The sequence below is a fragment of the Dromiciops gliroides genome, chromosome 6 (genome assembly GCF_019393635.1).
Source record: "Dromiciops gliroides isolate mDroGli1 chromosome 6, mDroGli1.pri, whole genome shotgun sequence".
In the NCBI taxonomy this organism is placed as follows: Eukaryota; Metazoa; Chordata; class Mammalia; order Microbiotheria; family Microbiotheriidae; genus Dromiciops; species Dromiciops gliroides.
The window spans coordinates 238,421,555-238,493,643 of NC_057866.1; the positions used below are offsets into that span (position 1 = coordinate 238,421,555).

At 37.5% G+C, this 72,089-nt stretch overlaps 1 protein-coding gene across 1 annotated transcript; it reads right to left on the minus strand.

Moving 5' to 3' along the window:
- Positions 1-16,576: 16,576 nt before the first annotated feature.
- LOC122730514 (proteasome subunit beta type-2) lies at positions 16,577-17,383 on the minus strand. Its single transcript, XM_043969655.1, has one exon. It carries the CDS (start codon positions 17,322-17,324, stop codon positions 16,719-16,721), a length of 606 nt encoding a protein of 201 aa, XP_043825590.1. The 5' UTR covers positions 17,325-17,383; the 3' UTR covers positions 16,577-16,718.
- Between the last annotated feature and the right edge of the window lie 54,706 nt (positions 17,384-72,089).

Here is a 72,089-nt window from a genome sequence, read left to right on the forward strand (position 1 = left end):
AAAGTCTGTTTGATTTCTCACAACTGCTGCTCTTCCTCTGCAATCCCTATTATCACCTCCTCATTTCTCTTATTCCCTTCCCTTCCTACTTACCTGCTGGGAAAGATATGTGTATATATGTTCTTTCCTCTTTGAACTAATTCTTAGAGTGAGGTTCAAGCATCACCTACCACTCCCCCCATTTCCTGCTCCACTGTAAAAACTCTTATATGTGCACCTCTCTTATGTGAGATAATTCCCCCATTCTATCTCACCCTTCCTCCTTCTCCTAGTGCATCCCGCTTTCTCATGCCTTAATTTTATTTATTTGTATTTTTTAAAGTATTTTATTATTTTCCAGTTACATGTAAAGATAGTTTTCAACATTTGTTTTCATAGGAATTTTAGTTGCAAATTTTTTTCCCTCCCTCCCTTCCTTCCTCCCTCCCCAAGACGGAAAGCAATCTGATATAGGTTATATATGTATAATCACATTAAACATACTTCTGCATTAGTCATATTGTGAAAGAAGAATCAGAACACAAGGGGAAAACCTCAAAAAAGCACCAAAAAGTAGAAACCAAATGGTTCAATCTGCATTCAGGAAATATAGTTCTTTTTTTTTCTGGATGTGGAGAACATTTTCTATCATGAGTATTTTGAAATTGCTTAATTGTTTTTTATATTATCCCAACATAATCGACTCATGCCCTTGCTCTCTGTCTTTTTTAGACTCCTAAATGCTATAATAATGATAAAGTTCTTTAAAAAAAAAAGTTATTTATTTATTTATTTAAAGTTTTGAGTTCCAAATTCTATCCCTCTCTCATTCCCTCCCTCCCTCCCGTCCACCCTCCCCAAGGTTGCAAGCAATAAGTATAGATTTTACATGTATAATTATGTAAAACATTACCAGATTAGTCATTTTACATAAAAAGACTCAGGTACAAAAAAAGAGCACAAAATAGCCTGTTTCAGTCTGTGTACAATCAATATCAGTTCTTTCTCTAGAAGTGGATAGTATGCTTCATGATTAGTCCTTTGGGATTGTCTTGGATCATTGCATTGTTGAGAGTAGTTAAGTCATTCACAATTGCTCATCCAACAATACTATGCACAATGTCCTCCCAGTTCTGCTCACTTCACTATGCATCAGTTCATATGATTCTTTTCAGGTTTTTCTGGGATCATCCTGTTTGTCATTTCCTATAGCACAATACCATTCCACTACAATCATATACCACCACAGCTTATTCAGTCATTCCTCAATTGATATACATTCCCTTGATTCCCAATTCTTAGTCATCACAAAGAGTTACTATAAATATTTTTTGTACAATTTCCCCCCTTTTCTCTTTTTCATGATTACTATTGTTAACTATTTCCCTCCATCCTATTTCTTCCCCCATGATATTTACTCTATTATCTATCTTCTTTCACCCTATCCCTCTTCAAAAGGGATTTGCTTCTGTCTGTCCCCTCCCCCAATCTGCCCTCCCTTCTTTTGCCTCTATTTCTTCATGCCCTTCTCCTCCAATTTTCCTACAGGGTTAGACAGATTACTCCACCCAATTGAGTATGTATGTTATTCCCTCCCTAAGCCAATTCTGATGAGATTAAGGTCTTTGAACCAATTCTGCTGAGTGTTAGGCTCATTCACTGCCCATTTTCAATAGATTACTCCACCCAGTTGGGTATGTATATTAATTTCTCTTTGAGCCAACTCTGATGAGATTAAGGTCTCTGAGCCTATTCTGTTGAGTGTAAGGTTCATTTACTGCCCTGCTCCTCCCCCATCTCTCCCCCCACTCTATAAGACTTTTCTTGTTTCTTTCATGTGGGATTTCACCCTATTCTACCTCTCCTCTTTCCCCTCCCCCAGTGAAGTCCTCTCACCCCTCAATTTTACCCTAAAAACGTCATCATGGCTGTAAGAATTGGAATGACACCCCCTGCTGGAAGGGACATTGTGAGCTCTGGCCACGAAAAGAAAGCATGCAACTTTAGAGTCAGGAAGTGACTTTTTCTGGGGTTTCTTGGCATCAGGAAGTGATGTTTGCTGCCCGTGGGTCCTGTCAATCAGAGCTACCAACCAATTAGCTTGAAGTTTTGTGTTTGGATGGCCCTGTTTCCTGTTTCACAGGAGGCTTCTTGGAGGAGTGAGGCTTTTTGTTTTGGGACCTCAGCTTAGTGGGAGGACAGATGCTAGGCTCTCTTAGATAGTTAGATGAAGTTTGCCTTTTACCTCTCTCTCCCCTAACTTTTGATGCACTTTAATAAATACATAAAAGTCTAAACTCTTGCTAAAGCTTCTAATTTAAGGCAACCACTCATTATATATTAGACATCATAGCTAGAATTTAAGCTCCTTACATGGGGCAGCTATTTGACACATCAGACAAAGCACCCACGCAGGATATAGGAGATCCTGAGCCCAAATCTAGCCTCAGACACCCACTGTATGACCCCAGGCATGTCACCCAGCTCCAACCACACCATAAAAAAAAATGAAAAACAAATACTTTACAGGTATCATACCTTCATAATCAATTCCCACCTGTGCCCTTTGTCTAAATTTATTTCTATCATCTGCCCTAATAGTGAAAAAGTTCTTATGAGTTAGATATATCATCTTCCCATGTAGGAATGTAAACACTTTAAACTTTTAACATTCCTCTTAATTTCTTTTTCCTGTTTACCTTTTTGTATTTCTCTAGGGTCTTGTATTTGAAAGTCAAATTTTCTATTCAATTCAGATCTTTTCATCACAAATACTTGAAAGTCCTCTTTTTCATTGATGTCCCATTTCCCCCCTGAAAGATTATACTCAGTTTTGCTGGATAGGTGATTCTTGGTTGTAATCCCAGTTCCTTTGCCCTCTGGAATATCATATTCCATGCCCTCTGGTCCTTTTATGTAGAAGCTGCTAGATCTTGTGCTATCCTGACTGTGGCTCCACAGTACTTGAATTGTTTCTTTTTGGCAGCTTGCAATATTTTCTCCTTAACCTGGGAACTCTGGAATTTGGCTGTAATATTCCTGGGAGTTTTCTATTTGGGATCTCTTTCAGGAGGTGATCAGTGGATTCTTTCAATTTCTATTTTACCTTCTGCTTCTAGAATAGCAGGGCAATTTCCCCTGACAATTTCCTGGAAGATGATGACTAAGCTCTTTCCTTGATCATGGTTTTCAGGTAGTCCAATAATTTTCAAATTATCTATCCTGGATCTATTTTCCAGGTCAGCTGTTTTTCAAAGGTGATATTTCACATTGCCCTCTGGTTTGTTTTTTTTTTTTAATTCATTTGGTTTTGTTTTATTGTGTCTTGATTTCTCATAAAGTCATTAGCTTCTATTTCATCAATCCTAATTTTTAAACAATGATTTTCTTCAGAGAGCTTTTGTGCCTCCTTTTCCATTTGGCCAATGTGGCTTTTCAAGCTGCTGACTTTTTTTCATGACCCTCCTACACCTCTCTCATTTCTTTTTCCATTTTTTCCTGTACCTCTTTTATTTTATCTTCAAAGCTATTTTTGAGTGCCTCTTTGACCTGAGAAAAATTCATATTTTTGTTGGAAGCTTAGGATATAGGAGCCCTGATGCTGCTATCCTCTTCTGAGGGTGCACCTCAATTTTCCTTGTCACTAAAGAAACTTTCTATGGTCCTCACCTTTCTCTGCTCATCTTGCCTGTCTTTTACTTGACTTTTAGCTCCTTAAAGTATGGCACTGTTTCCATGCTGCACTGTCCCAAGCTTCAGGGGGTTCCAGCTGGTATGATTTAAGGAGGGGCAGGTTCTTCACTAGCCTGGCCTGTTCCTTGGTCCATAGATGACCACAGACCAACTTGCTAATCAACCAGCTTTGTGTGGCTTTGAGTGTAAGCTTTTGTACCTCTTTTCTCATTTGGCCACTTCTGCTTTTGTGTGTGTGTGTGTGTGTGTGTGTGTGTGTGTGTGTGTGTGTGTGTATGTGTGTGTGTGTTTTGGTTTCTCATAAAGTCACTGGCTTCCATTTGTTCAATGCTCATTCTTAGGCAATTATTTTCATCAGAGGGGTTTTGTACCTCCTTTTCCATTTGGCCAATTTGACTTTTCAAGCTGTTGACTTTTTTCTCATGTCTTTTCTGCATCACCCTCATTTCTCTTTCCAGTTTTTCCTCTACCTCTCTAACTTTATCTTCGAAGTTCTTTTTGAGCATCTCTATGGCCTGAGACCAATTCATATTTTTCTTGGAAGCTTTAGATATAGGGGCCCTGATGTTGACATCTTCCTCTGAGGGTGTACCTGGGTCTTCCTTGTTACTGAAGAAACTTTCTATGGTCCTTACCTTTCTCTATCTGCTCATCTTGCCTTTCTTTTACTTGACTTTTAGTTCCTTAAAGTGGGGCACTGTTTCCAGGCTGTAGTATCCCAAGCTTAAGAAGTCCCAGGTGGTATGATTTAAGGAGGATCAGGTTCTTCACTCACCTGGCCTGTTCCCTGGTCTGTAGATGATCCCAGACCAACTTGCTAATCAACCAGCTTTGTGTGTTGTGGTTGTCAGCTCTTATGTGCCTGTGCCCCTCCCCCACCTGGGCCACTGCTACTCAAGCCTACCTCCTGGTTCTCAGCAGGGGTGAAAAATCCAAGTTCTGCCTCAGCACCAGTATAGACCCCTTTAGTCTCCCCCCGCCCTTGCCCAGGGCTCAGCCCTCTCACCAGACTGTGAGCTTAGTTCCAGATGACACTCACACTTCAGCTGATTCAGAGGCTCTGGGGGTCTCCTTCTATGATGAGGCCTTCTTGGGACTGGATCTGTGTCAGGGTGATTGTGGGGTAGGGCTCGACTCCTGTATCAGCACAGTGGCTCCCTCCTTCTGATCTTCCAAGCTGTTCTTGGTTAGAAGATGATTTCAGCATTGTTCTATGAGTTTTGCTGCTCCGGGCATTTTCCTATGGCGTTATTTGGATGTTTTTTGGAGCAATCATGTCATGAGTTCCAGAGCTCACTGCCTTTCCTCTACCATTGCCACTTCTGCTTTTTAAGGAGTTATTTCTTTAGTGAATTTTGTACCTCCTTTTCCATTTTGCTTATTCTACTTTTTAAGATTATTTTCATTGAATTTTTGTTCCCCTTTTTCCATATTCCCAATCCTGGATTTTTTTGGGGGGGGAGGCAATGTGGGTTAAGTGACTTGCCCAGGGTCACACAGCTAGTAAGTGTCAAGTGTCTGAGGCTGGATTTGAACTCAGGTACTCCTGAATCCAGGGCCGGTGCTTCATCCACTGCGCCACCTAGATGCCCCAATCCTGGCTTTTTAAGTGTTATTTTTCTTCAGTATTTTTTGTGCCTCTTTTCCCAAGTTGTCAATTTTCTTTTTATAATTTTCTTACATCATTCTTATTTCTTTGCCCTTTCCTCTACCACTCTTATATCTTTCTTTAACTCTTCCAAGAATACTTGTTGGGCTTGTGTCCAATAATTTTTTTTGGGGGGGGGCTTTTCTTGCAGCTGTTTTTACACTATTATTTTCTTCTGAGTTTGTTTCTTAGTCTTCCCTGCCACTTTAGTAGTTGCTCATTTTTCTAGACTATTTCTTTCTTTTTTTTTTTTAAGTGCAACTTAATCTATTTCAATACGTTTACAACTCTGTAAAATGTCAATGGACAAAGGCAAAAGACATTGACTATCACCATTTCTTTTTTTTTAATAATAAACATTTAGAAAGAGAAGTTGGAACACAAAGTTGTTTGTTTTTTAAATTGATGTAAATTTGCTTTTACATGTAATTTGGAAAATAAAAGTCTAAACACACACACACACAAATAAACATTTTTATTTATACTTTTGGGTTCCAATTTTAAACCTCTTTCCCTTCCTCCTCTATCCCCTTCCTGAAGCAGCAAACAATCAGATATGGGTTATACATGTATTGTTATGTGTGGTAAAAATTATTTGTGGTAAAGATTAATATTACGGTTTTTAGCTAACTCATTTGGGAGGGGCCACACCTGGCCCACCCTGAGGTTACGTATGCTACTGAGCTCAGAAAGGCAGCTTTTGAAGGACCTCCCCTTTTGGGGGAGGAGAGAATGAACGCTCGCTGAAGGGAGGCAGGGTGCTTCTGGAACGCTAGGCGTTTTCTGGAACTTGGCCTTTTTTCCCGCTGGGCCCTTGCACTGGCAGTGCGTGTTTGTGCTCTCAGTGTGGCGACTGCAGTCCAGGTGGCACGTGAGCAACCTTAGACTGGCTGGCTGTTAAGGTGTTTGGTGAGTTTAATTACGGAAACCCCTAATAGACTAAGTTTAGAGTTAAGAGCATTTCTCTGTATTTCTATTTTCCTATTTCCTTATCTTTGATTTTTATTAGTTTCACCTTTGTTGTTTAGTTAATTTCCAAGTAATAAAATCTGATCCTTTTGTGAACTAAAGCTTAAAGGCTCCTTTCTTATTGGTCTGGGAGAAATATCTAAAAAGGGTGGTTCACAGGGGAGGTTAAACCTAAAAGGGTCCCTCATATTTCTGGGACCCCAATATTAAGCCGAGTCACCCAAATAACGCTCCATATATACAATTTTGGCCCTCACATATGTAAAACGTTACCATGTTTTCTAGATCACTTCTTGACTTTGAACTTTATGTTAAAATTGGACTCTACTCTCCTTGGCATGGGGAGGCATTGTTTCAAAATTCAGGCTTTTTTGTGATGCTCTCTTCAGAGCTGGTTCTGGGAGTCTGCAAGTTTTCAGTGCTTCCATAATAGTGTGATCTGGGCAGAGGTGTGGTCATTTCTCTCCTGGTCTGTGCTCTGGTCTTTATCTAGGAAGGGCCCTTGCTCTCTTGCATCTACAAGTTCTCTGCTTCAGAATTACAACCAGGGTCCCTGCTTCTTTGTGACCAACCAGAAGTGCTCCTGTCTAGAACTGCAACCCAGAACTACGTATGGTCAATAGAGTTTCCAAATAGCACCAGGTCCTACACCCACTTTCTGTCTCTGGATTTAGAGCTCCTGAAACTATTGCTGCTATGCAGTTGTCTTCCAGGTCCACCCCTGGTGCTGCCACAACATGCCCTCCAGGTTAGATTCCACCCCAGTGTCACAGACCTCTCTTGTCAACCTCCTAAGTTTTCTTGGGCTGGAAGAATGTCTCATCCTGATATTTTGTTGGCTTTGCTGCTCTAGAATTTGATTTGAGGCATTATTACTACTACTACTACTACTATTATTATTATTATTATTATTATGAGGCAATTGGGGTTAAGTGACTTGCCCAGGGTCACATAGCTAGTAAGTGTCAAGTGTCTGAGGCCAGATTTGAACTCAGGTCCTCCTGACTCCAGGGCCAGTATTCTGTCCATGGAGCCACCTAGTTGCCCCTTGAGGCATTATTTTAAAGTTGTCTAGAGAGGAATGTTGAGAGAATTTGAAAGGCTTGCTGCCTCTGCTCCACCATCTTAATTTTCCACAGTCTTTCAGAAATACCACAGAATTGGAGAGAAGCAGGAATTGGAGAAAAGTCTTTATTTTCTGAGAGAATAGAGTGGACATTACAAACGATAGGCTAATGATTTCAACTGTGAGTCTTACCAGGTTTCTAAAAAATATTATTAAAGAAATGTTAAGTGAATGTCTAGAAAAGGACACAATTCAAAGTGGCTACATAGATTTAAGATGGATATCCTCATTTCTTTATTTGATAATCACCAAGATGGCAGATTAGCGGAAGATTGTGCATGTCGTTTACTTAGATTCTAAGAAAGCATTTTAAAAACTCTTTCATGCATAAGGCTGTGAAGTAACGTTAACCTGTTGGCATCTGGATTCAGACTTGAACACTGAGTTAAAGTTAATTAGGTGAAATTTGATAGGGACAAATGTGATGCTTTATACTTTCATTAGAGCAATGAACCTGGAAGAGACCTCAGGATTTTGATGGACCACAAGGCCAACTAGGAGTCAAAAGTGTGATAAGGCAGCAAAGAAAGTTAATGTATTAGTTAGTTAATGTACTGAAGTCTTGTATCCTTGTAACCTTGTATCCAGCTAATTTTGGCATATAGCTTGTGCTATTATTGTTCTAAATTCAATTCCCACCAGACTGCTTTCCAGGTTTCCCAGATTTTTTGGGGGGAGTATAAATTGCATTTTTACAACTAGGGCCTTTGGCTTCATAAAACATTAGGTTATTAGAATGATTTCTTTCTATGTTTCATGTATTCAGCCTATCATGTATTGACCTCTATTTTTTAAACTGGTACCAAATAGTTTCTTTTCTTTTTTTTTTTTTTAATGAGGCAATTGGGGTTAAGTGACTTGCCCAGGGTCAAACAGCTTGTAAGTGTTAGTGTCTGAGGCCGGATTTGAACTCAGGTACTCCTGACTCCAGGGCCGGTGCTCTATCCACTGTGCCATCTAGCTGCCCCTAAATAGTTTCAATGATTACTGCTTTGTAGTACTGTTTGAGGTTTGGTACTCAAGGCATTCTTTCTGCCCAGTTCCCCCTTCCCCTATTCCAGTATTTTGCTTGAGATTTTTGATCTTTTGTTCCTCCAAATGAATTTTTCCCTCAAGAATCTGGGAAGACTTGTATGAATTAAATCTAAGTGAAGTGAGCAGAACCAGAAGAACAATTTATACAATAACAATAATATTGTAAGTACAAACAGCTTTGAAAGACTTTAGAACTCTGATCCAATCACAATTCCAGAGATTTAATGATGAAGCATGTTACCCATCTCCTGACAGAGGTGATGGACATATGCAGAATGAGACATACAATTTTGGATATAGCCAATGTGTAATGGAATATGGGGATTTGTTTTACTTGGCTAAGCACACATATATGAGGGTTTTGTTCTTTTTTTAAAGTGAGGAGGTGTGAAGGAGAGTAATGCTTGTTAAGTGAAAAAATAATTTTAAAAAAACTATGTGTAGGGAGCAGCTAGGTGGCGCAGTGGATAGAGCACTGGCACTGGAGTCAGGAGGACCTGAGTTCAAATATGACCTCAGACACTGGACACTTCCTAGTTGTGTGACCCTTGGCAAGTCACTTAACCCCAATTGCCTCACCAAAAAAAAACCCAAAAAACAAAAACTATGTGTACTTAATGAGGGAATAGAATTACAGTCAAGAAAATGAAGTTAAGAAAAATGGTGAGACATGCTAAAATGGATACAAAAGAACTGCTAGAGGCAAGAAAAAACTGATGCTAATCAGGAACCAATTTTCAAAACATCTCAAAGGGGGAGATTTCCCCCCAAAATGTAAAAATCATTACAGATTACATTAAATTCAGATCATGCTTCAGACACTCACTAGCTGTATGACCTTGAATATGTCACTTTACTTCTCTTGCCCCAGTTTCTTTATATGTATAATGAGGGGGTTGGATTTGTTGTCTCTTCCATCTATTACAGCTCTAAATATGTGATCCTTTGAGGCATAATACCTACTCCCAGCCCCTCATCAAGGCAACTAAAAAAAAACCCAAAATATCCATAACTACTGAAAATATGCCAAACTTCTTATTTCTGTATAACTTCCAGAGAAATAAAAGTGATATACTTTATAAGCAGGGAAATTTCTGGCCAAGATAGCTGTCTGAACAGGAAGTAGATTTCCCGGTTCCCACATACCTACTTCACCAAAATACTTTCATTTTCACCAAACCAAATGATGATCAAGATATCCAATGAGAAACTATAGTAAGTGACTTCTTCCACTCCAAAATTATACAACATATCATCTAGAAGTCTGAGGCCATGAAGAAACAAAGCTGCTCATAAATCCAGAAAAAGGACAAGGAAATGCCAAGATCCATGGGCAAGTAGAACCTGTAAGGCATTGTGTCTGAAGTCATCAAGGAAAGAGAGATACCCTCAACCTCTTCCTCCCCCAGTAGGGTACTGGAAGTACCCACAGCAATGACTAGTACTCAACATGGCAATTGCTCAGACCAGGACCTTCTGATTTCACATACAATGATCCCAGAGGGACTCTAAGGTCTTAACATCCTATCCTGAGATTTCAGCACTCTGAATAAATATCTAAAATCCAGGGAGTCCTTAGCCCAGGAGATGTAGTTCAGTGAAGAAGCCTAGCTGAACCAGGTAAGACCAAGCAGTGCCAACTATATCACCCTCAAGTGTGGCAGGGGGAAGAGCTTGGCTCTGGCACAAAGCTCAAAATCAGGAATTAAACTTGAAGATATGGCTAAATCATAGAAAATACCAACAAGTATCAGAAATATCTGGAATTCTAAAGATTGCACAAATAGAGTAGAGAATAACAGTCTCCTTTTCAGTAACAACTGGAAGAAGACTCAAAGGGGAAAAATGATCTTTCCACAAGAACAATATGGATACTTAGATAAAATGAAAGAGAAGGGGAGAGAGAGTAAGATAAAAATCATTTTTAGAAAGATTTAGATAAATAAAAATAGCTCAAAGAAAAAAAATCCTTATTCAAGTAAGGACTTCCAGAAAATTTGTAGAGAACACACAGATTTCAGTGATTCCATGAGGCAGTAAGAAATATTAAAACAAAATCAAAAGACTGGGAAAACAGAACATATAATCTACCTATTATTTTTTAAAAACTGACCTTGAAAACCATCATTTAAAAAAACTTGGACACTATATTCAAGAAATCAGTTGAGGCTGCCTAGATCTATTAGATTTTTTTCTTTTTGCTGGGCAATGAGGGTTAAGTGACTTGCCCAAGGTCACACAGCTAGTAAGTGTCAAGTATCTGAGGTCAAATTTGAACTCAGGTCCTCCTGAATCCAGAGGCAATGCTTTATCCACTGCGCCACCTAGCTGCCCCCAAGACTGCTTAGATCTAGTAGAAATAAAGGTGAGAGGTGACCTTAATGTAGGTTAGTACTGTTATTTTTATTATATTGCTTTATCCTACTCATTAGCAATCACTATTTCTCTAATTATTTGCCTGTCTTTTTATAAATGGTGCTTTGTCCTTATATTAATATTATGAGTATCTTGACATGTACACTTCCAAGTATTTTAAAAATCCTTTTTTGTTCAGTCATTCCAGACTCTTAGTGACCCCATTTTGGGGGGTTTTCTTGGCAAAGATACTAGAGTGATTTGCTACTTCCTTCTCCAGCTGATTTTATAGATGAGGAAATTGAGGCAAACAGTTAAGTAACTTACCCAGGGTCACACACCTAGTAAGTGTCTGAGGCTCGATTATCTCAGGTTTTCCTAACTCCAGGACCCAGCTGCCCTTTATACATTCTAGAATTATTCTAAATATAATTCTTCCTTCTTTCTCTTCTTGATGGATGTTTCCATATACATCTTAAATTCAACATGTCTAAAATTGAACTTACTGTCTTGTTCTCCAAGGTCTTCCCCTTTTCCTAAGTTTCCTGTTACTACTGAGGGTACCATCATCTTCCAAGTCACCCAGGCTTGCAATCTAGGTGTCATCCTCTACCTTCCCTTACTTCCTATATACAATATGTTGCTAGGTCCTGTCAATTGCCTTGTTATATCTCTCATATATGTCACCTCCTCTCTTACACTGCCAACATCTAAGCAGAGATCCTCTTCACAACTATTACAAGAGCCTAATGTCTGTTTTCCCTTTCTCAAGTCTCTTCCCTACTCCAATCCATCCTCTACCCAGGTGTCCAAGTGATCTTCCTGAAATTCAGATCTGACTATGTCATGTCCCTTCTAAATAAACTCCAGCGTCTTAAAACTTTTCCTAATCTGGACCCTCACTATCTTTCCAGTCTTCTTACACATTACATCACTCCACACACTCCACAATTTAGTGACACTGTTCTCCTAAACCCAGCATTCCTCCTGACTCTAGACATTTTCATAGGCTGCCCTACATGCCTGAAATGCTCTCATTCCTTCCCTCTGCCTCCCAACTTTCTTGCCTTCTTTCAGCTAAAATCCCACCTTCTACAAGGAGTCTTTCCAGTTTCTTTTTGTGTGTGTGTGTGAGGCAATTGGGGTTAAGTGACTTGTCCAGGGTCACACAGCTAGTAAGTGTCAAGTGTCTGAGGCTGGATTTGAACTCAGGTCCTCCTGAATCCAGGGCCGGTGCTTTATCCACTGCACCGCCTAGCTGTCCCTTTCCAGTTTCTTTCTTTCTTTTTTTTTTTAATTGAGGCAATTGGGGCTAAGTGACTTGCCCAGGGTCACACAGCTTGTAAGTGTTAAGGGTCTGAGGCCAGATTTGAACTCAGGTCCTCCTGACTCCAGGGCCAGTGCTCTATCCACTGCGCCACCTAGCTGCCCCCCTTTCCAATTTCTTTAATACTATTGTCTTCTCTCTGAGATTATCTGCAAATTATCCTGTAACTTCTATGCTGTATATAACAAGTTTAAATATGTTATATTTTAAAGAACTCTCATTGTTTAATTTGATCATTGACAATGCTGTACTAAGGATTAGTGAAAATGCCAGACTCCGGATCAGAATCCAGTTTCCCTGATGACATCTCAACACTCAAAGAAGACAAGATTTCAAAGACTTTAAATGAACATTTTTGATTTTTCCTTCTGTTATTATATACACCATCTGTAATATGTATTCTCTGTAGAGGCCCTCCCTCTGTAGACATTGTCAAAGCGTGGGTCCATGAGGGACTGCCCCTCTGGACAAAATTTTCCCTTTCTCCCTTTCCTATATTGTTATTAACATATTGTTTGTTAGCATAGGGTTTTATATTCTGTTATTTTTTACTGTTTCATCAAGGAAACACCCCATGTGTCTTGATGAAAAAAGGGGGGAAATGTGATAAAATAATGGGACTTAGCAGACACCCAGGAGCCCCCACCTGAAGTTTGATTTGGAATTGATTGAATTGGGTGAGACTGAGAGACTAAGTACCTACTTGTGATTATGAAATCTACCTGCCCAGCCCCAAGTAGGGTGTTGTTCTCAGAAGTTGAACCTAGTTAAGGTTGATTAAATTGAGATCACATGTGGGCAACCCTGAGGAGAGCGTGTTCTCAGAAGCTATGGACTGAGACATCAACCGGAGGCCACTCTCAGCCAATCAACTTGAAGAACCTCCCATTTATGGGAGGAGGACAGGAAGTAGGAAGCAGGAGGGGGCGGGCGCTGGTGGACTGGAGCTGCCTCTTTTGGTTCGAGACATCAGCTTGGTGGCAGAACTTCACGTGGGCTGTTAGGAAAGCTAGGATTTCCATGTCATAAGGAATCTGTTCTCAATTTTTTTCTCTCTTCACTATCTTATATCTTTTAATAAACCCTTAAAAGCCTAAACTCTCGGTGAATTTATCAATGATTTTAGCCAGTTTCCCCCCAAAACTGGGGGGGGGGGCAGATTAGAACCCACATTTAGATTTTAAACAGCACACTTCTTCCTACATAGTTATTTGCATATTGTTTACCCCATTGAGAGAGCAGGGACTCTGCCTTTCTTTATATGCTTAGAACTTAACGCAGTGCCTGGCAAAGTAGGTGTTTCTTGACTTCTTTTGCTGGGTTTAATTGCTTATAAAGAAATGCCAATGATTTCTGTGGATTTATTTTAAATCTTACAACTTTGCTAAAGTAATTTCATTAATTTTTAGTTGACTCTCTAGGGTTCCCTTACTATGCCATCCTATCATCTGCAAAAAAAGTCATCATTTTACTTCTTTTTTTTTCTTATTCTTATTCCTTCGATCTCTTTTTCTTTCTTTTTTGCTTTAGCTCAAACTTCTAGCACTATGTGAAATAGAAAAATATGCCTTTCCCCCTTCTCTTTTGTTTTAGACTGTAATTGAGCAGTCTGTTTTCTGGTGTGTTTCCTTACAAGTCAGACCAGTTTCTTTATGATAACCTTTGCTTGTTTGAATGCTTAAGTCCAAATATCTATCATATTACTGTGTCCTTAATGGATCTAGGAGAGGTGTGGATATATGAATCCTTAAAATACTGGTGCCTTGTAGTTTGCCTAGAGCATACCATGCATGCTCATAAATTCCTTTTTTTTCTTTTTACATTTAAGCAACCCAAAGACTGCCGCATTACTTTGTTTCTTTGTTATAGATATCCATACATGAAAGTCTTGGCTGATTCTTTTTCTAGTGTAAAAAGAAAAGATTTCCATATATATATACATATATATGTATATATATATATAAGATACATAGACATTAAAATCCAGAACATTTTATTTAAAACATATATTAATTTCAATAGAAGAAGTATAAATAATTTTTATGGCATCCAGTTCTTTCCTAGAGTGGAATGTTTGATCTTGAGGTAGTGATTACCTGTTATCTGAAGTAAAAGTTGAATGTGACCCAAAGATGTTGTTTGATTTTTTAAAAAATGCTTGTAAATGGTGAGTCCAGGATTTTCAATCTCCATTTGATTATTAAATTATTTTTTAATCCAAGTGTAAAACTTGACATTAATCTTCTTAAGATTTTTTTTTCTTATTCCATTCAACTCAGTGTTGTAGACTGCCAAGATCTTTTTTGGACCCGCATTGTATCATCCAGTTTGCTGCTGGCTATCCCTACCAGCTTTATGCCATCCATAAATTAGATTAGAATGCCACCTTTGCCTTTATCCAAACCATTGCTATAAATGTTAAATAGCACAGTATCAAGCCAAGATCCTTGGTAAATTCACCTGAAGACCTGCCAAGTTGACATGGAACCATAAGTGACTATTCTTTGAGAACAGGCATTCATCCAATCCTGAACCCATTTAATTATACTATTGACTAGTTAATGTCTTTCCAGCCTTCCTTTAGGAATAATACGAGATACTGTATCAAATGGTATACTGAAATCTGAGTAACCTATGTTTACATCATTCCCCTTATCCATGAGTTTAGTGACCCTTTCTAAAGAGGAAATAGATGAAGCTGGCAACTGCATGTCCTGTAAGCTGCCCAAACTCAACATGTGCAAAAGGAAATTTATTGTCTTTCCTCAGTGTTCTGAACTAGACCTGCTATCAGCCAAATATTTGGTAGTTTATGTTCAATATTGGAACAAAATTAGACACTTGTGGGTTACTCATCAGTTAACAAAAAATATTTATTAAGCCATAGCAGAAGAAGGATATTCAACAAGGAAATACATTGAGTATATATACACTTGTGGTATCTCAAGTGGATTCAGCTGAGCAAAGCTCCCTGTCCTCAGTTGCTGGTTTTGATCCATCAGTCAAACATTAGAGCCCATCTCAAGCTCCTCATGACTGCTTTGTACTCAGGAGACTGGGAAGTGATGCCAACAGACTGAGCCTTTAGTATTATGAGGCAAATTAGTCTTGAGGATGATTTCAATATCTTAAAAAAAAAAACTAGCTGTGTTTGCAAGGAGGCTAAAGATAGGTTATTGCCCCTACCACGCTCCTAAACCTGTCACTTTCCAAACTTCCCAATTTCTGTTGCCGTGTCCAATATCCTTCCAATTATCCAAGTTTGCAACTTTTCTGTTACCTTCTCTGCTAGATATCTGATCAGTTCTATTCATTCACCTAAACCTCTCTACTCTAGTGCAAGTTCTCACTACTTTTCAGTTAAAGTTCTGTAACAGCCTCTTTTTAGATTTTTATTAATATCTTTTGTTTTTATCTTGCCTAGATTTCCCCATTTGAACCTCCTCCAACCCTTTAGAACTATTGTATTGAGAACATTTAGAGAACTCTTTGCCTGTTGCCTCAAATTTATGTTATTTTGCCACAACTCTGCACCAGAAACTTTTTTTGGGGGGGGGTGTTTCTATGGTGAGAACTTCATTTACTATTCCACCCAAGTCATCTCTTTTCAAGGCTAAACATTCCCCCACATTTCTTCAAAGGACTAAATAGCTTAATTTCCACTCTTCTCACCAACCTGGTTATACTCTTCTGGATGGGTTGCAGCTGTCACTGTCTTTTCTAAAATATGGTGCTACAAATTGAACACAATTCTCTAGGCATGGTGTGACTAGAAGAGAACTTTCACCTCTCTATTTCTGGACATCGTACCAGGACATAAAGTGTAACATAGTCACACTTGCTCAATCTAGTATTTGTGCAGTTTATTAAAAATAAATTTAAAAATGAAACACTTTAAATTCTCCTATTACATTAATATTACCTGTCCTGATCTTTTTGGCTATTGGCTACCATTGACTGTGTAAGCTGGTCTTTCTTAACTTTGCATTATCTGATAATTTGAGAACCATTCTATGTATGTTTCCATTCAATTCAATGAGAAAAATATGACAAACAAGACAGGACCAGGACTTAATTCCTGGGATTTTCTAACAGACTTTTCTCAAGGTTAATATGCAGAGCTACTCATCATCATCATTCAAGTCAGATAATTTAAACAGTTCTGAATCCATCTATAATTGCATCATGATCTAAATTTCTGTCCACAATTCTCCCTTTATATTCTAACTTTTATTTTTCCAAATAAAATTTACTATTTTGCTAATAAATAATAACAAATAGGGGCAGCTAGGTGGCACGGTGGATAGAGCACCGGCCCTGTAGTCAGGAGGACCTGAGTTCAAATCTGGCCTTGACACTTACTAGCTGTGTGACCTTGGGCAAACCACTTAACCCCAATTGCCTCACCAAAATAAATAAATAAATAAATAAATAATAACAAATGTTTTTTTTTTTGTCTATATCCAGTTTTATTGGTATCTAGTTCTCTGTGAATAGTGAATTCCAGAAGTGTAGAAAACAATAGTAAAGAAGCCAGGCGCAAAAAGGTAACCTGGCCAGTGGTATCAGTCTGGAGGTGGTGTGGGTTAGGAGCTCCTCTTGGAAGGGAGGATGGTGTCCAGCTCATGGATGCCATCTTTGTCGATGATCCGGACGCTGAAGGAAGGTAGGTTGAGGATGAAGCGCTTCTGAAGCTCTTCCAGACATTTCTTCAGGAGCTCTACTGCCTCCTCACGTGTGATACTTGGTTTGTAATAACGATCGAGGATGCTGAGGGTCAAGAAGGCACCATAACCGTGGGCTGCAAATGGAGCTTTGGCCAGGGCTGCCAGGTAGTCCATGTAGTACAGTGCAGGTCCTTCGTGCTCATCATAGCCAGCCAGCAGGAGGTTGACATGGTATGGGGTCCTACTCCGGAGGTAGTCAGCCAGATTTCGACGTGTGAAATTAGCTGCTGCTGTGGGAGACAATTCATACCCATTGCGCATCTTGTAGAGTTGTACATTTTTCTGAATGTATTCAGCAAACTGCACAGTGTCTCCAGCCTCTCCAACACAAAGAAGTAAGATCTTCTCACTCATCTTAAACATCTTGTCATGATCGTCCTTCATCTGGATGATGTTACTGGCGGCCACGCGGTCCGAGGCCACCAGGATGTAGTCGGGCCCCTGAATGCCAATAAGGTACTCCATGGCGGGCAGCGGGACAGGACTGGACTCAGCTCGGGCTGGACCTGCCTGCGGTTCCTTGTCTCCGCCGGCTCAGCGGTGAGACAGCACCGCGCAGGCTAACAAATGTTGTTTTTAACAGTAATGAATGTATTATTATAAAGTAACCTTTTGGTAATTTAATAGATAAAGCATTAAAAACATAAATTAACTGTGGTAATATTGTCATTTTATGATATTGGCATGGCCTAGCCATGAGCACTGAATGAGTCCTCCACCTGTTTAAGTTGTTCTTTAACCTGTATAAGTTTTTGTGTGCTTTCATAGATTGATCCATAGATACTTTATGTATTTTGTTTTTATTTGGAATGTAATTACCCTTTCTATTATTGCTTCTTGGATTTTGTCATTGTTATATAGAAATGCTGATTTTTAAGGGTATATTTTATAGCCTGCCACTTGGCTGAAGCTATGCATTGTCTCAATTAGTATCTATGCTGATTTTCAAGGATTTTTCAAGCATACTATCAACTCGTTAGCAAAAAGGGATATTTTTATTTCTCCTTTACCTATCTTTTTGCCTTTAATTTCTTTTTCTTGTATCATTGCTGTTGCTAGCATTTCCAGAATTATATGAAATAATAGCAGGGAAAGTGGGTATCCTTGTTTCCCGCCTGTTTTTATTGGAAAAGCTTTTCATGTATTCCAATTGCTTATGATATTTGGTTTGGGTTTTAGATAGTGGTTTTTTAATGATATTTTTAAAAGTCCTTCTATGATTATACATTGTTGAGTTTTTAACATTCATGAGCATGGTACTTATCAAAGGCTTTTTCTGCACTTATAATGGTTTTTGATGTTTTGTTTTTAATATGATTAATTATGTTGATTATCTTCCAAATGTTGAACCATCATTGCATTTCTGATATAAATAGAACTTATTCACAATAAATGATTTCTTAAATAGATTCAACAAGATTCAGTTGAATTTATATTCATTCATGATATTATTCTGCAGTTTGCCTTCTGTTGTTTTATCCTTCTCTGATTTAGCTGTTAGGACTTTTTTTTAATCTCCAAAAATGATTCTGGGAAGGTGCTTTCTTTGTCAATTTTTGAGAGTCATTTGTGTAGTATTAGTACTAACTTGCCTTTAAAAGTCTGATAGACTTTTGTGATTCCTTCAGGACCAGTTTTTCCCTTGGTAATTCTTTTTTATCTAGTTTTATTTCTTTTTCTGATATCAGGTTATTTAAGATCTCTATCTCATCTTCTGTCCATTTGGGTATTTTGTACTTCTGAAGGTATTGTTCTATTTTTGTTGTTGTTGTTGTTCTCCATTTTGTTAGCACATAACATTGTATAATAGGTTTTGATTATTCTTTTGTTAAGGTTTTACTTTTCTTAAGAGCATTGAGGATTTTTCTTTTGCTTTACTATGCATATTTGCTACAAGAGATTTGTTTTTCTTTTTCTTTTTTTTTCAATGGCATTCAGGGTGGGAGGAAATGAAAATATTTGGGAGAGGGCTTTGCTACAAATGCCAAATGTATGTACTTTCAGGGAAGGTCAGGGAAGATTGATGTATCATTTGTTTTACTTAACTTTTACTTTGTTATAAGTGACCCTCTCACAAAGTGAGAGTTGAGTGAACTTCAGTGATTCCATTTTCTTACTCAATCCTGAAGCTAGCTCAGTTTCCTTTCTATTCAATTATGGGTCTATTCAATTTCTGTCTTGTGAAAAAACTTTATTGTATTGTTTGAATCTAGCCCTGTGTGGCTAAGCTGGACCACCTCTACTTATTGTTGAGACCCTTAACCTAGGTTATATTGACCAGAAACCTAGTTAGATCTAAAGACTGATGCAAAGAGTTTTCTCCTAATTATATATCTCAAGCCACCCATATATCTTATCTGAAAACTGGCCCCATACTGATCAATCAATTACTGCTTTCTTGTTCCTTTGATTAAATACAGAAACCTAGGTGAAGTGAGATATCTGTTTTTCTGATTTCAGGGAATTGCACCTGCTTGCTTCCCCCCTCCCAACTTAGAAAGCCATTAATCTTTTTTAAAAAAATAAACATTTTTATTTACAGTTTTGAGTCCCAAATTTTATCTCTCCTTCTGTCCTTCATCTCACCCCTTCCTGTGGTAAGCAATCAGATATGGATTATACATGGGCAATTATGTAAAACATCACTATGTTAGTCATTTTGTACAAGAAATCTTCAATAACAGAAAAAAATGAAAGTGAAAAATAGCAAAGTCTTTCCAGGCCTTTATGAAATCATCCTGCTTGTCATTTCTTATAGCACAATAATATTCCATCAGCATCATATACCAGTTTGTTTAGCCATTCCCTAATTGATGGGCATTCCTTTGATTTCCAATTTTCAGCCACCACAAAAAAGAGCTGCCAAAAATATTTTTGTACAAATAGGTCTTTTTATCTTTTGGGGGACATCCTTGGGATATAAACCTAGCAGTGGTATTGCTGGATCAAAGGTTCTATGATTGCATAATTCCAAATTGCTCTTCAGAATGGTTGGATTTTTTCACAACTCCACCAACAGTGAATTAGCATCCCAACTTTCCCACATCCCATCCAACATCCAACATTTTCCTTTTTTTGTTATATTTGAAAGCCCTTAATCTTTATTGTAATTAGAAATCAGATTACCTAATCTTGTATCCTGGTTTATATTCAGACAATTCTCTTCTTTTAATGCATTAAATATGTCTCCCTCTGTATTCTGGGTCCAGTGCAAGCTGGGGAAGGTCTGGTCCTGATTCGTTATGCAATTGGCAAGTATTGCCTAATAAATTGATGTTCTCAGAGGCTGGAGCCTTTGTTTCCTCAGGTATTTCAGATGTCATATACTATATCTGTAAATATGGTATAAAACCAAAATACCTCCATCAAACAAACAAAATATTAGACCAATAATAAGTATAAAAATAATATTTCTGATGGTAATGCTAATAACTGACATTTATTTATTTTCCAAATGCAATACAGCCTGTATTCTACCTATTATTTAATTCTGAACCCAGTTCACTGTTTACTTGGAGGATGAGTACAAAATAAACATACCCTCACATGTTCAATATATGCAATGCTATATGTATACACATACAGATATGTATAGACACATATGTAAAATATACACATTTATGCACACATATATGCCTGTACAAAAATATATACCTCATATATTTCTTTATATGTCTATGTCATTTGATTGTAAGTTTCTTGATGGTGGAAACTGTTTTTGTCTTTCATCCTCTCCCTAGTACTTAGCCCTATGGCTTGCAGGTGCTTAATAAATGTTTCTTGACTTGAAGAAGAATAAAAAGAATAGGCCATACCAGACTAATTTTCTATTTTGACAGGATTATTAAATTGGTAGGCCAGCCATCAATTGGGTAATGGCTGAATAAGTTGTGGTATATGAATGTAATGGAATACTATTGTGCTGTAAGAAACGATGAGCAGGCAGATTTCAGAGACACCTGGAAGGACTTACATGAACTGATGCTAAGTGAGATGATCAGAACCAGGAGAACATTGTACACAGTATCAAAAACATTGTGTGTTGATCAACTGTGATAACCTTGACTCATCTCAGCAATACAATGGTCCAAGGTAGTTCCAAAGGACTCATAATGTAAAATGCTCTCCAAATCCAGAGAAAAGGAACTGTGGAATCTGGATGCAGATTGAATGATGCTATTTCTATTTTATTTTTGTTTTTCTTTTTTTGAGGTTTTTCCTTTTTTGCTCTGATTCTTCTTTCACAGCATGACTGATGCAGAAATGTGTTTAATGTGATTGTATATATACATATATATATAACCTATATTGGATTGCTTGCTGTCTTGGGGAGGGGGGAGTGAAGGGAGGGAGGGAAAAAATTTCAAACTAGAAATCTTATAAAAACAAATGTTGAAAACTATCTACTTTTATAAAAAAAAAATTGGTAGGCCAGGGGAATGCTGTATATATAGTTTACTTAAGATTTCAGTATAACATTTGATAAAATGTCTCATATTACTCTCGAGGAAGAGATGAAAAGATGTGGGTTAGATAATAGTATGATAGTGACTATAATGGAAATTAAAAGGAAAGGAAAAAATGTGAAATATTTTGTGGAGAATTTGGAACCTAGATGTTAGTATCAGGGGAAAAGTCAGAGATGACTCTGAGGTTATAAGCCTGGGTGGGTGGCTGAGAGGGGCCATGAAGATAAATAGAGAAGTTAGGGCTGAGGATAGGATTTTTGGATAAGATGAGAACATTTTGTAGAATTTGAAGCATCTAGGTAGAGATGTCCAAGAGGCATATGGGAATATGGAATTATACTTTTGCAGAGAGGGTAAAGGTAGAGTTATAGATTTGGTGTCATCTCTGCATAAAGGTGATAATTTTAGGTATTAGAATGGATGAAATTGCCACATAATGGAGATTACATACAAGTAAGAGGTCCCTTGACCTAACCTTGGGAGACACATATATGTACAAAGAATTAGGAAAATAGGGAGTCAGAAAAGAAGACAAATTAGTCATAGAGTTGGAAAGAAAGCCAAAAAAATGTAGCATCATGGAAGAAGTCTATTCCTTTTCCAGTACAGGAATTGAAAAGTGTGTTCAAAAGGAAGAGGTGGTCAACAGAGTCCAATGCTGTAGGAAAAAAAAAAGGACAAGGAAAAAGGTCAAGGACAGGAAAAAAATACCACTGGACTTAGTTATAAGGAAGTCCTCATTGGCATTAGAGAAAGCTGTTGCAATAGAATGGTAGGGGATTGAAGCCATATTGCAAGAATTGAAGTCTTTGCTTCTGACCACTGCCTTCCCTTCTATCATCCCCATACCCTTCTCTTATCCCCCTTCCCTCCTACTTCTCAAGAGGGTAAGATAGACTTTTATACCCAACTGAGTCTTTGAGCCAATTCTGATGAGAGTAAAATTCAAGCACTATCCCCCATCCCCAATATTTCCTTCCATAGTAATAGCTCATTTACTCCATTCTACCTCTTCCTTCCCTTTTCACCCCTTAATTTTTGATATCATCCATCATAGTCAACTTATACCCACATCCTCTGTCAATGTATATGCCTTCTAACTGCCCTACAAGTGATAAAGTTATTGAGTTAAAAGTATCATCTTCCTGTGTGGGAATATAAACCATTTAAATTTATTGAATCCTTTAGGCTTTTTCTTTCCTGTTTACCTTTTTATATTTCTCTTGAATATTTTGTGTGAAAATCAAATTTTTTTGTTCAAGAATACTTTCATCAAGAATACTTGAAAGTTCTCAATTTCATTGAATAGTATTTTTTCCCTTGAAGATGATACTCAGTTTCGTTGGATGGTGATTCTTGGTTATAATCCTACTTCCTTTGCCTTCCAGAATATCATATTCCAAGCCCCAAACTTTTTTGTAGAAGCTGTTAAATCCTGTGTAATCCTGACTGTGACTCCATGATATTTGAATTGTTTCTTTCTGGCTGCTTGCAATATTTTGTTCTTGACTTGGAAGCTCTGGAATTTGGCTATTATATTCCTTGGAATTTTCATTTTGGGATTTCTTTCAGGAGATGATTGGTGGATTCTTTCAATTTTACCCTCTGGTTTAGGATATCATGACAGTTTTCCTAAATAATTTATTTAAACATGATGTTCAGACTTTTTTTTAAATCATGGATTTCAGATAGCCCCAATAATTCTTAAATTATCTCTCCCTGATCTATTTTCCAGTTCAGTTGTTTTTCTAATGAGATATTTCACATTTTCCTCCTTTTTATTTTATTGATTTTGTTTTATTGTTTCTTGATGTCTCATGGAGTCATTAGCTTTCACTTTCCTGACTTTAATTTTTAAGGAATCATTTTCTTCTGTGGGATTTCTCCTTTTCTATTTGGCCAATTCTGCTTTTTAAAGGAGTTGTTTTATTTAGTGAATTTTTGTACTGATTTTTCAATTTTTTGTGCTTCTTTTACCAAGCTGTTGACTCTTTTTTTTTCCTGTGGGAGTTGCAGGGGGGAGAAGAATTCAGGTGAGTTCCTGCCTTACTTTGCCATCTTTGCTGCACCCTCTAGCAAGTACTCTCTAGAGTGACCCCAGAGAGACTGGGTATTTTTCTAATCCTATCTTGTTCAAGTCCTTCATTCCAGGTGTTTCGCCCCTAACTGTTAGCTTCCAATGGCTAACATTCAAGTTCTATTTAACCAATTAATACCAATTTGCTTTTGCAAATATCATATAGAATTTGTAATTCCAGAGTTCCTGCTTTTTGTCCAAAGAAAGCCATGGTTATTTGATTTGAACTAAATGGCAAAGACAGTACAAAAATGGGAAATCAGTTCTAGGAATATTGCCCTGCCAGTCACATGGTAAAGCATAGTCAAGATTCAGTAAATGCCAGGACTTATCTCTTTGGAAGAGATGAGTAAATGAGTAATTGTAGAAAGGGCTAAAATGAGTGAAAAAAAAAGAAAAAGAAAATTTGCAAGACTTGTCTCCAATAATATTTCATATATAAGCAGACAGAGACCTCAGTGTCTATAGAGACACTAGTAGAGAGACCTGGAACGTCTACTCTAGCTAGCCTCATTTGTATTCTAGGCAGGCAACATTCTCTTACGACATTCATAGGGCTAGCCAAGGCACACAAGTATGAAGTGAGTAGCAAAGATTCCAAAATAAATAAAATATACCAAGAGTTAAAACTTCATTTTAGAATACATCAGAAAAGTTCTTTACCACCACCTTGGTGGCTTCTGAAAACATAAATGATTTGTTTTAATCTTAAGGAGAAAAAAGACCTCTATTTCTTTAATTACCCAAATTGCCCTAAAAGAGGGGATCATATCTTTTATGAATTCCATAAAGTTTTAGCAGGGTGTTAATATCTGGGAAATGTTAACTACTAACCACTTTCATGACCAGGGAAAAGATTCTTTCTCTCCTCCCTCCCTCAAATATTTCTTCTCAAACCTTAAGAGTATTTAAGGGGTGGGGTGAGGGGTTCTAAAATAAGTGAAACCTACATCCTTTCAATAGAATGTGTAACGGGGTTAGGAGTCCACCAAGTTACAAATGTAAGTCCCTTGAGGCCAGGGACAGCTTAATGGTAGTTATATCCCCAGTGGCTGGCTCAATGCACTGCATGTAGTAGGCGCTTAATAAATAAATGCTTGTTGACTGACTGCCAAGCGCCCCATGCATGTTCCATATTCATCTTCCGTCCCTAAAGCAGAAATGTGTCCTTTAGCGTGTCTCTGAGTGGGTTAGAGACATATAATCCTGCTGCTAAGTATTTGGCTCTCACTCTTCAATCACTAGTGGGAGCTGGAGAGGGCAAGTTTAAAAAAAAAGAAAAGAAAAGAAAAGAAAAATAGAGGGAGCCCAGAAGCCAGTGGCTGGAGGAAAAACCCCGCGGCTGTGGCGCTAACAGCTGCAACAGGGGGTTATAACTTTGCCGTGCGGTCCGTACGCGGAGGGGCAGCAGCCGCGGGCAGCGCAGCCGAGCCTGGCCAGGGCACTGCCCTCGCCTTCAGGACCTTAGGCGGGGAAGTGGGACAAGGAGGAGGCGGCGGCAGCCACAGCAGACGAGGCACGGGAGAGCGAGAGCGGCGGACGGCTCCGAGGGAGGCAGCGGCGGCGGCCGCCCCTGGCGAGCCGAGCCTGAGCCCAAGCTCCAGCCCGAGCGCAGCCCGGTGGGTGAGTTGGGAACGTTGCAAAGTTCCAGCGCTTTAGCTCCCGGCTCGGCTCTGCCCAGGGGGGCACTCGCGGGGCGGGAGAGTTTCTGTGCGTGCCCGCTGAGGCAGAGCTAGCGAGGGCTCGGGCTTAGGGGACCCGGGGCGAACGAAGCGGGGGCTCCGCGGATGCTCGGGGCTGACCTGGGCAGCGGCGGAGTGGGGAGAGACGCTGCGGGTGGCCCGAGCCGAGCGCAGAGGTTGGCTTCGTTCGCCCCAGCCGCACACCCGCGGCTGCTTTGGAACTTGGGGTGCCTCTCGAAGAGTGTTTGAGATGGCGGGGAAGGTGGCTTAATTGGGGGGGGGGGAATGTGTGCATCCCCTCCACCCCCGTGGCCCAGCCGGCAAGACGTGAGCCACGAGGAGTAGGGGGTGTAGGAGAGGAAAAGAAAGAGGAGGGGGGAGGAAAAGGGGTCTGGCTCCTTGGTTAGGGTTCGAGATTAGCCCTGGAGGAGAATGGGCAGAGACTTGAAGTCCAGTTTGGGAGTCAGTGTGGGGAGATCTGCCGTCACCACTGGGACTCGGAAAGACAGGACCCGCATAAGGGGTGGGGGTGGGGGGGCGGGGGAGGAGATCGGAACTCTGCGAAGAGCCACCTGTGTCTGTCTTAAAGCTAGAGCCTTGGAATAATGCTGAGGCGTCTCATACAGCGACCCCCCCCCAGGTCCAACCCCCCCCTCCCGCCCCCCTCCCCAGCGCCCCTCCCCCAGCCCCAGCCCCCAGTCGGGTCTAGCGTAATCTTGTGTGTGGTTCTCTGTTCCTGGCAGATCTCTTTCTGACTCTCCGTCCGCCCCTGCCTTATCAGGGATACACGTTTCTGGTTCTCCGTAGTGTATCCATCACTAGGTGTTCTGGCACTTGGGCCTGCTAATAAGGCAGTTGTCCTTTCCCCTCCCTGGATACGGGAGCCACAGCCTGCCTAGAAAGCTTTGTAAAAACAGCAGCAAGCCAGTTAGGAACCAGGGGGTGAGGATTTTTCGCTGTGGATTACTCTTTGGGCTCCTGGACGGGTTCATTAGGGTGAGGTCAGTCCCCACGAAGGTGCGGTGAGGGATAGCAGAAGAAAGGTGTCTTTAAAGTGATCTCAGACCAAGTCACTCGCCGGAAAAGTGTCTGGAGCATAGGGCAGAGCCAAGTGTAAGGAAAAAAGAAAGAAGGAAGGAAGGAAGGAAGGAAGGAAGGAAGGAAGGAAGGAAGGAAGGAAGGAAGGAAGGAAGGGAGGGACGGAGGGAGGGACGGAGGGAGGGAGGGAAAGGAAGGGAAAGGAAAGGAAAGGAAGAAGGAAGGAGAGAGAAGGAAGGAGAGGGAAGGAAGGAGAGGGAAGGAAGAAAGGAAGAAAAGAAAGAAAGGTAGGTCACGGTACCACAGCAAAAAGCTTGTAGGAAAGAAAAAGGCTCAGTTAGAGGTGGGAGAAAAAAAGAAGCCCCCTGAAAGTTATTTAGAAAAAAAAATTATTTTGGAAATATCTTTGTTGCCTTAAAATGATAACAATCTGTTTCTTTTTCCTTACATATATTTTGAGCTCCTCCAGTGAACAATCCTAAGCATTTCTTGGGGTGAGTGTGGGTAACCATCCCCATCAAATAACACACAGGTATATTAGACAATATCCCGGTTTATTTATGCTTTGTAGTTTGTTTTCTAACTTCTTCTCCAATGATGGAGAATTATTTTGGACCGGAAAGAAAATAGTAAAAGCTGTAACAGTAATTTAAAAAGAGGAAACATCCCAGTGTTTGGGAAAACTCAATATAGAGCATTCTAGTGACATTTCCAAACTCTTACATCATTGCACAGTGCAAAAAGGTTGCATGTGTTAAGTAGTTTATCTATCTGTCTATCCATCCATCCATCCATCCATCCATCCATCCATCCATCCATCCATCCATCCATCCATCCATCAGAAACACAAAAGCCTAGCTTTTTAATGTTTTTGACATCCAGGCATAATGTAATTTTGTAGGATTTAAGAAAATATTTAAAATATTGCCTTGGCTGACAAAATTTTCATACGCTGTCATTTGTCTAATTTGCTTTATCATTTAGAAAACCAACTTTTCCTTTTGGTTGAGTGGTATGCATTTCTATTATCCCATTAATCCCAGGCTACTGTTGTTTTTATTTGGGGGGGGTAGTTTGTGATTGAAAATCACAATGTTAATTTTTGCTGTTTTAAGAGATGATTTATGTTATGTTAAGGAATCATCACTGTAAGGGGGGAGTTGCCATCTACGTCTCTCAGGTGTTGCTGCAGCAAATGGAATAGATTGAATAAGTAACTGTTGAACTGTTGAGTGGAAACCCCGTTATTTTGTGAATTCCCTTTACTGTTGGTTGGTCACTAGTATTTATAGATAACCGCAAAATTATTGCATATTCCTCTAAAAATTTCCCTCAGGTAAACAATATTTCTTAAAAATAGTTGCTAATTCAAAGATCTCTTAAAAAGTTATTTTCACATAAAAAAATTAGTTTATATCTGCTCATGGAGAACTGTGCTATGAACAGTCTCTATCTGCTATCCCCATCAGATTTACCTTCCTAATTTTCTTTTTTTTTAAAAGAAGGGTAGGGGAAGCTAGGTGGTGTAGTGGATAAAGCACCGGCCCTGGATTCAGGACCTGAGTTCAAATCCGACCTCTGACACTTGACACTTACTAGCTGTGTGACCCTGGGCAAGTCACTTAACCCCCATTGCCTGCCCCCCCCCCAAAAGAAGGGTAATATCAAAATTCGTTGTTCTTTCCTGAGCCCTCATTAGCTTTTTTGGAGGAGGAGCTGATTGATTGGTCATGTGTAGATTGTTGAAAATTACTTTGATATTCTATAATCAGAAGTTGTATACATGAGGTGTTTTAAATCAAACTGTGTAGTGGGAACAGTTGTGATTTTTATGTGGATTTGGAATGCTGGATGAAAGAGACCAATGAATTGCTATTAGAGTAGAAGTGCTTTTTGTTATGGTGGCATCATTGATTAAACGTGCAAGACTAAAATTTGTGATATAATGTTCCCTTTTACTTGGTTGGACACTAATTGAAATAGAGCCTGTACAATGCTCTTTCCTTTTGGATGATTGTCAGAAAGAGCAAAGCATTTCAGGATGCTTTTATGGCAAATGATTCTTAAGATGTTTTTCCTATTTAGCTTTCACATAAATAGGAGTGAATATATCTGGTGATAAAATAGAAACAAATATTGGTACAGCTAAACTTTTTCTTCTAATGTAAAACAATAAAAGCCATGTATTGAATTTACCCATGTAGGAGTACTGATAATCACATATTATCCCTAAGCATGAAATAATATTTCTCTTTCCGTTAATTATTAAGAAAAATGAGCAAAGCCTCATTTGTCACAGAGTAATATAATGAAATTTCTAGTTAACCGAAACTCCAAGAGCAAAGTCCTTAAAGCTTTTATTCATTTTGATGGTAATCTTTCTCAAATGTACTGTGTAATCCAATAAATAGCTTCTTAAACAGAGTTCATTGGGCATAATCTAACCTTTTCTTAAGTGACTTCTCAGTTATTATGCCCTTGCAGCCTCCTTACTCCTCCTAGGGTCCCAGAGTGCTGTGCTTTGAGTTCTTGTGTCTAGTTCTATAGTTTTTCTGTTGGTTTTCTCATAGGTACCGTTAGCTCACTGATACTTTTAATCTATTGAGTCTAATCTGCTATGTGCTGAGAAACTAGATAAACAGACTTCTCAAAATCATAATGAGTAAATAGTATCTAGGCCCATTCTAAGAAGTAAAATACATGGATGTTACAACAGCTGTTTTCATTGCTGAGGGACCTTTTTCAATTCCACTTTATTTGTTCACAGCTGAAATTACCAAACGCTTGGCTTCTGGTTGAGTAAAATAGTATTATATACCACATCTTATTTAAAATTTTTAATTCCAAATTCTTTCCCTCCTTTCTTCCCTCCCTTCCCCCCTCCCTGAGATGGTAAGCAGATATAGGTTTTACATGTACAATCTAATAAAACATTTCCATATTAGCCATTCTGTACAAGATGACTCACATAAAAGAAAAAGAATGAAAGAAAGTGAGAAATAGCACGCTTCATTCTCTGAAGGCAGATAGTATGCTTCATCTTTAGTCCTTGGATCATGATATCTTTTTTTTAAGATATCAAAGTAAAAAGTTATAGAAATTAAGATAACTGCTATCAATAGATAAATATAATTATTGAATATCTTTTACATATATAATATTATGTATAGAATATTGATAAGTTACATTTTTGCAACTAGTAATAGTAGAAGTATTGTACAGAAGATTGACACAGTGTGTGGTGGTAATGGGAACACAAAAAAAAGAAAGGATGTGAGAAACTTAAAAAAGGAAGAATTAATAGGAACTTGTGAATTATTGATTTTGAGGTGTAAGAGTTGGAGGAGATAAATATAAATTACAGGTTTTGAAGTTGGTGGACTATGGGAATGTTGAAAGAAATCCTTATAAAGATGGTCAATTGGTTTTGTCTAGAAGATAAATTTGTGCATCAACATATTCTGTTTGAGGTGACCATGGCAAGTACAGGGTCTGAGCAACCAGAGGTACCTGACTGGAACCCAGGGAGAATGCAGGGATGGAAGGATAAATTTGGGGATTATTTACATAAAGGTAATGGTTGAAATTATGAGACTTATTTGTTTTTCATTAGGCAAGGATTCTTAATTTGTGGTTCATTAAGCACCAAGGGCTTTGGGGATAGATTTCAAGGAGTCTTTGAATTTGAATGGGTTGAAAGTTACATCTTTATTATCACTCATCTCTGATGGAAACAGCATTTCCTTATGAATGAAGGTAATAAAGCATTATTCTGAAAAGGGATCCATGAATTTCACTGGGCTTCCAAAGGTGTCCATGGCACAAAAAGAGGAGGGTATTGTAAAGATGGGAAGAGCAGAAAGCTGAAAAGTGGTCTTTGAAAGGTATACCTACATAGATTTGTATAAGAATTGTGATCATTCAGATCAAGGCTGGGTTGAAAATTCCTGTTATTTTACAGAGGGAAAAAAATAATTGCTAACCAATTTAATGGTATAGAACAAAAATGAATGGGGGTGGTGCTTAAATGACATATGGATCAGCAATTAACATGTAGGTTAAATATTTTTATCCCTGAATTCATTATGTCCCTGAATCAATTTTGGTTTTATATTTTTGTTACTTTTCAAACATCAATTTTATATAGCAGCAAACTATCAAAAGTAAGTCCACTCAGTGGTGTTTTTGGATCTCATGTCACATTTTTGTATTTACCAGATGGTGTGTGTGTGTGTGTGTGTGTGTGTGTGTGTGTGTGTGTGTGTAAGTGGTGGTCCAGACTTGTTATTTCATCCTTGTAGAGATATTTGGAAAGGAATTCATAATAATGATAGCAATAATAGCCTAGCACTTAGGTATAATTTTAAGGTTTCCGAAGTGTTTTACATGTTACATAATTTGATCCTCACAACAGCTCTTTGAGGTAAGTGCTGTAATTATCTGAATTTTAAAAATGAGGAAACTAAGACTGAGAAGTTAAATGACTTGCCCAGGGCCATGCATTAAGCATCTGAGGCAAAATTCAAACTCATTATCCTGATGCCAAATCCAGCACTCTATTAAACCATGCTTGCATGCATCTTGATAGGATATGCTCTCTCTGTCTCTGTCTCTGTCTGTCTGTCTCTCTCTCTCACACACACACATACACACACAATCTCCAATTCTTATGGATCGCAGGATTCTGAATGCTGGGAATCTGGGGCGATACAGCAGAATAAAGTCTGGTGTCCATTAGATTAAGATGTAAAGTGTTGGGAAACAGCTCTGAGATATATCTATAAGCATCTGCCTACTGCCTGCAAATTTTGACACAGCATGCCTACTTTTTATGGAAACAGATTTAGTAGCTATCAAGTATCAATTTTGTAAGAAATTTCTTTGAAAACTGCAGATACTTATTGGCAAAAGAAGAAAGATTCAATCCCAGTGTATTGCTTAATAACATTAATTACGTGAGTGTTGAGATAAAGAAATATCTTAGCCATTTTTATTGCAGTAAAATGGAAATGGACTTAAACCAAAAAAAAATTACATTCTAATTATTTGTTGATTTTTATAAGTCTAAAATATATCCCAGGAAAGCCTGTAGTGATGGTGTCTTTATCTAAATGAATCTCTCAAATGTAATAAGTGAGTTTTGTCTAACTAACTGTTAACAGGAATACACAAATGGTACCAATTCTCTTCAATCTTTTCCTGGAAAAAAAGCTACTGATGCTTTGTTGTCCAATGTAAGGATGAGGGGCATTAATAATAGATATTATCTATTTTTTCTCTTTACTCTTAGAATATATTCACTATTTTTTTTTTAGTGAGGCAATTGGGGTTAAGTGACTTGCCCAGGGTCACACAGCTAGTAAATGTTAAGTGTCTGAGGCCAGATTTGAACTCAGGTACTCCTGACTCCAGGGCCGATGCTCTATCCACTGTGCCATCTAGCTGCCCCAAATATATTCACTATTAACTTGTATATAACATACAAATTGCCCTCCATGCTCTCTTGTGATTTGACTTACCTTCACAGAATATCCTGTTCATGTATAATCTAGATCAGTGTGGTCTTCCTCAGATGACAAAAACTTACATCACAAGATCAGTCTCTATATAATGCTTGCTCTCTGCAGTCCCCAGCATAGTATTATGTGTGAATGCAGTGTTGTGTAATAGGAAGATTCCTGGAATTTGTAACGATTGGAATGACGCCACCTGCTGGATACTTACTGTAGGAAAGCTCCGCCATGAGGAGAAGGCGCCTGGGGGCAAGATATGTAGCTTTTCTTTGGCGACAGGAAGTGAAGTTTGCTTGTGGGAGGAAGAGGGGGCGAGGCTGGCACTCTGGCTCTTTTTCGTGAGGACTCTGGTGGAGAGTGAAGCTAAAGATGCGCTCTCCCTTTGATAGATAGATGAATCTAGGTCTTTCTCTTTCTCTTCACCAAATTCTTATTCTTCTTAATAAATGCTTAAGTCTAATTCTTGTTAAAGCTTATAATTTATTGGCTCATTAGATATTTTAGAAAGACTAGCTAGAATTTTAGCCCCTTACAACTTGAATAGCTCTACTTTTGACTTTTACTAGTTTTATTACAGAATCTCTCCAAACCTCACTTTCCTCATTTGTAAATGGGAAATAACCATAAAGATTTTCATAGTAAATTGTCATAATCAGGGATAACTTAGCTTCCACATTTGGATACCAACATTACTGTCCTGGATGTTCTTTTTAAGGAAGTAAAAAAGGTACTAAAGAAAAAATATAGAAAATGCATTGGAAATAGACATGAAATTTCTTTACTGGAGGCAGTTCAACTTTGAGGATATCAGGGAACAGATTCTCAGGATATCTGAAATCTGAAGATTTGCCAAAATTTGACAAAAAAGATCAGACCTTATTATTACCAAGAAAAGAGACCAGGAGAATAGCAATAACTATGGACATATACTCCTACTTTCTCATTTCTAAAAAATTTTTATGAGACTGGCCTTCAAGGGATTCTTTCATCAGATTATGAGAAACAAGCATGTTTTTTCAGACTATTCTATAGCAGATCAGATCTTTACAAGTCATATTTTGCTGAAAAGTTTGGAGACTGCAAGAGCCCAATAGGCTCAATACTTGTTGAATAGAGCAAAATACTAATCCCAAAGCCCATGCCCTGGCAGGGTAGCTGATGTGTACATGTTAAAATTATAATACATTTTTTTCAAAGATAAAACAGATTTTGTTTCTCATTCTTTTCTTGCTAACCATATGTGAATAATGAGTTTGCCTGTCAAATTGCCCAATTTGCTTTTGGATGCTTTTGGGTGCAAACAGATTTTCTTTTCCTTTTTGGACTATGATATTCCAACTTTTTTTCTAGTAAACTAAAGAATTGGCTTATTTATTTCAGATCGATTTTTCCTATGAAAGTGAATTTCATTCTCCTGGCTTCTGGTTGTTTGATGGTGAACTTTTGAGTTGATATTTCTTGGTGAGTGAAAGTTTCTGCCTGCCAAAGTGGTGTGGACTTGATCAATATGAACTTTGCCCTCTGCTTTTAATATTTTAAGGGTAGTTTACCTGCATGATTTCCTGAAGTGTGGTAATGAAGCTTTTTCATCCATTATGCATCTCTGGAAGATGTGTAATGTTTATATAATCTCTTTGTATTCTAACTTCAGGGTCAACTTCTTTGACTTAATGTTCGCATGCATGTTTTTCTTTTGATTTTGATCAAGTGACTTTTTTCCTCTTCTGCTTTTTTTTTCTTTTCCAAGTCTGCATTTTCAAATAATCTATAATTTCAAAGACTTTTATCAACTCTTCTTTGACTTTCTAACTTCAAGAAAACTCTGATTTCTCTTCTAATCTCCCTTATAACTTTATTGTCAAATTCTTTTCTTACTCTTTTGAAATAGACTTACTTGTAGTTGTTGCATTATTTGTATGAGAGTGACTGAATTTATTATGTTCTATTTCCTTATTCTTTACCTCCAAATATTCGTTCATTGTATTGATTCCTTTTGTGTTTTGTTTACTAATTTCTTCTTCATCAGCCACGCTGCATTGGATATACTTTACTGAACAGAGATTTTGAGTTTCTGAGGGTCCACAGAAGACAGCTAAATGCAGATTTTTGCAGATGGGGCAATGAATGAATAATGCTATCAATGACACAATGAGCCTAGAATGTTACCCTCTTTTACTTTTTCCCATATTTCTTTTGTTGGGAGATGTATCCTTTCTCTTATGCTTGTTGTTTTCATTATTTTTTGAGGGTCACTTCTTGACATTTTGAAATGGTTGCAAGAATAGCAAGGACCAAGGTACAACTTATTACTGATCTTTCTAGAAGATCCCTCAACATCTTCTTCTCATATATTGCAGTGGTCTAAGGTACTATCTTTTGGTAGAGGCATTTCATGGCCAATTATGCAAGTATACTAAAATGGTAGATACATAATGGTTTTCTCAGTCTTCTGAGTAATTCTCCCCAGTTCCTAATCAAATTCTGATTAAATGATTTGAAGTAAACATATAGAGGTTGTTTCAGTGTTCTGAATATTATATCCCAGTTGCCAACAGCCAGATTAATGAAGAATTCAGTACCTTGCTATTTTGGGGCAATGTCTTTTCCATGCTAAGTAAATGTGAGGGAAATTATATGATACCACAGATCAGTGATTAAATGAAAATAATAATGGAGAACTTGTTGAATTCCTTTAAAATAAATCAGTTTAATAAATATTTAAATTTTATGCTTTTATTTGCATTGATCATCCAAGCTGATAGTGATTTATTCCTCAATTTTGGATATATTTTTTAAAATTTGTTCTACCTTATACTTTCATTATCATTTGTCTTGCGTACTTATCTTTTTTTTCCCTAAACACAATTCTTTTCATATTGGCTAGGTGCCCAATAAATATTCATTAAATTAATGAATATATAATTTCAAATAGAAAATCAGATTTCTAATAACACCTAATTTGTAATGATATGTGTTGTCATAACTAGATTTTTTTCTTTCTTATTTCTCTCTTAGATATGGTTTGATTAGGGATTTAGCATCTGTAACCTAAAATTTTTAGAACTTGGAAAATTGCCTTTGTTCAATTCTTTGTTGCCAGTATTTTAAAATTATTTTATAATATGCAGAATATGATATCTTCATTTTTCCTAAGAATAAAGCACATTACTACTTGAAATACTTTATCATCTGTACTAAATAAATTCTTTAAAATATTTCTTAAGATGAATAAACAATTGCATATTATTTAATACAAAGCATTTGACTTCATGGACATATGTCCAAGTGCTATTTCTGGAATTAATTTAGATAAAACCTTGGCATTCTGCTTCATTCTGTTCAATTATGTTTCTCTTAATTTTCAATGGTCTTTATTCTCTATTTACTTTAGGGTTGAAATCCTTGTAACTTTTATGGGAAAATACCTTTTAATTCTGCAAATTTTATTTATGGAACAATGAATACATTTCTTCTCAAGTATCTCCAGGAGAAATTATTTATAATCTCAACTGTAACACTTTCATGAATTATTAATACGGTGATAGTTTTTGCTAATAGGGGCATATCCTACATCCCATATGAAAATTTTTTATGTTGGTTTGGAAGTAGATTTCCAAATGAAGTTTTATAAAGATCTTTGTTGCTATTTTGTTTAGCATTTTTATCAACCACTTGGGTGGTTCATTAACCATCAGTGAGAAGGAAGAGTCTTGATTCCATGCCCTGTGACTATAAGTAGAGGGAATTAGGAGGTGGAGAGATCTTTAGCTTGGAGAAGAGAAGATTGTGGGTGAAGTGGTAATCACTGACTTTATGTATTTGAAGGGTCATCATGTGGAAAAGGGATTGGAGTTAACTGAATCATAGATTGAGAGCTGGAAGGGACTTCAAAAGTTGTCTATCAGGGCGGCTAGGTAGATAAAGCACCTGTTCTGGAGTCAGGAGGACCTGAGTGCAAATTCGGCCTCAGACCCTTGACACTTACTAGCCGTGTGACCCTGGGCAAGTCACTTAACCCCCATTGCCCCGCAAAAAAAAAAAAAAGTTGTCTATCCCATCTTTCTCATTTAAAGATAAGAAAATTGAGACATAAGGAAATTGGGATTTACCCAGTATCACATAGGTAGTAACCATCCTCTGACCACAGAGAGAAGAAGGATGAGGAATAATGAATGGAGGAGACAAACTTAGACTTCATGTGGGGGGAGAGACCTCTCTAATAATTAGAGTAAATTTAGAATAGGCTGCCTTAGGGGATATTAGGTTCCCCTTTCTTGGAGGCCTTCAAATAATGACTGGATGACCACTTAGAGGTTTTATTATAATGGGGATAATTTTTCTGGCATGGGTTTGACTAGATGGCCCCTGAAATCTTTTCTCTGACTCTTGAAATTTTTGGATCCTGGTTCTGACAAGTTTCTATCAGCTCATGGTGCCGCCTCTTCAGTGGGATATTTCCTAATCCTTCCAGTTGTTAATGCTCATTCTCCCCACATTATTTTTCATTTGCTTATTGGTCTACTCATTTTAATCCCCTAGTAGTATTTAGGTTCCTTGAGGGTAGGGATTTCATTTTATCTTTCTTTGCTTAGAGCCTAACATGGTATATTAAATATAATAGGTACTTAAATGCTTGTTGAATTAAGGAAAGGCTTGATTGGAGCTGTGGGTTGGATAGATTACTCAGGCAGCAGTATGAAAAAATATATTAGAGAATGGATAGATGAGAGACCAGAAGACAATTTTTGGGGATGTTATAGTAGCCTAATGAGAAGAAATGACAAACTGAACAAAGGTTAAAGTGGAAATAAAGGATATGAAAAATACATTGAAAATATAGGATGTGTAGGTAGGTGGAAGGTAGAGACAAAGAAGGTAGGATTTACAGTTTAAAGGGAATTTAGGGATCATCTTGTTTAATCCCCCATTTTATAAATAAGGAAGCCGAAGCCATGAGAGAATATAGCTTGCCCCAAGGTCTCATTGGTAGTAAATGATAGAGCTGAAATTCAAACCTAAGTCCTAAACCTAAGTCAAATTTTCTCTCAATCACACTATGTTAATTAATCATAAGACTTTGAAAATAGAAGATTAGATAGTGGTACTAGCAAGAGAAACATAGAAGTTAGGAAGCAGGTTGTTTTATGAGTTTCTTTTTGGATATATTGATTTTGAAGTGTTTGTGAATCATTTAGATGGAGAGATCCATATGGAAATTCAGTAGGTTTTCATAGAGGTGAATGGTGGAATTAGGTGGATTTGAGGCTTTTCTATAAGGACTGAGAATTGATGAGATAGATGACATCACTAAAGGAGACTGTATAGGGAAGAAAGACCAAATGTAGAAACTCAGGAGATTCCCATATCTTAAAGGCAAGAGAAGAATGAGAGGGCAGCAAAAGAGAGCAAGGAGCCATTTTGAAGGATAGGAGAACTGTACTCTCTGGAATTTTCCCTTCCACATCATGGATGATGGGATCACAGTGCCCCCGTGATCTGGAAAATCTATGTAAAAATTTTTAGCCCCTCTCTTCATGCCAGAAAAGATGAAATTGTGTATATTTATGGTATTAAAAGATAAAATATGTTGACATTATATAATGCTATTCATATATTTTATGCAATCCAGAGTTTCTATGTTGTCTTCTGGCCTTCACGTGTTTATGGCTTCCACAAAATTCCCCCCAAATTTCCATTTAATTTCTTATGCTGACCTGTGACATGTCAAAACTGTGATGAGGAAAGTCACATTGTGGAAGGAACAACTATAGTTTAGCCCAAACCAAGGGAGTAAAAGTTATAAGCAGGCAGTGACAAATTTATCAGAAAGGTCAAGGAAGATTAGGACAGAAAATAAGGCATTGTATTTGTGATATGGTGATATTAATGCCATTGAAGAAAGCTAAGTTCAGTAGAGTGGTAGGGATGGAATAAATACAGATGGCAAAGGGTAGAAGAGCAAATGGGAAGGGAAGATGAGAGTGGAGGCTGGGCAGCGAAGAGGAGAGAGGAGGAATGGTAAGATCAGAGAAAGAATTTTTTTTTTTGTAAACCTAGAAGAGCTAAACATAGTTGTACACATTCTTAAGGAAAGAGAAAAATCTTCACCTGAAAAATGAGGGGGTTTAACTGGGTTGATGACTTTTAGCTATAACTCCTATGATTTTAAATATTCTTCCTAGCTAATCTCTCCTGGTTTCTTTTCCCCTTGGGACTGCTGTCTAAAGGGAATAAAAAATTACAGTGCTTATATCTATAGCTTGTCACATAGCCTTCATAGCAATCACCCTTTCTTTGACTTTTAAATTGGAGGGACCAAGGAAGGGGATTTAGAGGCTGCAGGATATCATGTGATCAAGTATATTTTCAGCTCCAGTACACACTTTCTTTGATATACTGTTTAGAACCTACAACAATTTTTTGGGATAAGTTTCCACTGAAGGCCACCATATTTGGTTTCACTTGTATAGCCATTAATCACTTCTTGAGATTTGATAGCTTTTATTTGTGCTTTATGATACTGGCTTAACCCAGTTGCCATAGGTCCTTGAAGAAGCTTATTAACAACTTAGCATATGAGCTTCTCTTTTAGCTGTGTTCTTCCAGACCTGCAAAATATGACATAATTCAGCTAAGGAAAACCATAACCCCTTTACAGCTTAAATTTGAACCCGAGTTACTAAATATTTTTGTGGTACCCGTGTATTCCACGCTAGATTTTAGAATTAAAATGAAAAACAATTTTAGTGTACTGGTTGGAATTATGAATAATACATTTTAAAATAAAGTATAGAATGTTAATAACCTGAACAGGGAAAGTTCGTTAATAGATAATAGTCTGAATAGCCAAATATGCGCTCTATTGAGAGTGGCATCAAAGGATGGATTTGAGAAGGGTGTGGTTGTTTTCTATACTGACAAGTGCTATACCTTCCAAAATATTCTGGTTTTTTTTGAACATAACTTTTTATGGATCTTTTATTTGGGAATTTAGACAAACTCTTTTGCTTATTCAAAAGAAATTCTTGACATTTTCATACTTAACCACTTCTTTGGAGTCCCATAATTCTTCTCTCAAGGACATAGTATCCACTAAATTCATGTATACTTGATTTTGATGAAGTCTGTTTTCACTGTGTTTATGCTATACATATACTCTATGTCTTCATCTATTTAGATTGAAGAGTACCATTCTTTAAATTTACCATTATATGGAAACTCCCCAACACCTTTAGCATTTTAGTTGTCCTTCTTTAAACTTTTTTTTTTTTTTGCTCCCTGGCACATCTTTATGCTAATGATTCTCAAACTTTCTTAAGCAGCCTTAATCTGTCTGCTTATCTCCAGTCTTAACTTTCTAAGCACCTGTTACATACCTTCAACTGGATGCCCTGAAGATATCTTGTCCAAAATTGAGTTTAATTTTCATCATCATTTTCTCCCCTAAGCTTTCCTTCCTTCCAAACTTACCTTTTACTGTCAAGGACATCTTCCTTCTCCCAGTCTTTCTAGACTTACAATCAAGGTGTCATCCTCAACTCCTCACTATGTTTCGCCCTCTAATCCAGTCTGTTGCCAGGCCTGTTAGTTTCACATTTGCAACATCTTTTGAATATGCTCCTTCTCACTTTTAATATCACTACCACCCTGGTACAGGCCTTCATCACCTCATGCCTAGAATATTGCAGTCACCACCTGGTTGGTCTGCCTGCCACAAGTCATTCCCCATTTCATCCTCCATTCTCCTGCCAAAGTCTTCTTCCTAAAGACCATACCAGACCATATGCTTTTGCATCACTTCATGGATCAAATGTAAAAATCTTCTGTTTGATTTTCAAGGTCCTTCATAGCCTACTCCACCCCATTTTTCCAGTCTTCCTAGAGTTTAAATCCTCCCCTTTCTATTCCCCCATATACTTGTGTGTGTGCGTGTGTTTTCTATTTTATTTGTTTGGTTTTTTGTTTGTTTGTTTTTGATGAGGTAATTGGGGTTAAGTGACTTGCCCAGGGTCACACAGCTAGTAAGTGTCAAGTGTCTGAGGCTGGGTTTGAACTCAGGTCCTCTTGAATCCAAGACCACTGTGCTACCTAGCTGCCTCCCCCTTCCCCATATACTCTTCAATCTAGTGACACAGGCCTCCTTGCGGTTCCTTGAATAAGACACTCCATATTTCAGCTTTGGGCATTTTCAATGACTGTCCCCCATACCTGAAATGCTTTCATTCCTCACCTTTGCTTTCTGGTTTTAATTAAGTTCCAGCTAAAATCACACTTTCTACAGGAAGCCTTTCTGAATCCCTCTAATTTTAGTGCCTTCCTTCTGTAGATTATTATTATTATTTCTTTGTGGGGCAATGAGGGTCAAGTGACTTCTGTATATTATTTTCAATTTTTCTTATATATATCTTGTTTGTACAGTTGTTTGCCCCATTTTCTCCATTGAATAGTGAGCTCTTTGAGGGAAGCATCTGTCTTTTGCTTCTCTTTTTATCCCAATTATTTAGCACAATGCTTGACACATAGTAGGTGCATAGTAAAAGCTAATTGACTGATTAACCGTCTGACATTTGCCCTTTTCTAGTCTTAAAATAATTTTTCCATTTTGCATCAGAAAGTTTATCTTTGAAAACACACTATGGCTCATTAATCACATTTTCCCAGGAGTAGTGCATTTAAACCAGGTGACTTAGATTCTTTAAGGGCTCTTAGATGATGTCTTTCTTTCTTTCTTTCTTTTTTTTTTTTTTGCGGGGCAATGGGGGTTAAGTGACTTGCCCAGGGTCATGCAGCTAGTAAGTGTCGTGTCTAAGGCCGGATTTGAACTCAGGTACTCCTGAATCCACTGTGCCACCTAGCCGCCCCCTCATTTTTTTATATCAACTTCTTATTGCCTATTTTTATTTTGTTTTTTTAAAAATAAGTTTAATTGACACATTTTATTTTTACATTGTAGTAATTTTTTGGAACTAATCTTGTTCCTTTTCCAGTTTGTGTTCTCCCTCATGTCAAACAAAAACAATTGAGCCATAGCAACAAGTTCAGTTATTACAGATATAACACTTGACTGTTGACATAACACACTACTCTAATAGTTCTCCATCTCTTGACTATGACAAGGAAGTTGAGTTCCATCTGTTCTCCTTGGCTGTTATTGATTTTTTAGTTATTCCCAGCTTGGCTTCCTTATATTAATTTTCTCATTTACATTGTTATAGTTACTGTGTGTATTGATTGTCCTTATGCTTCTGATTATTTCACTCTCACTTGCTACAACTGATGTTCCCATGTAGTTCTCATATTTGTCATTTCTTACTGCAGAATAATCCATAAATTTATATACCAATTGATGGTTACTTACTTTGTTCTGTTTCCAGTCCAAATATTACTTTCCTTGGCAGAATATACTGTTGAGCAGTTCTGCTCTCTCTTTTATCATCATCTCATCCAAACCCTAAGCACCATATCTCTTCTTCTTTACTAAGTATTTTTTTGCAGGGCAGTGAGGGTTAAGTGACTTGCCCAGGGTCATACAGCTAGTTAAGTGTCAAGTGTCTGAGGCTGGATTTGAATTCAGTTCCTCCTGCATCCAAGGCCAGTGCTTTATCCACTGCTCTACCTAGCTGCCCCCATACTTCTTCTTCTTTAATCCTATTTCCCCCATATGGCTTAAGAAACAGTTTTTTTTGGTTCTTAGTTTTCTATGCCAAACTCAGATCATTATGATTTTTAGTAGTTTTGACAATATTTTTATGGTTCTGTGCTGCATTTTTGTATTAATCCATTGTTACCTGCACTTCCTTTCATCTTCTATAATATAAGATGATTATAAGAATATAAAATGATTCCTTGTCTATCCATATTGGTTTCTTTAGACAGCTCAACTTTTTTTAAAAAAACTATTTTAATTTTTTTATATTAGGTATTTTATTATTAATTGGATCTTTCCATTTGTGATGTTTAAAAAGGTTCAAGAGACATAGTTTCTAGGTAACTTAATCAATTTGTTAATAAGGCCAGAAAGTCATTAAGAAAAAGATGGCCATTTGGCCATCTCTTTTAGACCAAAGACATTCATGGCAGCAAGGCTTACAGTTTATATATCCTTTGAAGTAATAAGGGACTGATGTCACTCATCATCTTGTCACCCTTAGAAAAAATATCTCTATACCAGAACACTCCCTGCTATACCAGACCACTCCTAGCTCTACCAGATCACTCCCAGCTCTACCAGATCATTCCCAGCCTTGGGCTAGTATCTACAAAAAAGGATCTATCTCCACCTAAGCTAGAGTAGAACACAAGGGGCTTCCCTACCTTAGATTAAATTCCTTGTAAGGTTGGGTGGGGTCTGACCAAGATTGAGGAGAATTAATTCCCTTTCATTATCAGAATGTCCTTTTAAAAAAATGAACTTTTGGAGCCAAGATGTCCTTGCCAGAGCTCTTTCCAAGACCCCTCTAAATACTTTCAAATAATTCTTTAAGAAAATTCCTGGAACAGCAGAAATCACAAAAAGACAGGGTGAAATAATTTTCCAGCCAAAGACAACTTAGAAGGTCTTCAGGAAAGGTCTTTTGTATCTGGGTGAGAGTGGAGTGCTGCCCAGTGCAGGCCACAACAGCACAGACCCAACCCCATTCTCAGTGAATACCCAGCCACAGCCACACCAAACTAGGAGCAGGCCTTTGGAGCCTCTGAATCAGCAGTGGCAGCAACTGCTTATGGAACTCAGCCTACAGATGGTAAGATGGTCGAACAGTTGACCAGAAAGAGATTATAGGGATCTCTTTGCTAGCACTGAGGCAGGATTCTGTTGTTTTGCCCATACTCAGATCCAGGTTACATTCTTGGGTGGCAGTCTCAGGAAGGGGAGGAGCACAAACACAGCAGATCTTACAGCCACAGTAGAGTGGGATTCTGTTCATAGTTCCAGGACAGAAAGGCAGACCTCTGGTTGCTTACAGACCAAAACCCAGTCCAGGAGAGTAGTAAATATACCTCTGCTTGAATCATACCACCTTGGAAGAACTAAAAAGTTACAGATCTCTAGAAGTATGCCAGAAAACAGCTGCACAACCCCCCTGAAGCTTGGGACAGTGTGCCCTCCACCCTGGAAGCAGTGCCCCACTTTAACAAAGAGTTAAAAGTTAAATAGGCAGGAAAAATGAGCAAAAAAATGCTGACCCTAGAAAGTTTCTGTGGTGACAAGGAAGATAAAAATACAACCTCAAAAGAAGATAACAAAGTCAAAGCTCTACATTCAAAGTTCCCAAGAAAAATATGAATTGGTCTCAGGCCACAGAAGGGCTCAAAAAGGATTTTGAAAATAAAGTAAGAGAGGTAGAGAAAAAAAGGGAAAGAGAAATGAGAGTGGTATAAGAAAATCATGGAAAAAAACCAATAGCTTGGTAAAGGAGACACACACACAAAAATACTGAACAAAATAACACTTGAAAAAACAGATTAGGCCAAATCATAAAAGAGGTACAAAAAGCCAATGAAGAAAGGAATGCCTTGAAAAGCCAAATTGGGCAAATGGAAAAGGAGGTACAAAAGCTATCTGAAGAAAATAACTCCTTAAAAATTAGGATTGAGCAAATGGAAGCTCATGACTTTATGAGAAATCAAGAAACAATAAAGCAAAACCAAAACAATGAAAAAATAGAAGGCAATGTGAAATATCTCATTGGAAAAACAACTGACTTGGAAAATAGATTGAGGAGAGATAATTTGAAAATTATTGGACTACCTGAAAGTCATGATCAAAGAGTCTTCCAAGAAATTGTCAGGGAAAATTGCCCTGATCGTCTTTGAACCAGAAGGTAAAATAGAAATTGAAAGAATTTACCGATCACTTCCTGAAAGAGATCCTAAGATGAAAACTTTCAGGAATATTATAGCCAAATTCCAGAGCTTCCAGATCAAGGAGAAAATGTTGGAAGCAGTCAGAAAGAAATAATTCAAGTATTGTGAAGCCACAGTCAGGATAACACAAGATTTAGCAGTTTTTACATTAAAGGATTGGAGGGCTTGGAATATGATATTCCGGAGGGGAAAGAAACTGGGATTACAACCAAGATCGCCTAGCCAGCAAAACTGTGTGTAATCCTTTAGGGGGAAAAATGGGAATTCAGTGAAAGAGCGGACTTTCAGGCATTCCTGATGAAAAGACCTGAGCTGAATAGGAAATTTGACTGTCAAATACAAGACTCTAGAGAAGCATAAAAGTAAACAAGAAAAAGAACCATAAGGGATAGTAAAAGCTTAAACTGTTTACATTTCTACATGGGAAAATGATACTTGTAACTCATAACTTTGAATTCATAAGAACATTCTCATTATTAGGGCAGGTAGATGGAATATATTTAGACAGAGGGCACAGGTGTAAATTGAATATGAAGGGATGATATATTTAAAAAAATAAAATTAAGGGCTGAGAGAACAATTCACTGGGAGAAATGGAAAGAGAGAGGTGGAATGGGGTAAAGTATCTCACATAAAGGAAGCAAGAAAAAGCTTATATAGTAGAGGGGGAAATGGGGAAGGTGCTGGGGAGTGAGTGAGCCTTACTCTCATCAGAAATGGCTCAAAGAGGGAATAAAATACACACTCAATTGGGTGTAGTAATCTATCCTACCCTGTCAGAAAGTAGGAGAGGAAGGGGATAAGGGGTGGCGAGGTGATAGAAGGGAGGGCAGATTGGGCAAGGGGGCCATCAGAAGCAAAGCACCTTTGAGGAGGGAAAGAGTGAAAGGAAATAGAGAAAAGAGTAAATGACATGGGGAGGGAGTAGGATGGAGGGACATTTAGTTAGCAATAGTAACTGTGAAATGATGAGGAGAATGCTCTCAGAAAAACCTGAAAAGACTTACATGAACTGATGCAAAGTGAGATGTACTGTGTACAAAGTAACAGTAATATTGTAAGATGATCAGCTGTGAATAACTTGCTTTTCTCAGCATTGCAATGATCCAAGTCAACTCTGAAGGACTTATAAAAAATGTGATCCATCTCTAAAGAAATAACTGATGGTGTCTGAATACAGATTGAATCATATTTTTAATCTCTTATTCTTAAGTTTTTTTGGTTGTTTTCTTTTACAACCTGACTAATGTGGAAATGTGTTGCATGACTATACATGTATAACTTATACTGAATTGCTTGCATTCTTAATGGGGTGTAGTCGGGAGGGAGGGAGGGAGGGAGGAAGAGAATTTGGAACACAAAGTTTTAAAAATGGACATTAAATTGTTTTTACATGTAATTGGGGAAAATAAAATTCTAAGTAAACAGAAAAGAAAAAACAAAACAAAAAATGAACTTTTTACAATGAGGAATTTATAAGGGGAAAGATGTGAATCTCCCCCCAAAGTATTGGTTATTAATAATCATTTCTAACATGCCTCCATTTGATTCTTGATAGTTGTGGCTTCCTCAGTGATCCCTAACTGATATGACAAATACTTCACCAAGGGTTTCTAACTATGGGACTCCGGAGAGGAGACAGTGTAAGGGGAAAAAGGGAAAGACAGATGGCTGCTTTGACAAAATGAAAGGGGGCAATCCTCTTTGATCCATCCCTTCTGAGCTAAGTTCTGTAAAGTTTTGGTCTGTGTGATGTTACATGGTTATCCTCCCAACTCAGATCAGTAATCAGGGCAGGGTGACTGGGGATTTGAAATAGGGTAACTAACTTCTAGGGGATGGGGTCATACTTTTTTTCCTGAGGTGACTCTCCAGCCCACAGTCCTCTGCTAGATTGTATTGTATCACATGATTGTCTGATTTCCTCATATAGGTCCAGACTTCTATCCATATTACAAATTACTGTTGAGATTTTAATTGATGCAGAGGATCAAGGCTTCATCCAGCTTCCTTGTCACTTAAGGGCAAAAAAGAGACCAACTTATATAAAGCTTGGGCCCTTGAGATTTGGTATATGGACCATGGCTGTGTGTGTTTCCACACTTTGTCCTGCTGACCTGATATTGTTTTTATGGAGACTAGAGCCATGAATATCCAAGCTAAGTGCTGTATATTTTCTACAACTAAACTGTATCCTTGCTATGACTAAGTAAACTTCCTTTTCTTACTGTTAGATGCCTATGAGCGTCTTATTTGATCACAATTCAACTGAAGCAGCAGACTGGCTTGAATCTGGTCCAGCATACAATAATTGGTAATAGTGGGTGATTGGAATGAAATGCTGTAATTGCTCACATTGTGGCTGAAGTGGGTAATTGAGGATACAGATGTGAAAAATGGGGAGATTGGATGGCTAGATATGGTAGTATAGCACTCTGTAGCAAGGGCCCTTCTGGTGGCATATGGAGAGTACTTTCAGTGGGATGGATCAACTCAGTGAGCCCTAAAGGAGGTTGATGGATAATAATTTATATATGTGACAGGTACTTTCTAAGCACTTTACAATTATTATTTCATTTAATCTTCCCAACAATCCTGGGAGGTAGGTGTTATTATTATCATAATTTTACAGATAAGAAAACTGAGGGAAACAGAAGTTAAATGACTTTCCCAGGGTAACACAGCTAAGTATCTGATGCTGACTTTGAATTCAGGTCTTCTTGACTCCAGACCTGGCGCTTTATCCGTTGTACCACATAGCTGCCCTCCTTGATGATATAGTCTTTAGTTATTTTTAACCATCCCAGAAAATCTGGTTTGCCAAGGATAAGAAAAATGAAAGAGAGTAGTAATACAGCCCATATGGATGCTGGTAGATATTTCTTTCAACACAAGGTACCTGAGACCCTAGACCATGACAGAAGTGCAGGCATTTGTTAGGATTAGTTGGGGTCTTTTATGATTCTCCTTCCAGGATAGTGGGAAAATATCCTCATCAGCAATGGAAAATGAGGGAGTTCATTATTTGGGGAATGGCTGAGCAAATTATTTTACATGAAGGTAATGGAATACTATTGTTCTATAAGAAAAAATGAAAGGGATGGGTTCAGGAAAACCTGGGAAGAATTGTATAAACTGGTGCAGAATGAAGTGAACTGAACCAAGAGAACAATTTATATAATAACAACAACATTGTAAAGACAAAAAACTCTTTTGTTAATAAACATTTTTATTTCAAGTTTTGAGTCCCAACTTCTTTTCCTCCTTCCCCTACTTCCCTCCCCCATCCCTGAGGCAGTGAGCAATCAGACATAGGTTATATATGTGCAATCATATATATAACATCAATTTGTGCAGACATTACCATACTAGTCATTTTGTGTATAAGAAAACTTGAATAAAAGAAAAAGTGAAAGTGAAAAACGGCATTCTTCAGTCTGTGTTCAATCAATATCAGTTCTTCCTTTGGAGGTGGATGGTACACTTCATCCTTAGTCCTTTAGGATTGTCTTGGATCATTTTATTGCTGAGAATAGTTAAGTCATTCACAGTTCTTCATCAAACAATATTGCTGTCACTATGCACAACATTCTCTTGGTTCTACTCACTTCACTATACATCAGTGCATACAAGTCTTTCCAGGCTTTTCTGAAATCATTCTGTTTCTCATTTCTTATAGCACAGTGATATTCTATTACAATCATATACCACAGCTTGTTTAGTCATTCCCCAAATGATGGGCATTACTTTCGTTTCCAATTCTTAGACACCATAAAAAGAGCTGCTATGAATATTTTTGTACAAATTGAAGACAAAAAACTTTGAAAGATTTAAGAACTCTCATCAAAGTGCTGGCCAGCTATCATTCCAGACTGATAATGAAAACTTACCTCCTATCAGAGAGGAGATGGGTTCAAGATGAGACATAAATTAATGTCTAAAATTAAGACATGGATACTATATAAATTTGACTATATATTTTTATAAAGTTTTAAAAATTGAAATAGTGTGAGTAAAAAAATAAATTATTGTTAAAATTATGAAGAATTAAAAATATATACATACACACATATGTATACACATTTGCATGCGCACACACACAATACATACATACATACATACATACATACATATATATATATATATATATATATATATATATATATATATATATATATATATATATATATATATATATATATCCTCAGAGTATCTACTCCCTGCCCAAATTGAATTTATCCTTGGTGCAGGAATTATTACTTAGAATTCTCTCAACCTTTTGAAATCTCTTCTCACCAAATCTAGGGCATGCAGAATCATAGATATAGAACTAGAAGGCACCTCAGAATTCATCTAGATGAACAGATGAGACTATTGATGACCAAAGAATAAAACTGATTTATCCAAGGTCAAATGAATGGTTAGAACCAGAATTGAAATAAAGATTCTTTGATTTTGGATCTAGCATTCTTTCCACACTCCCACAGTGCCTTCCCCATTTGACTCCTTCTGAATTTCCTCTCCTTTATCATGAACTTGACAATGAAATGGTTACTCCTCCACAAGATGCCTATCATTTCCATGCCTAGCAACCAGTTCACTCCTGTGGGTGACAGTCAGTTCTAGAAGTAAAACATGGCCAAGACTTTATTATTGTAATAGTTTAGTTTGGGTCCCCCCTCCATATATTATTATATTATATTATTCTGTACTGCTTGGTGCCTGCCTTCCCCCTCTCCCAATTTCCATCCTACATAATGGATTATCCCATTGGCTTAGCAGTTCAAAATGTTTAAGAGTTTAGCATCATTTGCAAACTGGAAGACTTCATTAATATTATTACCTCTATCAGAAAATTTATTAAAATATACTATTTGGTAAGACTTTATCATAGTATTTCAACCTAGTATGCAGTGTTTTATTCTCTTTACTATTATGTCCAGCCTTACTTCCAGCTTGGGACTTTGTGTCAGGCCTGCATTCTACTTCTTCCCTCACCCTTTTTTTTTTGGTGGGGCAATGAGGGTTAAGTGTCTTGCCCAAGGTCACACAGCTAGTAAGTGTCAAGTGTCTGAGGCAAGGTTTGAACTCAGGTCCTCCTGAATCCAGGGCTGCTGCTTTATCCACTGCACCACCTAGCTGCCCCCCTCCTTCTCTTACTCTTATATGGCACAGTAACATCCTGTTTGGCATTGAGTTTTATTTTCTTGGCTTCTTCCACTGGTTGACCCTCCCTGGTATATTTCTGCTCAGAGGAGCAGGCAGGTTTCATCCTCCTTAACACTTACTACCTACTTGCTCTTGTATAAATCATTTAACATCTCTGGGCATCAGTTTTCTCAGCTGTTCCATCCCCTGGAAATTCCATTTGTGGAGACTTTGGGCTTCCTACTCTGAGGCACAGAGTACTATGGATTTAGGTCTTCCCAGCTCTTCAGAAGTGTCAAATTTCAAGTTTATTTACCTGTTACTTCTGTTAGTTTCCATATAGGAGGGAATCCTTAAATGTTTCTTATTTGTCATTTTGTGGAGTCCTGGACTCAGTGATTAAACTTACAGTTGTTTCTCTCTTTTTTTTACTCCCCTTATCATTCTTTGATTTAGTGCACTTCTTAGATTTTTTCCTTGAGTACATTATGTGGAAGCTTCTTTTCTGTAGGCACTTTTACTCCCCCATCTCACTGAAAAGTTCCAATGAGTGACTATCAGCCCTTCTACCAGATCATTTCAAATCTATTTAATTATCCTGCTTTCAATTCACTTTGCTCCTTAGTTTAGAACTTGCAAAGGCTTGCTCTGTTATTGAATTTGTTTCTTTGTCTTCCTTTTTTTAAAAAACAAACAAACAAACAGACAAACATTTTTTTAAAGGGAACGAACATTTGACTAGTAAGGAGCTTTCAATTATTTTTGCCCTGAAGATTGGTGGCCAACCATTTGTGGTAATTACAATGTTCTGGATGAAGCAGACAAGTGTATATAGAATGAAGCCAACTGGACAATCTGCAAAATGAACAAAGTTGTCCACATGAAATTGGTGGTGTAAATGGTGACATGTCATAGTGGAAGAAAAAGTTAATTTTAAAGATATCTGCTGGAATTTGAAAAGTAAAATTCAAGGTCACAGACAAAAATTTGCCGTTAGCCAATACATGATTTTCTGGAGTGAGTACAGATTATTCCAAGATTACCTCAGGCTTTAGTAGAATTTACACTACTAGAAATTACTTCACTGACTCTTCTTGATCACCTTATGTTACAAAATATAATTTTTCATTAATATTTTTGTCATAAATAATCATAGATTTGGTAATTGGTCATATATGATCCAGCTTCTCTTAAAATCAGGTTACTGTAGTTAACTGTGTGACCAATCTGCTCTGTGACCTTGTAATATTCACTAGAGTGTTATATATGCCAAAATTATTTACATTCATTTGTTTTCATTTTATCTGCTATTTGTGGCATTGAATGAACCTTAATAATTATATTATAGAATCATATAATAAGGAAGGACTAGTTGATTAATTTAAATTTTAAACTTCATAATATTATATACTCAAGTTCTATTTAAATTCTCATTTTTCAGATCAAATAATTCACCTATTTCTCATCACAGTCCCATCATACCTGCAGTGACTGTTTATTGTCTTTATTTGGGCCTTTTAAATCCTAGCCATATATTTAACTCAAACAAACCAAATTTTATCTTCATTGGAACACATTGCTAATTAAAGTAATGGAATTATCAACAGTTCTTTTATGTAGATGCTTTTTTTTTTTTTTTTGGCTATTTTAATGGCAAACAGAATTGAAGGCTGCTGGCCTGTTCCAGTGATTTCCAATTTTCTCCTTAGGTGATTTTGTAAATTTATTGCTCATAGAATCATAAATATAGGACTGAAAGGTAGCTCTGAGACCATTTGGCCCAACTCATTTTACAGATGAGAAAACTGATGCCCAGAGATGTTAAATGATTTGTGCACGGGCAAGTAGGTAGTAAGTGTTAAAGGGAATGTTTTGGACCCAGGTCCTCCGATTGTAGACTGCTTTTTTTTTTTTTTACTGATATCATCTAATATTTTAAATAGACCCTTTCTTTGAGTGGTGAATGTGCTATATTAAAAATTATTATGCTTTTAGTATTTTATTAGATATCTAAAAAAGGGAAGGGGAGAAACAATATTTTTTGTTGTTTTTTGACATCAAAATTCTCATAACTCTCAAATGTTTTGTACAGTGCTCAGATTTCTACTATGAGAAGGCAATGTCCATGTTGATAAGCATAATTTTATTTTTTCCCTAAGCAATTATTTCAGTCATATTGTTTTTAAATCATCTCACCCAATGTTGTGGCCAGCAGGGTGCTAAAGCAGAAAGCTGGTCTCAAAGCTAGAAAGACCTGGGTTCAAATGTTGCCTCTGACACATATTGGCTACATGACCAGTCAGATTCCATTTAATTCTAAATCATTTAACCCATCCAGTCCCCCAGAGAAGTCTCTATGAATATGAGTTACAGAATGATAGCCAGTCCTCTTACACCCCATTCCCCCAAATCCATTAATGCTGGCCTCCTGTCTAGTCCAATAACAAGACCCTCCATTTCTTGATTCCTGGCATTCTTTACTGGAACATTCCTCTGCTCCCACTACTGAGCTCTCTGAATTCCTTTACATCCAAACTAAAATCCCACTTTCATTTATTATTTTATTTTATTTTTTATTATTATTTTTACATTTTTCTTCTTTTTTAGCAACCACTTTCTTTTTTAAAAAATAATAAACATTTTTACTTATAGTTTTGAGTTCTACCCTTCCCTACTCACTCCCTGAGGCTATAAGCAATTGGATATGGGTTATATATGTATAATTATGTAAAACATTGTCATATTAATCATTTTGTGTAAGAAAACTTGAATAAAAGAAAAAATGAAAGAAAGTGAAAAATAGCATGTTTCAGTTTGTGTTCAATCAATATCAGTTCTTTCTTTCAAAATGGATAGTATGCTTCATCTTTAGTCCTTTGGGATTATCTTGGATCATTAAAATGATGAAAATGATTATGTCATTCACAATTCTTCATCAAACAATATTGCTATCTCTGAGCACAACATGCTCTTGGGTCTGCTCACTTTACTGTACATCAGTTCATATAAAAGTCTTTCTAGACCTTTCTGAAATCATCGTGCTTGTCATTTCTTGAAACCAATAATATTCCATCATCATCATATACCACACAGCTTATTTAGCCATTCCCTAATTGATGGAGGTTCCTTTGATTTCCAATTTTTAGCCACCACAAAAAGAGCTGCTATGAATATTTTTGAACAACTAGGTCTTTTCCTCTTTTTTGGGATGTCTTAGGGATATCAACCTAACAGTGGTATTTCTGGATCAAAGGGTATGCACCGTTCTATAGCCTTTTGGGCATAGTTCCAAATTGCTCTCCTGAATGGTTGGATCTTTTCACAACTCCAACAACAGTGGATTAGCGTCCCATTTTTCCTATATCCCCTCCAACATCCACTATTTTCCTTTTATGTTATATTTGCCACCCTGATGGGTATGAGGTGATAGCTCAGCATTGTTCTGATTTGCATTTCTCTGATCAATAATGATCTGGAGAATTTTTTCATATGATTGTAGATAGCTTTGATTTCTTTGTCTGAAAACTGCCTGTTCATATCCTTTGACCATTGATCAATTGGGGAATGACTTGTATTTTTATAAATTTGACTTGGTTCTCTATATAAAATCCCTCTTTCTACAGGAAGCCTTTGTCAGTCCTTTTTAATTCTGAGACTTTCCCTCTGTTACATATTTCTTATTTAGCCTGTATAAAGGTTGCTTTGTATGTTTGTATGTTGCGTCTCCTAATAAATTGTAAGCACCTTGAGAGCAGGGACTGCCCTTTGCCCCCGTTTGTATCTGTACTTCTTAGCACCATATCTAGCACATAGTAGGTGCTGAATAAAAGTTTATTTATTGATTGTTCAGCACTAGTAGATAGAGGGAGTTGCTACCTCAGGAGTAAACTCTACCAATGAAATTATAGGTCTGAAAAGAAACTATTATTAAACTTATTTTTTAAAATCATTTTTATCATGAACTTAATAAATGTACAACATTAATATTTCCATATACAAAGAAAGATAAAAAAGAAGAATGTATTTTGCAACTATTTTTAATCCTTTATAGATTCTGATTTCTTATTTTGCCAGCTGGGAAACTGAATTACATTTAATAATCCACAGTTTCTCCTTAAGACAAAGGCTTACTTTAAAAAAAACAAACCACTAAGTTTTTCCAGGGATGTTAGGTAGATACAAAACATTGGATGCTAATCACAAAGGAATTAATGTACTCAGTCACTAAAAATCAGTGGTGAGAAAGGAGGTATATTGAAATAAGAATTTGAAATGAGAATTTTTGAAGAGATGTGTAATAGAAAATTTACTCAAGGTAGTGAAGTAGCACAAATAAGAGAGAACAGACAGGTAGTCTATGTACTTCATTGTTACTTCATATAAAAAGATAGAGGAAGGTGCCTGACAAGTTAGATGGACTTCCTGTGGAAGATAAGGAGAAATATGGAGAAGAGCTGCACAGGATGAGAAGTTATGAATGGGTAGTTACTTTTACTAATGGAGGGAGTAACTACATTGATGAGCTCACAGAGCCATAAGAGTATTGACACATCCCTATGATTTTCATATGTGGTTCTTCATTGGTCATCCATCTATAGAATTCCCTAGTTCACTCAGGACCCTTTTGAATACTGTGCTGTAATTGATTGTTTTGTGATACTGATCAGAATTTGGAGTTGTTGACATTTGAATTAGGTGTCTGATTTAAAAGATGAATTAGGGGTGTTCTTTATAATGATTCTGTTTTGTGTGGTTTGTGAAAACCAGTCACATTAACTTATGGCTTTGTTTCTTGTATGAAATGTAAACATTTTACAAGTCATATTCATAAGGTCTTTGAGTGGATATACCATTGAATTTTAGGGATGAGATTTTTCAAACCAGTCAGATTCCATTTCCTGTTGGATTGATTAGTGGTAAATTAGATTCTAAATGTTTGGGGTTTTTTTCTTTTTAGAAGTGGGAGATACGAGCATTTGTAAACAATACCACTATGCAAACATACATACATTTGTGTATATATGTTACAAGCACATGCATGTATGCACACATACACATATGCACATGGAAGCTTACTCGAAAAATGCCCAGAATCGCCTAGCATGGTGATACCCTGCCTCCTAGCATTCCCCTGCCAGGTGAGTAGGAATAAGCCTCCTTCACTTAGCCACATGGCTAGAACAGGCTGTCTATAAAACTGCCAGAATGGGACAGTTTCACTCACTTTTCCCCTGTGTGCTTTTTCCTGATTCATTCGAAGAGTGAAGATCATACACAGTTCACCCACATTGTGGGTTCCATGAACTGAAACAGACAGGGCCGGGGCTGGGGATGCCTTCTTCTCCTCTTTTTACTGGTGGCTCTGAGAAATGGGCCTGAGCATGGTTGTTTCTGATCTGTTTTCCCATCTCATTTTCCAGTTGCAGGAAGTCATCTGCACTGGATGAGGGAGCTTGAGACGTGGTGTTCTGCAGCCAGTCAGCCCAGCAGGGAAGCCCCAAGAAGTCAGAATTCCTGGGATTAGAGCCCAAGAAGGGGCTTTGGCCTTGGGACTTGGGACTGTGCCCTATAGGAACTGAGCTAAGCTATAAAACTAAGCCCCATTTGCCTCCCCAGAGACTGAGGTGGCATAGAGAGAGGATTAAATCCCCCATATGCTGGGAAATAAGTTTGTATATTTGTGATTTCTTTGCAAAAGTGAATCTGTTAGCTGAGAGAACATCATCAGTGGGGACAGCAGCCTGTGGAAAAATACCCCCCCCCCCCGCAAGGGTACTGGAGAACTCTAAGGGAGGAGTGAAATGTCATATCCTGTCCTGGGGAGATGGGGTAGCATGGGTAGCCAGTTATATGTGTGTGTATGTGTATCACTATATATTGTGTATATGTGTATGTGTATATATATACACACACATACATACATGAGATTTGAAAACAAAAGAAAATATAGCCCAAACCTACATCTGGTAGTTGGCATACAACAGCCAAAGTGATGTTAGTCCTGAATTAGTGAACAATATTATGATCTTTAATAAGTCAGGAATATGACTTATTTAAATTTAGGTGGGAGGTTCGTGAAGGCAAGCAATCATTCAGAAGAGAAACTTTTTTATTTCCTTTTTTGTGGACACATTGTCAAATGGTTTGAGATACAGAGACATATTACAAATTCATGTAAACATATGGAAGCATCTGATCAAGAGAGGAATCATAATGAAAAATATATTGGGTTTTTTTTTCAGACAAAATAAATAATGTTCCCCTAACACGTTTTTGTGGTTCTGAATGGTATTCCTTCTATTTTGGATCAATTATGACCTAGGAATTCAAGTGGACTCTAGCCTCATGGGAGGAGTGTTAATATTAAATAAGTTGAGTTGCTTGACATGATCAGTTTACATTCTCACAGAGCCATAATAAACATTTTATTAAATTGTGTAAACCAGAGTCCAGTTTGGATGGGTCATCTGTTTCAAATATTGTCGCCAAAGCTACACGTGGTAGCAGTTCTTTAAAATAGAAAGTTTCAGGATTCTTTTTTGGAATGGTGTTTTTTTTCAGTCTCTGCCCTGTATTACAGTGAGATGACTATAGGGAGTTGTTATTATTATTTTTAATTAAACCATCCTTATTTTCATGAACTTCTGTATGCAAAGAACACAAAAGACTCAATATATCTTGTAATAGCTTGTCTAAGTGAGTTGAGACAAGAGTACCCCAGCATGGTGGGGGGAAAGGGGAATTTTTGCACAGAAGTATTAGGAATATTAATACATCTTTGCTTGGATTAGGCACCTTTGTGCTATATAGTCACTGACACATTTTGGGAAGTGCCTTAAACATAAAAGGCCTTTTTTTGAATTGAGAAACACTCATTTAAAATGTGACATTTTCAGGGGCAGCTAGGTGGCACAGTGTATAAAGCACTGGCCCTGGATTCAGGAGGACCTGAGTTCAAATCTAGTCTAAGATACTAGATACTTGCTAGCTGTGTGACCTTGGGCAAGTCACTTAACCCTCATTGCCCCGCAAAAATAAAAACAAAAAAAAAAGTGACATTTTCGAGTTTATGGAAGTTAGATATTATTTGTTTATTTTTGGTCTAGTCACGCTAGAATTTTTTTGGTAGTAAATGAATTCTTTAGCCAATTTTGTCCTGATTTTAATTTGTAACTTTGGTAGGGGTGGCTAATCACAGCTTCATGTATCCTTTGGAAGGCACATATTTAACAATGTCTCAAAACAAAACCAGTCAATATTTATTGTTCTTATTCTAGGCTAACATGTCACTGTAACTGATGCTATTGACCTTCAAGAAGGAGCAGAGACTTGTGTGCTGGAAGGTACCTTGCAGGTAGCTACTCCAAAGCCTTTATTGAACATAGGAGAAGGAGGCCCAATGAGGCTGTGACTTACCTGAAGTCATCCACGTAGCCAGAATTCTTCCCTGGGCCCTTTGTTTCTAAATCTAGCACTCTTTCTACACTGTACAATACTGCTCCCCAATATCATATTCATATGTGTCTTTTCTGCCCGACCTGTGAAACTCTTCCTCATCTGGATCTTTTCAAAGTGACGATGATAAATTTTATAAGCCTGTTTGTTGACATTCCCAGGAATCTGTCAGAGAGCGTGATCATGAAAGGCTGAAAAAGAATCATACATTGATTTACTACAGAGTATCTTGGTGATCACAGGCTGGAAGAGGCAGGTAGCCTAAAATATGCATATCCCAAAGTTGCCTTGAATAGGGATTTTGGTTAATAGATTTTTAGAAAATGGATGTTAACCTAAGACTTATTTCTCTTCACTTTCGAGTCTGCTAATAGCTATAGCTAGTGCAGCTAGGTGGTGCAGTCAATAGGGTGTCAGGCCTGGAGACACAAATTGTACAACCCATGGCAAGTCACTTAACCCTGTTTGCCTCAGTTTCTTTATCTGTAAAATGATCTGGATAAGGGAATGGCAAACCACTCCAGGATCTTTGCTAAGAAAATTCCAAGTAGGGTCATGAAGAGTCAGACAGACAGATGGCTGAACAACAAAATATAGTTATAGTTATTTTCTTGGGGAAATACTACCAAATAAAATAAATTAATGTAGAATAATGTAGACAAAAAGCAATATTTCCTAGGAAATCCTATAATTTTAGAGCTGGGAAGTCTAGGCTAACTGCCTGTTTCACGTAGGAGGAAACTGAAGCCAAGAGGGATTTAGTTCTGTGACTTTGAGAAAATTATTTTATTAGTGGCAGAGATAGAATTAGAAGTCGGGTATCTTGCTGAGAGCCACAGTCACAAGGAACTCTGTTAAATTGCTTATTCACCAGGTAGACAAAGCAACCGGCCAATTGGCTGCTTTTTTCATACTAATAAAATATTTTTAACCTCTCTGCACCTCAGTTTCCTCATCAATAAAAATGGGCTAAATAATCCCTTACTTTAATCACTTTGAAAGCCCTCTTCCCTCTGTTAGAATGGAAGGAAAGTTGAATTACTAAGGGAGCTGAGTAGCATCTGGTTGGGAGGTCTCTGTATTAATCAATGGTCAGCATTTAATTTAACTTGGTGTCTGTTCTGACAAGGACATAAATCCTCTGTTTGGAGAGGCCTCTCCTGCCAATGGGGATTGTTGTTTCACAAAGGGAGGGGAGGGGAGAATAGCCTGAGGGAGAAGTATGTATGTCTGAGGAATATAGATTGTTTAAACAAGTAATAATATTTCATTTATACAGTACTCTTGAGTCATACTTCACACTTACATAGTGTGCATAGCAGGTGTGGCCAGGTTGTAGGATGCACCTTTGGAGGGAGTTACCCATTCATATGATATCACTCATCCATCAAGAATTTGAAGGTACTACTTTAAGGCTAACAAATCACTTTCTTCATGGCACCTGGTGACATGGATTAAAATCTTACCATATGTATGCATCAGCAAGCTAGAGGCTTTTGGTGATATAAGTAGTATGAGATACCTGCCCTACTTTCAGTGGACTTATTTACTTGGAAAAAGATGACAAGTGTGTGCTAAAACTATAGAACTAATTTCAATTTAAGAAACTTTTAGGGGCGGCTAGGTGGCGCAATGGATAAAGCACCGGCCCTGGATTCAGGAGTTCCTAAGTTCAAATCCGACCTCAGACACTTGACACTTACTAGCTGTGTGACCTTGGGCAAGTCACTTAACCCCCATTGCCCTGCCAAAAAAAAAAAAAGAAACTTTTATGTGCTTAGAACAGGGAATAATAAAAAAGCAAAAGTGGACATCTCCCCCATCAATTAGTTTAAATTCTATGTAATCCTATGGGAGAACAATGTTGACTTCACAGACACATACTTACAAGATGCTTACAAAATAATTTCTGGAAGAGAACACTTAACATGATGGGGGAGAAGTCAAGAAAAGTTTCTTTAAGAGCAGCCAGTTGAGTTGAACCTTGAAATCATCTAAGGATTGTGAGAGAAATAAGCAAGACAGTCCATAACTAAATATTTAGTGATGTACCACAGATTTCTCAACCAGAGTTTCAAAAAGGAAGAAATGGCCTAGAGTAGATGGGGAAAGTTTCATGGATTTACAATGTTTAAAATGTGGATAGGAGCCAGATAGGTAAGAAAAGATTGATGACAGTATGACTTGGGAAGCAAGGCATTGGAGCAGAAATCAACTTTGTATGATGGGTAAGGTGAGTAGGACCAGTGTAGCTTGTGTGGGCAGGAAATGTTGAAGATGTAGGGAAGACATTGGGTAGGTTGGGTGGCCATGGTCTTTTAAGAGAGTCAGTTGAAGCAAGTCTTTCTAAGATAGGTTGTGGAATAACATGATAAAGGAAGTAATTTTTCAAATGTAAGGATCATCTCCTAGAACTATGTAGGATGGATTTTATGGGAGAGAAACTGGGCATTGGAGCTATGGCTACAATCTAGGTGTGAGACGCTGATAGTTTGAATTAGAGCCTAGAATGGTTGTAGACCATGAGGAAGAGATGTGGTCTGAACACATCTGGAATATCGTGTTCATTTCTGCATTGGAGTTCGCACTTTGGAGAGTCTCTAGAGAAGGATGATCAGAATAATGCTTATCACTTACTGCAGTGTCTGGGACTTAAATTTTTGGTGATTGATTAAAGAATGATGGGCCACACACCCATGCCATATGATAATTGGTTAAAGTGACTGAAGCGTTTAGCCTGGAAAAGAGAAAACTCATGTAGCAACATGATAACTATCTCCAAGTTTCAAAAGGCCTTGCTATTTGGTCCCACAGGACTGAACTAGGAGCAATGGTTGGAAGTTAAAAAGGAGCTATTTAGTCTTTCTTAAAAATTGAGTTGTACTAAAGTGGAATAGGATGCCTCAAGAGATGGTAGAGTTTCCCTTACTGGAGGTTTTCAAGCAAAAAGAGGTTGACATGTATTGGGTATGTTGTAGTGGGGGATTTCTTTCTTGTATGAGTTGGTCTAAATATTCCTTTCAACGCTGCCACTCTGTGGTTCTGTGACATGCATAAAGGGGAGATTAAAAGGATTTTAAAATAGAATGGTCAGAGGTAAAGGGAAAAGAAAAGTTGAACATAATTCTTTTGTCTGAGCTTGAGATAAGTCATAATTGGCCAGGAGACACAGCTTTGCAAGCAGAGGACCTCTTTGGGCCCCATCTGTAAGGTGAAATAGATGAATTTTCTGCTGTTTTTCAAGTTCCTATTGTTGCTAAAAATCCATGAATCCATGACAAGTTCAGTTTTGGACAAATTGAGTTTGAGGCGATTGGCTATAAGCAATTGGAAATATATGCATGTGCACTGAGAAGCATACACATATGACACATTGTGTATGTTCTCCATCATTTTCCTATTTTGTAAGGTTGAATCTATTTTTTCCATTTATTATTATTTATTCCATTTCTTCCTATTTGAAGTGAACAATACTGAAAAAATTGAGGACTTTGAACTGTAATTTGTCATTAGATTTCCCTTCCAAAAGCTAAAATGCTAAAAATAATTCAATGAGAGTTTGAAGTAATGGAGAGGTGAAATACAATTTTTTATTATCTTTTTGCCAGAATCTATGATTTATATTGATGTTGTTTGTTGGAGGATGGGAACTAGTTATTCCCACCCAATCCTACAGATGTAGGCTTCAGTAACATGATAATCAGTGGTGGAAGTTATAATGAATGGTTACTAGCCATTACTGTGGTGGGGATGTAGTTAAATTTAAGAGAAACTGAAGTAGTATAATGAACATTATAGATTTTGTTTTTTTAAACATGGAATTTAAAAATTATTAAGTATCTTGAAATGCAATATTCTCCAGTCCACATTAGGCTAAATTTGAAGAGATGTTTTCTTCCCCTTTGACAATCACTATGGTATAAGTGAGTAAGCCTCTAAATTTTCTCTGCTATTATAATAACCTCTTTTGGGAATTATCTACTAGTTCAAGGGTCTATACCCTGAGGTCTGTGAACTTATTTAAAAACCATTTTGATAACTATTGCGGTACATTTGGATTTCTTTGTAGTCCTGTGTACTTCATATTATTGTATTTAAAAGTAGATTTCAGAAAAGGAGGCCATAAGCTTTACCAACCTGCCAAAGAGTTCCATGGCATACACAAAAGGTGAATAACTCCATATTCAATTTGATTCTTTCATTTTATAGATGAGGGAAGTTGGGCTCCCAACAGTGAAATGACTTGTCTAAGGTCACACACAGAGTAGTACTGGGATCCCAACCTAGGCCTTCTGATTCAAAAGTTGATTTCTGTCATATTGTCTGCCCTATTCTCCTCCCCCTGTTCAAGCTGCTTTGTCTTCCTAACCCACATTACAAATGATGCTGTGAGGGTTTTCCCCACTAAGTTTTATCAAATCCTAAAGGTGTTATCCTTGACTCCTTACTGTTCCTCACACCAAATATACAATCAGTTTCCTAATGTCGCCTTTTCTAGTACCTCCACAACATTTCTCACAGTTCCTTTACTCATGGCCATTGCCTGAGTTTAGGCCTCATCTCCTCTTGCATAGATTATTGCAACATGATATTGTAACTCTGTGATCCAGTCCAACGGCTCTTTTCCCTGTTCCTTACACAGAACTCTTGATCTCTCATTAACATGCCTTGTACAGGCTGCCCTCATGCCTGCAATACATCCCCTCCTCATCTATGCCTCAGAATATTTCTCCTCTTTCATGAAGCAGCTGAAGCACCATCTTGTACTTAAAAGCCTTTCCTTATCATCCCCTACCAAATCATCAGTGCCCACCCTCCTCAACCACTTTGTATTTGTTCTTTTTATCTTAATTCTGATTATATATGCATTTGTTTTATCTCCTGTTACACAATGTAAGCTCATTTAGAGTTGGAGTTGTGAATTAATTCTTCATATTTGTATTTGCACGGCGGGCACTTAACTGCTTGTTGGTTGACTGAGAGATGTTAAACAAAAGCAACACTAATTCAAAATATAAAATCCTTAGCAAAATATTACAATAAAGATAATGGAAAATTATGAGTGCTATTACCTTACAAATCAGAAAGAACCAACAGAAGGCGAAATACTTTAAAGGAAGTTTGGCAAGAGAACCAACTAAAGCAAAGCTGAAGGTTATGTAAGGATAAAAATGGATGGAGTTATCACTAAAAGAAGAAACATTGAAAAGATCTACAAAGATTTTTATAAGAAAATATTTTCACTATTAAGGAAATTGTAACCATCGCACTTAGGCTCTAACATCACAGTCCTGAAAATGCTTATAGAGGAGGCAGAAATGGCTTTAAAGAGACCGGAGATACAAAAAGCAACTTGATAGGCGAAGTATACATAGAGGAGATACCTATTTGAGGAAGTGCAGTTGTGATGGCCTCGAAGGAATGAATCCCAAGGTAACTAAAGGGGGTGGTGAGATGTCAAACACAAGGAAAATATAATCTTAGACCTGTAAAATCCTGGAAGAAGGGCAACCAAGAGAAAACTAACTACTATCTATGCCTATTTTTTCATTTGTAGAAAAATTTTATGACACTCATCTATACATGCATTGAGGGCATCTTCATCATGGAATGCTACTCTATTTGCTTTTATATATATATATATATATACATACACACAGATATATAAATGTCTGTACTTATATGTGTGTGCATGTATCTATATGTATTATATCTATGTTTGTTTCAGTAGAGTAAAACACCACCTTAAAGGCTCTCTTCTAACAAGGTGTCTAGCCACTGTATATTAAAATCACTCATGTTCCTTGAAAGATAATCTACTTAATGACCCCTCTGATGATAAATACAAAGCCAGGTATAAAACAAGGAGATGTATGTTTTTTGAGGGGGTTTAGTGCTGGAATGGAAATCACGGTTCAAGGAATAACAGTGGCATCAAGTTCTTCAAGATATACATAAATGCTGAAAAGCATTTATTCTGATCACCCACAAGGCAAAAACCAAGTGGATGAAGACTGTTGTCCAGATTTTAACATGCAAATGGATATTTAACTATACGGTATGTAAATATGAGGCAGAATGTACAAATGGACAGTGAGTTTGGTTTATAATTAAATAGGAGGCAAGTTGGATCAATTGCCTTCAGGAAATTGCAAGATAATTATAATAAGCTCACATTTCCCCCCAGAAACCACGGTAAATCTTTATAATACCTATATTCTACTCATGTTGTATGACTATGAGACATGGAGGGGAACAGTCCCCAAATAAATGAAAATAATTGAAAAGAACTATCACAAAGAAGGCAGGTTGGGGGAGAGGTGCATAATGGATGTGCGTCAGTTACAACATATGAGAAATCAAGAATTTCAAAGACTAGCAGGAAGAAAAGATATGGAAACATATGATAGAAAATGACATGGGCTGATCACATGGATAGCTCTAATAGTATCAATAATATGTCAGAAGAAGGTGAAAATTTCTAGCTTGTTGGGTAGATTACCTATGCTGAATTTATGGGAAGACATGGACCAGAGTTGCTCAGGATGAGTTAGGCATGGATGGATTGCATTCTCCACTATCCAAACTGAAAAGATCATGGAAACGTATTAATATTTTGAGAGAAGTACTCAGTGTGCACATTTCCCCCCCACTGACACACCATGGGAAACTGACCTGTACTTAAAGACTTAGAGTTGTCAGAGGCAATGGTAGGTTATTGATTTGTCCATGGTCTCAAAAGTAGTATGTACCAAAGGAAGCACTTGAATAAAGCTTTTATTACCAATATACACTACCTTCTGTTGTCTTGTAACATTATAGAGATAAATAAGAAATCAGTTGTAAGAAAACTAATGTAGGCAGTGGGAGTTCACAGTTGGGGTGAGGGTGGAGGGGATTAGTTAAGCCTATATATTTCTCATCCTGTAGAGTACTCCTACAACCCTCTGAAACTGCTAAATATAAAAAGCAATACTAAATGATCTGACATTGTCTAACACTGTTTCCCCATATCAAATATTTTACAGACATGTTCTGAGTTGTATATAAAAGCCACCATGCTACCAACAATTTAGCAAGTCCATCTACACTCAGTTTCCCATATATTTTGTAGCAGTCATTCCCACATGTGTTTTTACTTATCTCTTGGTTCTTGGAAGTTTTAACTCCTTCAATCCCTTAATGGATAATAGTCATGGTGATATTTGCCTGTCAGAGAAGCAATAGTGTGACAAATTTGAATTGGGTAGCTTGTAATCTGAGGTATTGAAAATGGGGTGGCACTCAAAGCAAGAGATGGTGATTTGTTGAAATCATTATCCCATCTGGAATAAGAACCACTGTCCCATCTAGAATAAGAAGTTATTGTTTTTGAAGGGTGTGTGTGTGTGTGTGTGTGTGTGTGTGTGTGTGTGTGTGTGTGTGTGAGAGAGAGAGAGAGAGAGAGAGAGAGAGAGAGAGAGAGAGAGAGAGAGAGAGAGAGGGGTGAGGAAGGACACAGAAAGGAAGAGAGGGGAGAGATTATGAGTACACTTGTTGGTCTCCAAATTATCAGCATCTAGAAAGCATGTGGTTAGGGGGGGTTTTGTGGAGAGTTTTCCACAGATTTAATAGAGAGCTATAATATATGCATGTTTCTCAGACTATTACCATAATGATCTTAGCATGAAATTCATGTGCAAGTGACTAGCACTTATGATTAGCAACTTCTCAGTTGTGATATATGTTGTCTCCCCCTCATTTCCCAGTGGGTGAGCAATTTTCCCTATTACTTATACAGCCACATTGTAGGGGTTACAGTACTGAACAGCATCTTAGAGTGGCCATAACAAGACAGCTTCTTTCACTTTGCCAAGGGAGAGTTGGCTAGCAATTTGTACAAAGGAGCTGGACGAGGAAGTGGAAGAACATACTTTTTTCTTAATTGATAATTTTGGTGTTATATGAGTTAAAATGAACTTCTGACATTTTGATAGCTGGTTGTTTCTTGTTTTGTGTGTTCTATGCGCTGTCTCTTTAATCCATGGATTTTATTTTTCTGTTTGATAATCATAAGAGTATAACATTTGTCCCTAATGTATAAAGGGCTTCTTGTTATGTAGAGCTGGTGAGTGATGATCCGAAAGCATTAAGCAGCAGCTATAGTTTGTACTAGGATACAAAGATGGAATTGGAATAGTCATGGAGATTGCATTAGACCAGTGGAGATACCATGCATGCACATGAGTATAGAAAGCATGTATGTACAATAAATACAAAGTGGTAGAGTTCATTTGTTTGTTTGAGGGGTGGATCTAGAAAGGCTTCATGGAGGAGGTGGAACTAAGTGCAATGGAAATGCCCCAATGAGATTTCAACAAATGATGGAAATTCTGCAATGCAAAAAGACAGAGATGTTGAAAAAAAAAGGGGAAAGCCTTATGGTACAAAATGAATATTCTCTATCCTAGAAAAAGGTGTGAGGTGTGAATACCTTAATTGCATGTGAAGAGGCCAGCAAGACTATGAATGTGCTTCCAGAGCACAGACTGCATTCACACCTTTTCCCCAAGCTATTCCTCTACATATGATTCCCAGAGGAGTATGGGAGGTGAAAATGACTAGACTGAAACTAATCAACCTAAAGCAACATGGAGTGGCTTAAGGAAGGAAGGAGCTTTTGAGTGAAAAAGGAAGAATTTGTCAAATGTAGAGGCCTCTAATTTCCTGTCTGGAGGTGTCGAACAAGTTAAGACTCTGGGGAGTCAAAGGGAAGATCTTATGCTGATTCTAAGCTAAGGGTCATGTTGCAGCTAAAAGAGCTTTGTGGCATTGGCAGTGGAAGAGAATCCATTATCTTTCAGCCCAGCCAGTTGGCTGAAGGTGGAAAAAAGACTATAATGAACCATTGAGGAACCAGCTCAGGAGACCAGGGAAAGAACACATCTAGCAATGATGTGTCCTGAGAAGAGAGTAGTGATTGCACATCCTTCCGGGTCCAAACCAGAAGCAGTCAAGTCTGATGAGTCAAAACAGGTACCAAGTGACATGTTCAACCCAGCCCAGCAACAGATTGGCCCTTCTAGTAAAACACATACCCCAGGAGAGCAATCCAGGTGAGCCCTGCAAAAGAGCCAAGCCTGATAAATAGTGGAATGACTCAGTGAACTTTGGGAGAAACCCTCAGAAAGAGAAAGGACATTGAAGACCTGAACTTCCACTGTTGTGGGTTGCCTTGGCTATGTGTTCCCCACAAGTGGGTCTTGCTACTGCTATACTTGGAGTTAATGACCATTGTTTCCCAACCCTCCCAATATTATGGGTATGTTTGTGGGAGAGTGTGCCTCTGTTGTTTTGGGATTTGCTTTGTAACCACTGTCTTTATGTCATTTAAAAGTCTTTGCTAAAAGATAATAATAATAATAATAATAATAATAATAATAAATAAAATAAAATAAAATAAAAATAATAAAAATAAAGAATTATGATAACTATAAATAAAATAATAAAGTAGGGGATAATAAATAAATAATGAAATAAAAGATAATAAGAAAATCTTTGCTAAAGAACTGAGTCTATAGTTTGATTAAAGAATTTGTGGGAGGCAGCTAGGTAGCACAGTGGATTAAAGCACTGGCCCTAGATTTAGGAAGACCTGAGTTCAAATCTGGCCTCAGTCACTTGACACTTACTAGCTGTGTGACTTTGAGCAAGTCACTTAACCCTCATTGCCCCTGGGGAAAAAAGAATTTGTGAACTAGTGTTAGGAAAATAGAGACGGGCAAAGTTACCCCTAGAACTTGGGGGGAAAGTAATAGTTAATAGAGTTGGAGAAGTGAGCCTTGAGGGAGCATTACATAGGGATTAGAAGAGTCAGTGGTGAGGTAAGAGTATATCACAAGTTCTTCTTTATTCTCTCCCAACTTTCAGTCGCCTTTTCCCATCAAGAACATTTTTTTCATTGTTGTGTCTAGGGAGTAAGCTTTTTGATTATAGTGGGCACAGCCATGGCTGATTCTGGAAATTTTTGTCAGGAGTGCTTTCAAGTTCCTTTTGGGAATGATCATTGTACAGAATGAGCTCCTAGATCAAGATGTGAGATTTGATATGCCTTTTGGAGTTTTAAATTTTATGTTCTTTGAAATTGTTGCTTCATTTCATTAATTTGAGCACCATGAAACTACCCGTCAGGGAATTATGGAGATATTAGGCTGAACATCAAATCCTTCCATTGACTTCCAAGTAAGTTCAAAGTTATTTAGGCATTTATTTTGACATTTACAGGTAGTAGAGGGAAATGAAGTTATGCCGAAGAGCATAATTTTTTCAACTTAGAGTCACTTTTAGTCAACTGACCGGTGAATATTTATTATGCCCCAGCACTAAGAGTGGCACTGATTGGAGACAGAAACGATGTAAAAACATATTTCATGTAATGCTGTCTCCATTGGTTTTATGATAATGTTGTTAATACATTGTAACTAACTTTGCTCTTATGTAGTTCCAACTGGCTGCTTTATCTTCTCAACTTTAATATCTCCCCACTCCTCTTTACTGTAGTCTTTGTATCTGTGTGACTTTGGACAAATCACAACCTCCCTCAGCCCCAGTTTCCTCGTCTGTAAAATGAGGGGCATGGACTGGATGAACTCTGAAGATCTAGCTTGGTTTCTGTGATTCCCCCCTTATCTCATTTTATTTCCGACATTTTTTTCTGGAACTAAGAATATAAACCCTCTAATGTTTCACATAGCATTATGCTATGTAAAACATTGAAAACCCAAGAAAGACTGGCTGTGCCTGCGTAAGGAGCTTACAAGTATGGTTGGAAGACAAGACTTACATACCTGAAGTAATTGGAGAACAATACAAGACAATATATACCAAGTGCTCAGTTGTGTGGAACAGACAATAAATGCTAAAGAAATTCAGAGAAAAGAGACATGAATATAAACTTGAGTAGTGAAATAATTCTTTAGGTGGAAGGTAGAACATGACCTGAGCCTTGAAAGATAATTTGCTAAAGAAGGCTGAAGGGGGTCATATAGCAGGCATTCTAGAAATGTCATTTGGGGTGGGAAAGGAAGCTTCTCATAGTAACAAATGCATTTATTGGATATGGGATAGTCTTTTTTTTTCCACCTCGCATAAAAGTTCAGAAGATAAAAAGAACTCACACTAGCCCATAATAATGCAAAAAAGACAAATAATTAATATAATTTACCCTCCATTTATGGGCCTTCCATTTCTCTATAGAAGCCTAAAGTCTTTCAATTCCACAACATCAGTGGTCTGGATCCCCCTTAGAAGGGAGTGAAATTGGGTTTGACAATAAGGCAGTGTTCCCCCCCTTCCATAATTCCAGTAAGTCCCTTGCAACTGTTGGCTCCTAAATAATCTCCCTTACCCAAATTTAGGGTCATCCTTTGGTTTGGACTGATTTCAAAAGGGATGGTGCTGTTAGATAGTAAATACGTCGATGTATTGTGTTGAGTGTCCCACCTCCAAAGATTCTCTTAGGGTTTGGAGATTCGTAGACACACTGGGTGTTTTTAATTAGGCAGCCCCCTTCTCATCAGGCTCACACTGTCTGAATATTTTACAGTATTGGTTGGGTTCCAAGTTTTGGTTCATTGTTCTTCCATGTTGTGGCTTTTAATCCCTTGCTCCTGCTTCTAACAGCATGTGGATCATCTGTGCAGGAAATTACCCTTCTATGATAAAGCTAGCTTGCCCAACTCTCAGACTTGGGCTTGCTCAAAACCAGCTTCCAAGAGTGCAAGAGACTCTCCTCTCCTGAAAGGAAAGCTAGATTTTAGAAAGACACTATCTAGGAAATCTCCCTCCTTTAAAAAGGTCACAGGAGTTCAGAAATGATATAGTCTAGGAAGAACTTTTTTGTTTTACCTGCTGCATGTTTCTCATGTCTTCCCTCCCACCTACCCACACACACTCTCAGGATCTTTCAGGAAGAGAAAAAGAAAGAAAAAGGGTGAGGTTAGTTCTATTTTATGTCAGTCAAAAGAGGTAGATCCTCCTAAAATGGTTTATCCCACAAAAATGGGAACTGGCAAGTTTACTGGTTTACTGGGAGCAGTACCAGTCAATGAAAGTTAATTAGGTCTTTAATCCTCTTAAGGTGCCAATGGGTATGTTATAGGTGGCATGGAAGATAGAGGGCTGGACTTGGAGTCTGTGTTCAAATGCTGCCCCATAAATATATTTACTATGTGTATAACACTGGACAAGTGACTTAATCTCTTTCAACCTCAGTTTCCTCATCTGTAAAATGGATCTAATAAGAGAATAACCCTCATTGGGTTGTTATAATGATCAAACAGGATTACACATATGGCTCTTTGTGGACCTTAACATACTAAATGGATATTAGTTATTGTTATTATTAATTATGGTTACCATAAACTCTGTAAGGAGATTTGATCAAGTTAGAGCAAAATATCACTGTCCTATAAGCTCATCAGGTTGAACTCATAAAATGAAATCTTCCAATATACAGTGAAGAGTTCACTAAAACTAGATTATTTATTATCATCTGTAAATTAAGGAAAAACTTTCATGACTTGCTTTTAAAGCATCTTTATGATGGTTATAAAATTATAAATCCATTTGTTTAATTCTCTACTGTCCTGCAATGTCTTCTCTAGTGCTCATCATTTGCTGATAGAATTAGTTTCTTTCTTTGAAGAAGAACTACTTTTCCTGAGTTTAAGGATATTCCTGTGATATAAAATGTCAGAGTTCTAACTTAATACTGTGCTGAAAAAAAGTCACGTAGTACATTTTATTTTAGTGAAGGTAACAGTTTTGTTGAACACAAAGCTAGATTCATTGAGCCTACTGGATGTTTGTTTGACTTCCTGCATTCTCAAAATCAGTCTGGTTCTGCCTAAGGACTTGTGGGAAGACTGGTCTACCCCAGAACTTTATTAAAGCATCCATTTCAATTGGCAACAGTGTTTGCCAAAGTGCTTGGATTGGTTCCAATGGATACTTGGTCTTCAAAGGCCTTGAAGATAGACTCTGATGATTTGGCTCTATATTTGCCATTCCAAGAAGCCAGTTCAAATATGGAACTCTCTTTGGTTAGCCAGAATTGTCAAAATATTGAGCGTTAACTTTGTTTTTTTATCATAAAAGTATTTTATTATTTTCTAGTTACATGTAGAGGTAGTTTTCAACATTTGTTTTTATAAGGTTTCTAATTCCAGATTTTTCTCCCTTCCTCCCTCCCCTCTGTCCCCCCTTCCCCAAGAGAGCAAGCAATCTGATATAGGTTATGTATGTAAAATCACATTAAACATATTTCTGCATTAGTCATGCTGTGAAAGAAGAATCAGAACAAAAGGGAAAAACCTCAAAAAAGAAAAAAAATCCAAAAAAGTAGAAACAGTATGGTTCAATCTGTATCTGGATGTGGAGAGCATTTTCCATTATGAGTCCTTTGGAATTATCTTGGACCACTGTATTGCTGAGAAGAGTTAAGTCTATCACAATTGATCATACACATTGTTGTTGATACCGTGTACAGTGTTCTACTGGTTTTGCTCATCTCACTCAGCATCAGTTCATGTAAGTCCTGTGGATCATCTGTGCAGGAAATTGCCCTGAAATATGCCTGCTCACCATTTCTTACAGCACAATAATATTCCATTACATTCATATACCACAGCTTGTTTAGCCATTCCCCAGTCGATGAGCATCCCCTCGATTTCCAATTCCTTGCCACCACAAAAAGAGCAGCTATACTGCTCTTTGTGGTGGCAAGGAATTGGAAGTTGAGGGGGTGCCCATCAATTGGGGAATGGCTGGACAAGTTGTGGTATATGAATACAATGGAATACTATTGTGCTGTAAGAAATGATGAGCAGGAGGAGTTCAGAGAAGCCTGGAGGGTCTTGCGTGAGCTGATGATGAGTGAGATGAGTAGAACCAGAAGAACATTGTAAACAGTATCATCAACATTGAGTGTTGATCTACTGTGATGGACTATATTCTTCTCACCAATGCAATGGTACAGAAGAGTTCCAGGGAACTTGTGATGGAAGAGGATCTCCAAATCCAAGGAAAAAAAAAAAAGAACTGCGGAGTATAGATGCTGAATGAACCATACTATTTCTTTTGTTTTTGATGCTGTTGTTTTTTTCTATTTTGAGGTTTTTCATCATTGCTCTGATTTTTTCTCTTATAACATGACTAATGCAGAAATATGTTTAATGTTATTATGTATATATATATATAATATATATATATATAACACCTATATCAGATTACCTGCTGTCTAGGGGAGGGGGGAGGGAGGGGAGGGAGGGAGAAAAATCTGAAATTATAAAGCTTGTATAAACAAAAGTTGAGAACTATCTTTACATGTAACGGAAAAAAAATAAAATACTTTATTAATTAAGAAAAAGAGAAGCTATAAATATTTTTGTACATGTGGGTCCTTTTCCCTTTTTTATGATCTCTTTGGGATAAAAACTTAATAGTGGCATTGCTGGGTCAAAGGATATGCACAGTTTTATAGCCCTTTGGGCATAGTTCCATATTGCTCTTCGGAATGGTTGGATCAGTTCACAGCTCCACCAACAATGAGCATTAACTCTGAAAGCAGAAGGTCTAGGAATACCTGTAATATGATAGGGAAAGAATTAATAATTTATTCAGTTTTTTATTAGATCCTTTAGATTGTTGGTTGGTAGAAAAAATGAGAAGAAACGTGATGTGTCTACCTATAACCAAAAGGGATGTGTCAGGAGTTGGAGATATGTTGAGGGATAGTAAAAAATGGTTTGGATTTGGAGTGAGAAGACCTGAGCTCATGTTCCAGCTGAACATAAAATTAATTCTGCCTCTATGGAACTTAATGCCTTACAAAATAAGAATAATGGGTCCATCCCATGATTTTGCTTCATAGTACTGTCAGGCAATAGGGAGGGACTTGTTGATGCTCTGCTAATGATCGGACTCTTTGGGAAAAAACATGCTTTCCTAGAATTTTTAAGGGAAGAGAGGAATGTTGTCTATTCTGATACAAATACTTTATTTTTGGGAGGGCAGATTTCAAAGCTTTCAAGACAAAGGATAGGTCATATGGACTAAAATTCTATCTGGGACCATCAACTTTGGAGGGGTTAGAAATTTTCAAGCATGAAGTTCTAAAGACACAAAGATGGATGAAGAGGAAAAAGATAAATAGTCTTAAGAGACTAATGTAAAAATACAGGGAGCTCCCCGATACACTTAAAAAAACATGTATAGAAGATGGATGCAAAGGCAAAGTACAAAATACACGGGGGGCAGTGGGCAGGGCGGGGGGGGGGGAGGAGAGATAAATACAAAAATATAGCTCAATCATATAAAAAAGATGACAGGTGTGCTAAAACTTGAAATGAGCTTAGGCTGATGAGGAAAGCTAAAAGGCCAAAGATAACAATTTTTTAAAAGTTATAAAAGTTAAAAGTTGAAAAGTTATATAAAGGTTTAAAAAAAGATTTTTGTAAGTTTTAAGAGTGAAAATTTAAAAAATTTTAAAAGTGATGACAACCACGAGATATTGGAACCTCTATCTTATTTTGAGATGGTTTTCTTTGTCAAGGGAAATGCTCATCTGACTGACAAATATAAAACAAAAATGGTGAATAGAGTATTGATAGCTAAGATAAATAGGGAGATAGTAAGAAATGATTTCATATAACCAGACGCAGATGACTGTTATTGTTATTAGGGTACTGAAAGAACTCTCTGTTGTGATTGATGAACCATTGTCAGTGCTCTTTGAAAGATCATGGAGAAGTAGACAGGAAAAGGGTAAATATCTCAGTTTTCAAAAAGGGGAAGAGAATTGAGTCTGTAAGTCCTGAAGTTGACATTGGTTATTTAATGTCTTGAAAAGGAAGCAGTGATCACCAAGAGCCAGCATGGCTTCATTAAGAACAGGTAATGTAAAACTTACCTCATTTCCTTTTTTGACAGGTTTCACTTCCTAG

What these genes read in the sequence shown, in the direction of transcription:
- LOC122730514 (XM_043969655.1), bottom strand. Translation starts at nt 17,324, where the DNA reads ATGGAGTACCTTATTGGCATTCAGGGGCCCGACTACATCCTGGTGGCC.